The sequence below is a fragment of the Arachis hypogaea genome, chromosome 14 (genome assembly GCF_003086295.3).
Source record: "Arachis hypogaea cultivar Tifrunner chromosome 14, arahy.Tifrunner.gnm2.J5K5, whole genome shotgun sequence".
In the NCBI taxonomy this organism is placed as follows: domain Eukaryota; kingdom Viridiplantae; phylum Streptophyta; class Magnoliopsida; order Fabales; family Fabaceae; genus Arachis; species Arachis hypogaea.
In genome coordinates this window covers 120,137,178-120,209,266 of record NC_092049.1, presented here as the reverse complement: position 1 = coordinate 120,209,266, position 72,089 = coordinate 120,137,178, and the positions used below count along the sequence as shown (strand labels likewise).

General features: G+C 34.6%; 4 protein-coding genes, 1 non-coding gene and 1 pseudogene across 7 annotated transcripts; 2 read left to right on the top strand and 4 right to left on the bottom strand.

Moving 5' to 3' along the window:
• Nucleotides 1-23,946: 23,946 nt before the first annotated feature.
• On the bottom strand, nt 23,947-25,145 carry LOC112743039 (protein FAR1-RELATED SEQUENCE 5-like). Its single transcript, XM_025792267.1, has 3 exons — nt 24,645-25,145; nt 24,329-24,558; nt 23,947-24,244 (listed from the first exon to the last, which is right to left on the bottom strand). The coding sequence occupies exons 1-3, from the start codon at nt 25,143-25,145 to the stop codon at nt 23,947-23,949; spliced, it is 1,029 nt and encodes a 342-aa protein (XP_025648052.1).
• An 8,906-nt stretch (nt 25,146-34,051) lies between these two features.
• Nucleotides 34,052-38,456, top strand: LOC112743866 (mitochondrial ATP-independent inner membrane protease subunit 1b). 3 transcript variants are annotated; one of them, XM_025793248.3, is made up of 5 exons: nt 34,052-34,342; nt 36,325-36,452; nt 37,256-37,480; nt 37,983-38,093; nt 38,177-38,456. In XM_025793248.3, exons 2-5 carry the CDS (start codon nt 36,327-36,329, stop codon nt 38,216-38,218), a joined length of 504 nt encoding a protein of 167 aa, XP_025649033.1. In that variant the 5' UTR covers nt 34,052-34,342; nt 36,325-36,326; the 3' UTR covers nt 38,219-38,456. The 3 variants fall into 3 exon arrangements, 2 of the variants coding, with proteins under 2 accessions (XP_025649033.1, XP_025649032.1); XM_025793247.3 differs by having other exon boundaries at nt 36,299-36,452; XR_011871189.1 differs by having other exon boundaries at nt 34,072-34,342; nt 36,299-36,452; nt 37,750-38,093.
• Nucleotides 38,457-39,365: 909 nt separating this feature from the next.
• Nucleotides 39,366-45,112, top strand: LOC112743865 (mannan endo-1,4-beta-mannosidase 6). Its single transcript, XM_025793246.3, has 5 exons — nt 39,366-39,654; nt 40,664-40,943; nt 42,870-43,064; nt 43,791-44,125; nt 44,454-45,112. Exons 1-5 carry the CDS (start codon nt 39,500-39,502, stop codon nt 44,878-44,880), a joined length of 1,392 nt encoding a protein of 463 aa, XP_025649031.1. The 5' UTR covers nt 39,366-39,499; the 3' UTR covers nt 44,881-45,112.
• Nucleotides 45,113-45,667: 555 nt separating this feature from the next.
• LOC112743038 (serine/threonine-protein kinase STN8, chloroplastic-like) lies at nt 45,668-49,665 on the bottom strand (annotated as a pseudogene).
• Nucleotides 49,666-50,436: 771 nt separating this feature from the next.
• LOC112743864 (serine/threonine-protein kinase AtPK2/AtPK19) lies at nt 50,437-54,942 on the bottom strand. The gene is made up of 7 exons (XM_025793245.3): nt 54,549-54,942; nt 52,893-53,863; nt 52,423-52,505; nt 52,212-52,332; nt 51,954-52,127; nt 51,654-51,761; nt 50,437-51,021 (listed from the first exon to the last, which is right to left on the bottom strand). The coding sequence occupies exons 2-7, from the start codon at nt 53,577-53,579 to the stop codon at nt 50,722-50,724; spliced, it is 1,473 nt and encodes a 490-aa protein (XP_025649030.1). The 5' UTR covers nt 53,580-53,863; nt 54,549-54,942; the 3' UTR covers nt 50,437-50,721.
• A 15,711-nt stretch (nt 54,943-70,653) lies between these two features.
• On the bottom strand, nt 70,654-70,757 carry LOC112745555 (small nucleolar RNA R71). The gene has a single exon (XR_003173475.1). It is a non-coding gene; the product is annotated as a small nucleolar RNA R71 (small nucleolar RNA).
• Nucleotides 70,758-72,089: the final 1,332 nt, after the last annotated feature.

Below are 72,089 nucleotides of genomic sequence, written 5' to 3'. Positions count from 1 at the left end.
GATAGATGAATGATAAAATAATAATTTATAAAATAAAAAATAGATTTTATAATTAAATAATATATAAAGGACTAATTTGTAATTAAAATTAAATAAGGACTATTTAACGGTTATTAAAAAAGTTTAAAAAACATGTTTTGTTATGGAATCATTTAATGGTCCAAACGTTCTCGGACCATCGAATCCGGTGCCCATAAAGAGCACGCAAAGATAATAAAATTGTGAAAGAATAAAGAAAGAAAAGAAAAGACAAAAAAATTTTATTGATTGTTGATTGGATTGAATTGTGAACTATGAAGATAAAATTAAATATATATATATATATAAAGCATTGACCTATGAAAGATAAAAGCAAATAAAGATAAGATAAGAAAAAATAAAGGCAAGATAATAATAATAAAGACTAAAATTATAACTGAATTTGTGTATTCTATTGGACTGAATTTATGGGTCATGTGACTTTTTTATTCTTATCATGGGCTAAGGTAAAAGAGTGGTTTAATAAGAGTAGTATTACAGTAAGCTAATGATACCTAAGTTTTATGTAATCAATCTATCATTTATTTCATAAATTTTCACATTAAATTATATAATTATATAAAAAAATTTATATTATAAAATATGTTAATTTATATCAAGGATCTAAATTTTAATATTGTATATCTTATTTGTTGAGTAAATTTTATTTTAAAAAATTATAAAAATTATATTAAAAAAAGAGAGATCAAAGTAGTATTAAAATAAGCTAATTAGATATATGTTTTATTTTAAACTTCTATATAAAATTATAGATAAATTACATATTTAAATAAAATAGCATTTAAAATTATCCAAACACAATAAATGAGAATTAGTTACATTTGGTTCCTACATAACCGCTATATGCCGTTCGGATTACATTTGAGCATAAATTGACTATAAACTATTACAATGCATTAGAGTTTATGGACCAAAAAAAAATACAAAAAGAAAAACCCTGAGCTATCACAGTTTATGAATTAATTTAGAGGTAGAAAACGTTGAAAGGCATCGCTACTATTGCGGTTTATTTGGATAATATTTTACATTATTTTTTTTATTTTTTACGATATTTTTTAGTCTGACAGACTAATGATTAATTTATTGTAGAAAAAATATTTTAATATCGTTAATCTTGAGGTGGCATGTGAAAATTTCACTTGAGTTGAAATACTTTTTTTAGCTTGACCTCCAATCACTTGGCTTCGATAAGATCAACCGTTATCACATCTTTATTTAAATCTTTCTTGAAGACACTCGTGTAATTAATATGATAAAAATAATGATCTTACTATAGAAAAGAAAGAACAAAAATTAAACTAAATCAAAGAATGTTCAAAAGAGTTACTGTAATTTTTGCATGCATGAAAACTTTTAGCAATAACTTACCATAATTTATGGGAATAAAGAATAAGCGATGTATATTGATTTACATAAATTCTGAACGAAGCAGGAAGTCTATAGTTTTTATGCATACATTAGGATTAGCCAGAATTTAAAATACTTGACCCCTGGTTCTATTCGCAATTATGCCTACATTTTGCTCTCTTCTCCATTCTCACCTAAAATAAGGAGGTGAATCTTATTAACATAATAATTTGTAATTCAGATTTTTGTTCATTCATAGAGAAAATTGTTAGATTTTCATCATCTACAAGCATTTTAATTTTTTATCCCTGATGGTTATTAATATATATGTGAAGATATGTATTTTAATTTGAACAATACTATGTAATTAATAAATATTATTATTTTTTGTTAGTATTTAACAATAATTTTTATTTATATTTATAAAAATTTTGCATACAAAAAATATATAGTTTATACTTATATTTATTAGAGTAATTAATATAGTTTGCATTCACATTTTTTATAGTTTGCACACATGAATTAGTAAAATTTATTTGTTAAAGATAATTTAGTGTTTGTATTGGTCAAATAGTCGTAAAAAATACTAAAAATGATTAATCCCTAAGAATTTCACTTTTAATTTTTTCTATAATTTTATATTTTTATTTAATTATGACCGGATTAATTGAATGAATCAATAGTCTATCGGTTGAATTAGTGATCAATCCGGCTCAATTCTGATAAGTATAGGCCACAGCCTATTCACTTACCCATCGATAGACGAAAATGATAGCCTGTTTCTTTGTCCTGCATCACTCCCACCTCTTCAATGTGGCTGCTGCTATCTGTTCTTTGTTCTATCTCTACTGTCTTCGTAGCTATGTAATGTCGGCGAGGCTACAACTTGTGACCTCATCGCCGATCTGTTCTCCTCTCCGTTATTGTTGTGCTCTTTACTCACTCAGTTTTGTCACTTTCTCTGTGTTCTCTCTTGTCGCCGGTCCTATCACTTTATCAGTTTCCTCTCTCTTAATTTTGTGTGCCTCTCTCGATATCTTAATTTTTGATTAATTGATTATTGAATATTATTGACTTGAGTTGTTAAGAATATGGATGAGTTCAATTTTAAAATTTCTATTTTATGGATTAGTTTTGATTTTTGCAAGGTTATGAAAATTGGTGTGAACTGTGAGGATAAGAATTGTGGTTCGGTTAAAAATTATAACCATCAAATTTAAAAATCGTTTTTGAACTGATGAACTGACTGAAAACTGGTCGGTCGAACCGAATGGTAATATGACTAGTTTTCACCTTTTGAATGAAAACGACCTTGTTTCACTCTTAAAAAGAAAAAGAGAAAAAGACAAATTGATCATTGACCTTTTGGTCTGCGGACATTTAAGTTTCTGAGGATTTGAAAATACATTTAAGTCTCTGAACTCTTCAAAATCTGGACATATCGATCCCTAAGTCTAATTTGTTCAATTTTAAAAATTCCTTCATGTGTGCACCCATATCAACTAAGTCAATACAACGAGAATTACGTTTGATTTTTTCGTTGAGTCTGACAAACCTAAGTAAATATGAGATATCAATATGTCTAAGTTGGCTCAGGATTCAGTGGTCCCAGAACGTTTGGACCATTAAATGGTCCCATAACAAAACATGTTTTTTAAGTTTTTTTAACAACTGCTACATAGTCCTTTAACTAATTTTAATTACAAATTGACCCCATATATTTTAGTTAATTATAAAAACGATTTTTTATTTTGTAAATAATTATTTTATCATAAATCTATCATGTTTATTAACAATCAAGAACAAAAACAATAACGAATTAGATCTTCCGTTGATCCTAATAAATTTTTTGGCTATTCCAATCGATTAAAAGATTAAATTTGATTCGTCACGTTCGCGAGGAATCATAAAATCCGGTTTCCTTGAAAACCAATCGATTGGAATATCGAACCAATCGATTAAATTATAACTCAATCGATTGGATTATAGTTTACCACTAAACAATCGATTGAAAATTGCCAAAACATTGATTTTCGCATAAATCAATAGATTGAACGATGAATAAAAATTGGATTTTTGTAATTCAATCGATTGTTTAGAATTTCCAATCGATTGAATGCTTCAAAACAACCTGGATCTCACCAAAACAATCGATTGCTTTTGTGACTCAATCGATTGAATTCACCCAAACAATATGAATTTGCCAATTTCAATCGATTGAAGTGTGCTACCCAATCGATTGAAATGTGTATTAGCAACTTGAGGTCTCACTATTCAATCGATTGGTTATGTTACCCAATCGATTGAACTTTGTACGTGACTTCCAATTCAATCGATTGGTTTGAGAATTCAATCGATTGAGAAGTGATGTAAATGTGTTTTTTTTTTGGCATTCAATCGATTGGTATTGTAATCCAATTGATTGAAATTTCAAATTCGCTATCTGTTCGGAGGGTTACCTAAAACTGTAGGTCGATCTCGGATGAGATCTTCTGTACTGGTCGGTGCTGACGTGTCCGGCCGGTGGGTGGCGGCCGGAGCTGTCGTGTCCGACTGGCTATGCTTCTGATCCTTTGTCACCGGAGGGTGGTGGTACCTGCAAGGGACTCCGATGCTTAAGTTAGCAAGGGTATTAAGCAGGTTTTTAGTAGAATCAGAGTATGAGTTATACCTGGGTGCTCCAGTGTATTTATAATGGTGAGAAGTGACCTTCTTAGATAAGATAAGTTAGTTATCTTATCTTATCTTTGAGTGAGGTCATCTTATCTTCAAGGGAACTGCCCTTATCTCTATAGGCTTGGGCTGCCTTTGGATTTGGGTCGTATTCCCCGAGTTGGGCCCTTTACTGGGCTTCCCTGGCAGTTTGGCCGAGCTCTTTGAGGAGAGGTCGGATAGTCAGACCTGCCGAGGTCAGTCGCCTTGTCGCTAAACATTCCAGGTCGGATAGCTCGACCCAGGGTATGAACAGTGCCCCTGCTCGAGCTCGGTCTTTCTATTGGAGGTCGAATCTTAGCCTTAGGACTTCGATCCTTCTCTGGTGAAGCCGAACTCGAGCATTTGTCGACTTCTTTCTTTGTAGAGTCTCCCTTTTTGAATGTGGAATGTTTTTCTCTGAAAGCGCGCGCTTTTGTATTAGCGGCTTAGCGCTCTGTTCTTGAGAACGCGCGAGGGTTTAATACCTTCATTAATTGCTTTTTAGTGCTCCGTTTCCCTTGGCTCATCTATTTTTATTTTTACACACGAAACGGTTTCTCTTCTTTTCGCTTTTCTCTGTAACTTCCCCCTTTACTCTCTCGCTTTCTGTTTTCGCCTAAATTTTGCCTTTCTTGCGTTGCGGCGTCATTCGGCGATTTCTGGGCGATTCTGTCTCTCCATCTTCAATCTTCTTCAAAGCTTCCTCCTTTGTTAAGGTTGGTTTTTCTTTCTATGCACTTCCTTCGTCGTTTTTGTCTTTGGCTTTTGATGGAGTTTCGATTTTTCTCTTGAAGTCTGAATCTTTTCGTATCACTGTACGCCTGCTTTTTCACTGTTTGGGGGTTTTCTCTTGCTTTTGAAATGGTCCCTTTGTTTTCTAGGGCTCATACTGCTTATTTTCTCGAAAGATTGCTCCTTTTTGTCATGCTGATAGCTTTTGCAGATGAATTTCGTGAAAAGATAACGATTATTTTCTTTGTTTTGCTTATTCTAGTGGATTTCATTTCTCTAAAAAAGGTGACTTCTTTGATACTTTTGTTGCTTGATAGTTTTGTCTGCGACTGTGAATTTTGGGAGGTAATTATTTTGATGACTTTATTTGATTCCTATGGTGGCTTTCTTCTCAGAGTGTTGTCTTCCTGTTAGGACGTGTAGAGATGTAGATTTGTAGGTTTTCCTTAGTCCTTGTTCCATAACTTGCCTCCAAAGGATTCCCCTGGATCTTTAGTGTGGGTCCTGGGGTTTCCTTTTGTTGCTTGTATCATGCTTGTCCGAACTGTTCTGATATGGTTTGTTTATGCCTTTATCCGAGATGTTTGGGTTAGTAATCTATTTTCTTCTTTTCTTGCTGTAGGACTAGTTGACCTCATGTCTTCTCGCAAGAACATTGTTGAAACATCTTCCCAAGTCCCTGAGGGCATGGCTGATTAGGTGGATTCGATGGTTCTTTTGTGTGTTTCTTTGGTTGATTCTGAGTTTTGTCAGCAACTTAGGCAATTCCATAGGGTTTGTAGTAGTGGTAGTGAGGAAAAGAATTATGAGCTTGTACCCCCCACTTCTGAAGAGAGAGTTTGTTTCTCTACTCGAGTTTCTGGAGACCGTCCTTTTTTCTATGCATACGATTTCTTTTTTGGCCAGATGAGTATCACCATTCCTTTTACTCCTTTTGAGACCAACCTGTTGTGGTCTTGCAATGTAGCTCCATCCCAACTTCACCCTAATTCTTGGGGCTTTATAAAGATCTTTCAACTGCTGTGTCGTGAACTTGTCGTCCCTGCATCGCAATCCCTTTTCTTTTATTTGTTTGTTTTGACAAAGCCTGGGGTAGTGAAGAAAAAGGCTGCCTGGGTTTCTTTTCGAGCTTCGCAAGGGAAGAAAGTTTTTTCTATGTATGATGAGTCGTTTCGTGATTTTAAGAACTATTTCTTCAAGGTCCGAACTGTTGAAGGAGCTCGTCCCTTTTTCCTGGATGAGAATGATGAGCCCACTTTTCCTTTGGAGTGGCAAAAGGATGTAAGGGTATCGAGATATACGTGGGAGATGTTAGATGAGGTTGAGCAAGCTTTCGTGACTGTGCTGGAAGAAAACTGGGGGCATCCTCCCCATCTTGACACAAAGAAATTTTTAACTAACCCCTCTCTTCTCCGAGATGAGTTGGGTAGTGTTCAATTTTGGCTTTCCTTGTTATGTCGAGTTTATTTCTTTACGAGCTCTTTTTTGATTTGTAACTTGGTTTCCTGCTGCGATGTTTTTGTTTTGCAAAGATGATGAAGAATAATGAATCCATGAAGGCCTTTAAAAGGGCGAGGAAGGCTACTGCCGCCCAAAACATCTCGGCCAAGGCGGCCGGGGAGGGGTCATCCCAGGTTCAGTCGAAGCCGGCCATACCGAGCTCACCGGGGGCGAGGAAGGTAATCCCTACTCCCCGGGTTCGTTTGGCTGATCCTCCTCAAGCTTCTGTTGCTACTTCTGGTGCTCCTCCAAACAAAAAACAAAAAAAAATGGAGCCTTTCAACCTTGATGCCCCTGACTTTGACGCGGTTGAGTTTGTAGATCAGCAGATCGGCCCTTACGGTGCCCTCCCTATGGATGATGTATCACTCCTTCACCATTTAGACTTTATAACTCGGAATAGCGTTAAGATGGCACATATGGGAGCTGCCCTGTATCGAACTGCCCAGAACCTTCCTCTACATGCTACCAAGGCCTTTATGGAGGAAGCTAAGCGAGAGTTCAACCGGATGAAGGGTCTGAAGGAGGAGCTCGAAGTGAAAGTGACCAAACTGGAGAATGAGCTGGAGAGCGAGAAGGCTAGTTCTATTGCCTTGGCAGCTTCAGTGAGGTTGGCTGAGGATACGGCATTGAGGCATAAGGAAAGTTATGTCACATCCTATCGCGAGGTAATGCTTCTTAGGGAGGAACTGGAATCGGCCCGTGTTGATTATTCCGAGCTCCAGGGTCACCTTGTGGGCAGCGTTAATGCTGCTTATGAGAACTTGAAGGAGCAGGTTCGAGTTCTTGCACCCGTGGTCGACCTTACTTCCTTTAGTCTGGATAATGTTGTAAAGGATGGCAAGATTGTTCCTGACGACCCTGATGACGATGATGTTGAACCTTCCTCTTTGCCTGCTGTCAAAGCCTCTGTGGTATCGACTTCTGCAGTTCCTTCAGCTGAGGTCAGTCATCCCGTGTCAGATCCTGACTGTCAAATCTTGAATCGGGATGATGGGACCGTGGATGCTGTGCTCATTCAGACTCGCCCTCCTTCATCTTGTGCTGATGCTGCCGAGAAGCCTTCTAATGTTATATGAATTTTCTAACTGCTTGTGTAGATAGCCCGGCTTGTGAGCTTTTTAAACTCTTTTATTTTGTAAGTGATGTTGCTGACTGTTGTCACTTTTTCAGTTGCTTGTTTAGCAACTTTGTTTTGAAAAACAAAAGTAGCTTCCAAGCTTTTGGGGCTGATTTTGGTGGCCTCTGAGGCTTGTTATAACTTTATGTTTTTATATCATGTCTGTTTGCACTCGACTTCGCACCTTTCTAGGTTTTGGGAATGTTGGAGCCTTGTTTGTTCGACCTTCTTGGATTGCTTTAGTACTTGTGGCTTTGATTCCTTTGAGGCTTCTGAGGTTATTTCTAGTAATCCTATTTTGTTTGGACCTTTTATGAGGTCTCTGCCATGTATTACTTTTTTATAACTTTGCATTTTATGTAGACCGACTTCGTCATGTCGGGTCTTTTCTTATGTAGGCCGACTTCGTCGTATCGGGTCCTTCTTAAGTTATTTTTGTAATCCTCTTTCTTGGACCTTGTTTAGGTCTCTTTCAGGGATTACTTATAACTTTATGTTTTGGGCCAACTTCGTCGTGTCGAGCCCTTCTAACTTATTTTTGTAATCCTCTTTCTTGGACCTTGCGCAGGTCTCTTTCAGGGATTACTTTTATAACTTTATGTTTTGGGCCGACTTCGTCGTGTCGAGTCCTTCTAAGTTATTTTTGTAATCCTCTTTCTTGGACCTTGTGCAGGTCTCTTTCAGGGATTACTTTTATAACTTTATGTTTGGGCCGACTTCGTCATGTCGGGCTCTTCTAAGTTATTTTTGTAATCCTCTTTCTTGGACCTTGTGCATGTCTCTTTCAGGGATTACTTTTATAACTTTATGTTTTGGTCCGACTTCGTCATGTCGGGCCCTTCTAAGTTATTTTTGTAATCCTCTTTCTTGGACCTTGTGCAGGTCTCTTTCAGGGATTACTTTTATAACTTTATGTTTTGGGCCGACTTCGTCATGTCGGGCCCTTCTAAGTTATTTTTGTAGTCCTCTTTCTTGGACCTTGTGCAGGTCTCTTTCAGGGATTACTTTTATAACTTTATGTTTTGGGCCGACTTCGTCATGTCGGGCCCTTCTAAGTTATAGTAATCCTCTTTTATAGGGTTGGCCAGACCTTTTTCCAAGGTTTACTTATAACTTTGGTCGACTGGTCCGACTTCTTAACATCGGCCAGTCTTTAAGTTATTATTTAGCAATCCATCTTATCAAGACCTCGTCAGGTCATTTCTCCGGATCACTTTTGATAACTTCTTGCATTATTCTGTTTTCATCTTTGCCGATTTGTAGAAGTTGGGTTCAATCCTTGTTTGGTCAACCTTTAGATGAATTTGGTTTTCATCTTCGTTGGTCTTTATCGTGATCGTGCAGTGAATTTGTTTTTCACTTTCTGCCGATCTGTTGCTTTATAATCGGACGATGAATGTTTCAGATTAATGCATCTTGAAAACTTGTAGAACATCTAATATATTTTATTTAAAAGAAAATGCAAATATGTACATGCGGAGTTTTTATCCTTTTAAGTTGGATAATTTGTGGATCTCAGCTTGGTGCCTCATTAAAAAACCTTTTCAGGAAAAAGAGTGCCTCTTATGCTGAGATCCTTTACCATCCCTAGCTATAGTACCTTCTTAGGTTGCAGGCGTGCCACGACCTAGGAAGCTCTCGTCCATCGAGTTCGGACAGTCTGTAGTAGCCTTTTCCAAGTACTTCTATGACTCGGTAGGGTCCTTTCCAGTTTGCTGCCAGCTTTCCTTCTCCAGGTCGAGTTGTTCCTATATCATTTCGGATTAAGATGAGATCATTCTCAGCGAAACCTCGTGGCACTACCTTTTGATTATATCTGGAAGCCATTCGACGTTTTAGTGCTTCTTCCCTGATCCGAGCTCTCTCTTGGACTTCAGGAAGTAGATCGAGCTCTTCTCTTTGAAGTTGGGGGTTGGCTTCTTCATTATAGTGGATCACTCTAGGCGACCCTTTTTCGATCTCTACTGGGATCATTGCCTCCATTTCGTATGCTAACCGGAAGGGTGATTCCTTTGTGGTAGAATGTGGCGTTGTTCGATATGCCCATAGGACTTGTGGGAGCTCTTCAGCCCAGGCTCCCTTTGCGTCCTGTAATCTCTGTTTTAGCCCAGCTAATACCACTTTGTTGGCAGCTTCAGCTTGTCCATTGGCTTGAGGGTGCTCTACGAAAGTGAACTGGTGTTTTATATTCAAGTCGGCCACTAACTTTCTGAAGCCTGCATCTGTGAATTGGGTGCCATTGTCTGTGGTGATGGAGTATGGGACCCCGAACCTTGTGACAATATTTCTATATAGGAATTTTCTACTTCTTTGAGTAGTGGCATTAGCTAGGGGTTCTGCCTCGATCCACTTTGTAAAGTAGTCTACTCCTACTATGAGGAATTTAACTTGTCCCGATCCCTGAGGGAAGGGCCCGAGAAGGTCGAGTCCCCATTTTGCAAATGGCCATGGTGAGGTCACGCTGATGAGTTCCTCTGGCGGGGCGATGTGAAAGTTGGCATGTTTCTGGCATGGTAGACATGTCTTTACAAACTTTGTAGCTTCTTTTTGTAGAGTTGGCCAATAAAATCCCGCCCGAAGTACTTTTTTGGTGAGAGCTTGTGTTCCGAGATGATTGCCACAAATGCCACTGTGTACTTCTTCTAAAACTTCCTTTGTGTTGGAAGTCGGTACACATTTTAACAGAGGTATTGAAATCCCTCTCTTGTATAGAGTATCGTTTATGATGGTGTAATGTTGTGCCTCTCGTTTTAACCTCTTTGCCTCCTTTTCATTTGTAGGGAGTGCTTCTATTTTGAGGTAGTTAATTATGGGAGCCATCCATCCTCGATCTTGACTTGTTATGGCTAGGACTTTTTCTTCTTCTGAGATTAACGGACTCTGCAGTATTTCTTGGATGAGGCTTCTATTATTGCCCCCTAGTTTGGTGCTGGCTAGTTTTGAGAGTGCGTCAGCTCGGGCATTCTGTTCGTGGGGTATGTGGTGGATCTCATATTCCCGGAGTTGTCCGAGCTGCTCCCTGTTATTTGTGAAGTGACCACCTGTGAGTCGCTGAAGATAATGAGTCTTTGAGCTCCGACCTCTTTAGCCAGCTTCAAACCAGCTAGTAGCGCTTCTATTACTCCTGGATTTGAGGAGTTTTTGTCCCCGTTAGATTCCGGGGTATCTTTCAGTGTAGTGTCCGCGTTTTTGTGCGGTGTTCTATCCTCTAGATCTGAATCGTGGTCGTTGTCATGGTCGTCCGCCATGGTGATGGGATGACTTCTAGGTCCCCGGCAATGGCGCCAATGTTCCGAGGGTTACCTGAAACTGTAGGTCGATCTCGGACGAGATCTTCTGTACTGGTCGGTGCTGACGTGTCTGGCCGATGGGTGGCGGCCGGAGCTGTCGTGTCCGACTGGCTATGCTTCTAATCCTTTGTCACCGGAGGGTGGTGGTACCTGCAAGGGACTCCGATGCTTAAGTTAGCAAGGTTATTAAGCAGATTTTTAGTAGAATCAGAGTATGAGTTATACCTGGGTGCTCCAGTGTGTTTATAATGGTGAGAAGTGACCTTCTTAGATAAGATAAGTTAGTTATCTTATCTTATTTTTGAGTGAGGTCATCTTATCTTCAAGGTAACTGCCCTTATCTCTATAATTTTGGGCTGCCTTTGGATTTGGGTCGTATTTCCCAAGTTGGGCCCTTTACTGGGCTTCCCTGGCAGTTTGGCCGAGCTCTTTGAGGAGAGGTCGGATAGTCGGACCTGCTGAGGTCAGTCGCCTTGTCGCTAAACATCCCGGGTCGGATAGCTCGACCCAGGGTATGAACACTATCTATTAAACCTAAACCATGCGTATTCATTCTTCTATAACGTTTTAAAACAATCTGGTGCCCCATTTCTTCACCTCTCTCCTCTCTCATCGAATCCAGAAAGCTTCTTCTTCTTATCTCTTCTTCTTCTCCAATCTCACCAACATCCACTCCGTCCTACATACGTATTATTAATCCTCATCCAATTTCTTACAAAACCCACCAAATCAATATCCCCAAAATGGCCAGAACTAAGAACACTAAAAAAGCCAGGGTTGAGGGAGAAAGCTCTGCTTCCGCCAGACTGGTTGCTTCATCACATTACATGGCAAGGTGGCTGCCGTCTCCAAGGGCACTGAACAACTATGTGGAGAAGTTAGAGTCAAGGGCAATTGTTTCTCCCAGGTACATAACAGCCGAGTTCATTCATGGTAGAAATTATAACTTGGTCTGGAATGCTTTGCAAACACAGCACTTAACTGATTTTGTACAAACTAGGGATGATTATTACCCGAACTTGGTTAGGGCTGTTTATAATACTTTAAAATATGTTGTTCCTGAACCTAATGAAGAGGGTGAGGAGGTAATGCCACTGATTGAGTTTGATTTAGGGTCACAGCATTATAGAGTTACTTTGCAAGAACTAGCTGAACAATGGAATTTAGTTTATCACGGGGCAAAATTTACTGGAGGTATTGGGGCAGATGAGGAATAGGGTGAATATAATAGGTTGGTTGGTTTGCAGAGTCTACAGTATGAGAATCCACAAATGGATGCTAGAGGTAATATAAGTTGCAGTGGGTTGGGTAATGAGCAGCGTATATTGATGTATTTATTTTCATACATGTTGATTCCAAGAAAACATAATCATGGAATCTTGTTTAACGAAGATATTCTAGTGCTTTGGGCTATGGTGACTGGAAAGGAGATAAATTGGCCTTATTTTATGGTTCATCATATGCTTGAAATGAAGAAAGGAAAATCAAGTGTTGGTTTAGGATATGCTTGCCATTGGACCAAGATTTTCACCTGGCTTGGAATTGACTTGAGTGAAGAAAAGAGTGTCGTCTTGAGTAATGTAGCCAAGATTGATGACAGCACTCTAAGACAGATGGGAAGAGATCTGAATGCCCAAGAACCTCAGGTCCAAGGACAACCATAAGACCCTGAGGTGCAAGCACAATCACAAGAACCCCCCTCCCCACCACCCCCTCCTTCGCCAACAATGCGAGATTTGATGGATGAATTGTGAAGCATGAGAGTATATATGGAGGAGCAATCTGCTGATATGAGGCAGCGTCAAGACAGGCAAACTGAAGCTATTAATCGTCAAGGAGAAGCAATTGATCTTTTATACACAAATCTAGGCGGACCATGAAGAAATTTTGTCGAAGAAAGAAGAAATTCTTCTATCAATTATGAATGTGTCATTGTGTGTATGATATTAGGGTTGCTTGTGTTTAAGACTTATGTTTGGAAATTTGATGAATTTGGCTTATTAAAATCATTGAATGAAGGATCTAAATTTACTATATTTTTTTTTTTTGACATTCCAAATTGAGCAATAGATCAGTTGTTTGGTATATCATTTATTTACTATCAGTTGGCAGGTTTTGTGTTTTGAAATTGACGTTTTGATTGTTTAATTATTTTTGTCTCAAAATCGTAAAATCTCATCTCAGCATGATTTTTAGTTTGCAGGGGTGTTTACTACTACATGACTTTTTCTCTCTTGGTTCTGTTGTTTTCTAGAATTTTTTTCAACCCTTTATCATGGATTTTAAGGACTCTGTAACTTAAGAGTTGATGATTGGTGTAGTAACTAGTATTTTTTCTATTAATAATAGTAATTAATAAATAATAAAAAACATGGAGTGTGATTGGCTACTTTAGAACATTTGGAAGTTCTGCTTTCATCTGTTCCATATTTTCATGACTATACATATGGATTCATTGGAGACTTAAAGATCTATGCATACTTTGTTTTTTATTTTTATTTTTTTTACATATGAGAGTTAACTTGAATGCTTGTATGATGTAAACAATTTATTTATATATATCTATTCCTATTTGTATAATCCACTTTGAGGTTTTTACTATGTATATGATGAGATGAAGCATGTAAATGAGCTACTTAAATAATAGAGAAGTTGGTTTGTCAACTGAATGGATTATGCATAAAAGTGCATTTCAGATCTGTGTATTCCATTTTGAGGCACTTAATCTATTGTGATTTATATATATATAAGGTGACTTCTGGTGGACAGACCTAAGAGATTAAATACTGTTCCAATCGATTGTTTTGTTATTGTAATCGATTGGAGTACACTTAATTACTGTATCAATCGATTGTTTTTTAATTCACTCGATTGAATTTGCCTCAATTTCATTTTCAATCGATTGTATTGTTATTGTAATCGATTGACCTACACTTAATTACTGGTTCAATAGATTGTTTTCTAAATTCGATCGATTGAATTATCCTCAATTTCAAAAACAATCGATTGTATTGTTATTGTAATCGATTGAAGTACACTTAATTACTTATTCAATCGATTGTTTTTTAAATTCAATTGATTGAATTATCCTCAATTTCAAAAACAATCGATTGTATTGTTACTGTAATTGATTGAAGTACACTTAATTACTGATTCAATCGATTGTTTTCTAAGTGCAATCGATTGAAGTATCAACAATTATTATTTCAATCGATTAGTGGGGGCTTGAGTACGTATAGTAACTATCAAACGAGTTTTGAAACTGTTTTTATTAAATTATTAATCTGATGCATCTAATCTTATTAATATTGTTATTTGAGTATTTATCTACTTAAAAATAATTATAGATAAGATATAATCATATGAATAAATTAAATTTACTTTGTTAAATTGTAAATAAAAATCAAGATAAAATTTGATTTGTATTTGATTTTAACCAAAAGATAAGATATCTTAATCAGTTTTAAGATTATTCACTTAATTTAAAAAATTTTATAAAAGATAGAATTAAAATTTGGTTATCTTTCTTGGGTGTATATATATGTGTTAAATCCGACTAATTTTTGTATACGTTGACAAATTCTTTTAAGTATTACTCATACAATATTCTTCAGTTGTCTATAATCATGGATATTCCTCCTAAAGAAGATTTAGTCCTCAATGATGCATGTAATACACAGAATATGTCACTGGCTACAGACTGTGATCTTATCACAATTAATCTTGGTGATCAAATTGGAACTACAATTCCTAGTGCTAAGGTAAGACGTAATCGATTTTTAAATTTTAGTAGAATGTATTATGAATAATTTAATCTTTTATGTTTTCTTTCTACAGAATGACCTAGTTATCAATGACGGTGTTATTCAAAGCAAGGATCTAAATAAAAGTGAAGAATTGTCTAGTAAAGTGGAAGAGGTCATCCGTAGTATGTAGGTAATTTAATTTGACAACCCGTAATGCAATTGATATTATGTCATACAATCTATATAGTATAAATATTTTTTCTCACTCTTTTTGTATTTTCACACTTATATGACATTATTTTACTTAAAATCTTTGCAGTTAATGAGAGTTGTAAACATGGTTCGGGACGAACAGATTGATAAAATCCTTGAATCTGTAAGTCGCATTGAGACAATGATTTCACAACTCAGTCTGAACAATTATTTCGAGATTCCGACCAAGCTTTCTGTACAAAAGACACGTCCATTCTCAAATAGATTAAAGGCTAAGAGTTCGCCTATTGATATTCATACTGCTATATCAGACGATGAGGATGATCTTATCGAATTGGACAAGAGGTCTTTTATTAACGATGATGCGTTCAAAATTGATATCAATATGGACAACCCAGTATCCCCAACTATAAGAGCCGCAACAAAAAAGAAAAATATATCAAAGGTAATGCATGTTCATTAATGGACAACTCATATTTTTTACTATTATATTCTTAAAATGATAATAAGAATTTACGGAATCTATTTTTTTTAGGGTAAAACCACTATGGGGACACAGAAAAAATTACCGTTCATATCCCCAGGCGGAATTAGAAAGCCAAAGATTGAGTCCAAATCATCCAATAAATTCAAGGCACCTTATGCACTGAGCCAATCCACAAGTGGCTGTAGAAGACCTGTTTATTTCTTTTCCATTACGAAAGTAATTACCACTTAGACACCAATCTTTAATTATCTAGTCTCTTATGAGTACTGCTAATTAACCATATAGTTGTGTATTGCTAATATTTTGCTGTCAAACATTCGTAGTCAATGCAGTGTAAATTTATGCCAACTCCAACTCTGCGTCTTTTGGAAGATCAGATAAAGGCATGTGCATATGCATTTTCAGCCTCGCTAGATCCATCGTAAGTTAATATGATATTATATTTGTTGTCGATGAATGAGGACCAATCTAATGTGTTTTTGGTTTTTAACTGATACAGGGAAGAAGTTGTGGTAACAAATACAATCAGAGCAACTAGATCAGACTTTGAACATTTCATACCTAACAGACCCATTACTGATAAGGTACACAGATAATCTATTCGTTAAACAACATCTGATTGTTTGTACAAACGAGTACTATATTTGGATTATGGTTCAGATTCTTGAATTAGCGACATTGAGATGCACTGATGACCAATCTGATGTAAGTTTCAAGACAACGTGGTAACTTCCACTGAGATTTGTGGTATGTTATATAACCCCTAATAAGATAATTTTACTTATTATAAGTTATAAATGTAATGCTGATATAGAACCATGCTTTATCATGTACTAACAGTTATATTCGTTTTGCATTAATGAATTAGGTGGATGCCTTCAGCAAGAAAAATTTAGAGAAGAAGATGGAACACTATATTTATAAATTTATGCAACCTACTCCTGATTTAAAATTTGTAAGATTTTTTTTCTGGATATTCATGGTTGGATGTAGTTTTTCATCATTAAGAAACATATCTCACGGGCAAATTTTATGGTCTAGATATATGTTCCTATTCAAGAGGGTAATCACTGGTATCTAATGGTAATCTCGGTTTGCGATCGCACAATCTATCACTTGGACACCCATCTTAATGATGACAGAATTCACTATCGTGAGCGTGTTATCAAGGCACTAGTAAGGATTTGAAAAAATTTTACTAAGCTTATTTGCTGATATTTTGTTTTTATTATCTAACTAGTTAAATGAAATTAGGCAAACCTACTGGAGCAAGTCATCAAGTCAAACTTTTACAAAGATGATGGCATTCAAGAGTATAATAAACAATTTCATGACTACAAAATTACAAGGCCAGATGATATACCTCAATGTAGTCCAAACTTGAACTCTGCAACTTGGGTAATGAATTGGATGGATATGACTTTTGAGTTTAAACCAAATGGTAACAATAAGGTGCGCATTTGTAAAACAACTCTCTAATATTTACTTAACATTTTTTTTGTACTAATTTATAGTGAATAAATTGCAGCTTGAGGATCACGATATTCGCATGATAACCACTGTGCATTTACTCCTGAGTCGGATCAACCATAAGAAGTCACAAATTATAGCGTCGGCCGATGAGTTTTGGAATTTGCACAAAAACCATTAGATGTAAAGATTATAGTAGTAATCTAGATAAAACTTAATACTTTGGTTATTGCCTATTTATTTGTTATGTTTGGTGGATGTATTTCTTTAGTTATTTTTCAATGACTTCTTAAATAGATATTTATCGTTTTGTGGCTTTTACAATTTTTCTCTATTTCTATGCAATATATAGATATTTTAGTTTAAAAAACTCATATTATTTTGATGAAGTAATGTTATTTTTATTTATTATTTCAACAACAATGGCATACAAATATTATGTCTTGTGAATTATATTTTATTTTATGTAATTAATTTATATAAAAAAAATTCGAGATCTTTTTATTTGTTTGCATTCTATTTTGTGGTTTTCATTTTATCAAGATTTGACCTCTCTATTTTAATTAAATTTATATATATTGCTAATAGAAAAAAAAATCTAGATAACAATAACCATAAAAATAATAAATCATGATTACTATATATTGCATTTGGAAAGAGATACTTTTTTAAAAGTCAGAGTATCCATTTTTAGGTAATTTGTTTCGAGTCATCAAAGTCAATGCTCCCCATTGACCAGGAGTGGGGATAGATTGCAATTGCAATATATTTATATTTTGTATGTGAACACTTCGTGACGGATGAATTATCTTCAATCAAAAGATACAAACATGATTAATAAAATATATTTTAAATAAGCATGTTTATGGAAGGTCAAAATTCAAAACCCAATTAATAAGCTTTTAATTTTGCAATAATGATAATGAATATGTACACGCCGCAGAAAATCGGTTTGGTTCGGTTCGGTTCGGTTTTTTCAATCATTTGGAAAATGTAAAATTCTATCCATTTTTACCTAATAAAATTATGCCTTAATACGAACATATGAATCATAGTATGAAAAACTTAAGCTGTAAAGAAATTGACGAAGTCATAGCAATAAGAATAACGATGGTGGAAAGCAACAACTATTATCAATCAATCACTACTTCTATACGATGTATATATATCATGTGATTTAAAACTCTGTCTTCTAAAAATTAAAACAACATAAATTAAAACAGCAAACCAGAAATTCAAATTACATAATGAACCTGACTCAGAAAAATCAAGAAGCAATAAGAAAAGCAAAAAGGGACTGAATCAGAAATAGAACCAAAATGAATTGAAAATATAAACAAACTAATTTAAAAAATTTTCATGTGGTGCACCAATTCCACAAATTCTTCCTCTTTCACATTCTCCTTTCCTGTGTTATCATTGAGTAAACAAAAAGTACAGAATCAACTCTAAATCAAAATTACCCTAAATCAAAACAGAACGAAAAGTTCTTAATTAAAAAACAAAATCAGAATCAACAACTAATTAGAATCAATAAGACTGAACCAAAACTAAATAAAATAGAATCTGATTCCATGTGAAGTTTTTTCCACAGCAACAACCATACTTGAAGGCAACTCAGCCTTGTAAACAGATCATTGCCCTCCAATGCCAATGAGATATTTGTCATCAAAATTATTGGCAGCTTTAATAATGGTTTCAAATGCCATTTTTTCCATCATGACTCCATATGAAAAATTGTTCTTCTGGTTGCATTTCTTTCAAACACCAAATAATCCAAAGATAAGAAGCAGAACCAATAACATGACCAAAGTTAAGCTTGACCTACCATTAAAATTAGATGGAATTGTGCCAGAAAAATTGGTGCGAGATCATTAACAATTCATAGAACCAGAGCATATCAGAATCAATATTCAAGATCATTAACAATCCTAAATCACAGTAATGACAAATGATAACAACAATTGAAGAAGCAAGATGAAAATTTATAGATTAACTAACCAATTAAAAGTTTAAAACAACAATTACAGTTAAAAAACAAAAAATAAAACTTCTAAAGAGAGCGGAGATTGTAGTATCGTTGTGAAAAATCCAATTCGACCGGGCTTAGTCAAGGGAGAAGAATCAGAAGATGAATGTACTTACCTGCTCAATCAATTAAGGAACGAACTAGATCCTTCAAGACAGAGCACAGAGCGAGACAAGGAGCACAATGGTGGGGCTGAAGAACAACCACGACAAAATAGGAAGATTGAAGAATGACCACGACGAACCAGGCGGCGACAGTGCGACCAACAACGGCGCAATGGAGGCTAGGTTTGTGTTTTCGGGAGAAATAATGAGAGTATGTATGAGACTGAGGAATCGGGAATGGGGCTCGAGAGGGGACAAGGGCTTCACGTCACTTAGGACGACACTGCGTGACGGCAAGGAGTGGTGGAGGTGGCTGCGATTTCCATGGCTGACTTCGCAACAGAAAGGGTTGCGCAAATCTCCAAGTTGGGAGCGAAAAGGGGATGGAGAGCGAACATGTGACTGATGGGAGCGAAAAGGGGATGGAGAGCGAACAGGTGACTGATGAGAGTGAACAGGGGATGGTGAAAGCGAAGTAACGAACGCCGATAGCACGAAGACGGAAGTTCTTGAGTGCGACGGAGGCGGCAGCAGCAGTCTCTCACTCCGACGGACTGCGACAAGAATGGTGGAGGCTAGGGTTTGATTTCTTTGGTGGAGGCTAGGGCATTTTGCTGATGAGTAAGGAGTAAGGAAAGAGTTGGAGAAGGGATCCAAATGCGTGCGTTCCCTTTTTTTCCTTTCAACTTCTATACAGCGTCATTTCTAGTAAACAGGCCGGGTTCCGGTCCGGTTTGACCGGCCGGTTTTTGGCCAGTTCAACGGTTTGTGTCCAGTTTTTAGAACAACGATTTCTGCTAGTAAACCGAACTGCCTAAGCTTCCGGTTTTTTGTCAGACCGGTTCGATTGCCCGGTCCCCTCCGGTCTAGTTTTCCGACTAAGCTTTCTAATAGTTTTTTTGGGTTTTCTATTTGACCGGTTCAGTTCGATTCTGGCTTTTAGTGGCAAAACCGAAAACTGAACCACAAAAAAAAAACAGTAAAATATAATTTTTCGGTTTTCGGTTTATTCGGTTTTCAATTTTTGGGTTTGATTAGTCGGTTTTGTTCAGTCTGGATCGGTTTTGAGCACCCTTAGTCAATGAGAGACATGGTGAATAATGAAAAGTGTAAGTGATAACACTTTTTTTTCGTATTTAAATTACTTTTAGTCAGAAAGAAGGAAGAGGTCGTGGAGGCGCAATCAACAATGGACGTTATCGGTAGAACCCTAATTTACAGACTTTGAAGATTTGTTTTTCTGATTCTGATTCTGAATGAGGAACGAAGGGGGGAGGGAGTTAGGGGAAGGGGGGTTGACGCGTTACGCGTTTGGTGTTGTTTTTAATCAGACCGGCGTCCTTTTGTTGAACCGGTCGGATAGCACGGTCCGGTCAAATTGGCCGGTTCAATGATTTTCAACGGTTTTCAATTTGACGGTTTTAAATACTAGACCAGATCGTTTACATTGCCGGTTTGAGCGATTTTTTTACCCCTTTTTTGCAAACCGATATTCAGTTGACAATTATTTCATCTAAAAAGCATACGCACGACTATTGGAAGAATATATATATATATAATTTCATTAATATAGTGTAAAAAAATAAATAAACACAAATATGGAACTAATTCATTCTGCAAAAATATTAAGTATATGGAGGTGGCTAATTATCACTATCTAACTCAGCCGTCGATTCTGGATATACGTCGCCATCATCCGAACCATTAGCTTCCAATAACGTTGTGGTCAATGTCCTTTTGCCAAGGACATGTTGTCTTCTTATGTCCTTCCATTTGACAAACACTACAACGTTGCCGCTTCTTTCTAGATGGTTGTCCTGAGCCTACACCGCTTTGATGCACATACGGATTGCTACTTTTAGCTACACCTGACTGAGGTTGATTAGTGCCTTCCTCTGCAGCCTTGTAAGATGAGTACAATCCCATAATTAGGTCACGTGTCTCTTCATATCTTTCTGGTACTTTAGCAGCAACAACAACCAATTGTTTAGAAAATTCCATCAAGGCACTTTGATGACTAATAACAACAACATCCCTCGTGAACCCACTTGGATCATTGAGTGCTGATTTAACCTTTTTTGTCCATCTATCCAATACCAATGACTGGAGAATCTCACAAATATCTCTGCCAACCAGAACTTTCACAATATGTTCGCAGGGAATTCCAAATGACTCCATTCTTAAACAGGTACACATGAAGATCATTTCTTCTTGATGAAAATCAACGATCCACATAAAATCGGGCCTCCCATGCTTACACATAATGTACTTTATGCAATCATTGTTATTCTCTATGTTTAGCACCCGTATTGATCCAGCTCTAGAGAGAAATGGCCGAAAGAAAAGAAATATCTCATGAGTGTATAACTCAGCAGCATATCTCTCTAGCAGCTCTATACAAGTCTGCATGACGGGCACCCCACGTGTAGATTCATAATCAGTAGGGGTGTTCAAAACCGATTTGGACCAAACTAAATCGAAGAACCGAATCGAAAAAATCGAAAACCAAATTAACCGAAAACCGAAAAAACCGAAAAATGTTATTTTGCTATTTTTTTGCGGTTTGATTCGGTTTTCGGTTCTTACCACCAAAACCCTAACCAAACCAAACCGAACCGAACCGGTTCTACTAAAAACCCTAAAAATTAAAATCTACCTACCCCACCCCCCAAACCCCCACCCCCCAAACGAGTCCTAGTGCTGCGCGACTCCCTCCCTCCCCAAATCCCCCATGGAAATCTAACCCCCAAATCCCAGATCGGAGCCAGCCTGAGCCACCATATCTCGCCCTCTGCGACCTGCGCACCCACTCACCCAGCCACGGAGCCAGCCTGAGCCACCCATGTCCTTGAGTCTCGAAGCCTTCCTCTAAATCCCACCGCCGAAGAGAGCAGATCCCCCACCGCCGGTGCACGACGAAGATGAAGACCCAGCTCAACACAGCACCTCGCCTGGCTCGCCACCACCCAGTCACCCACTGACCCAACAGCCACACGACAGCACAGCAAACACGCCAGACATCACCGACGGGCGACGATCAACACAGGACCTCCGACCTCGCCACCTCCGACCTCGCCGCCTCCACCCAGCAGCGTTTCTGGGTTCTGGGTTTAGGGTCACCCACGATCAAGACAGCACCTCCCAGTCTCCCACCCAGCCACCGATTCAAGTGAATATGGAGCCCAAGCCATCTATTCAGGTAATCTTTACTGATGCATTGTTGGTATTGCTGGTTATTGTTCAGTTTATTTAGTTTAGGGTTATTGTTGGTATTGCTGTTTACCATCTATTCAGTTTATTGTTGGTAATTTGGTCTTGCTGATTTATTGTTCAGTTTAGGGTTATCAATTTATTGTTCAATTTTTGTTCAGTTTTTCAGGTTTTGTTCAGGCATTGCTGGTTTATTACTGGTTATTGATTTAAACTTCAGTTTATTACTGGTTTCTGTCCTTGATTTATTGTTCAGATTATCAGGTTTTGTTCAGTTTATTGCTTGTTTATTACTAGTTATTGATTTAAACTTCAGTTTATTGCTGGTTTCTGTACTTGATTTATTGTTCAGATTATCAGGTTTTGTTCAGTTTATTCTTGGTAGTTGCTGGTCATTGATTTAAACTTTAGTTTATTGCTGGTTTATGTCCTTCCTCCCAAGTCAATATGGAGCCCGAGCCACCGATTCAGGTAGTTTGAACCATTTGCTGTTTACTAGTGCATTGTTTATTTGTTGCTACTTGCTATTTACTGGTGGGTGCATTGTTGATTTGATGAATTATTTTATTGTTGGTTTTGTTGCTGGCTTGCTGCCTTGCTGGTTGCTGTTTATTGTTGGTAATTTACTGGTTGCTGTTTATTGCTGGTTTTGTTCTAATTTTTTGGGATCTAATTAGGTGTTCTTAGTTCTGTTTTAATAATTGGTTCTATTTTTATTTTGCTATATGATTTTTGGTTTAGGATTTTTGGTTCTGTTTTTTCTAATTTGTTCTTGCAGCTTTGGTAATTTGTGGTTCTGTTTGATAATTTCTGTTCGAAAATTTGTTATGTGTTCTTATTTTTAAGTTTATAGTGTTCTCTGTTTTACTTATTTAATTTGAGTTTGTGGTTTGGTGTTCTAATTTACGTTATTTTAATTTTAGTGTTGTTCTAATTTATGGATTATTTTTTTTTAGGCAAAGATGACTATAATTTTACATTGTCCTGTTTTATGATAAAAGCTGAATCCTTTTCTTGATTTTTTTTTATCATGACAGGTATAGGATGCATCCAGAGTCCAGAGATATGCAAATCCTCTTCACTGCATTTTGATGACAATAAAGAACAAAATAGGATCAAGTGTTTTGGAGGTTTTTGATCAAGTATTGAAGGTTTTGAATTACTGAATTATTGTTGAATTACTTTATTGTTGGTATTGTTGCTGGTTGGTTAATGATTTTGTAAATTGCTTGATTTTGTAAACAGGATCTTGATTTTGTAAACAAGATCTTGATTTTATAAATTGCTTGTAAATTGATTTTGTTGTTTAATGTATTTGTTTAGTAAGTTTGATGTCAGTTCAAGTGAGAATATGGGTGACACCGGATTGTTGATTCTAATTGTGTATTTGTGTTGGTCAATTTCATTGTATAAGACTTTGTGAAATAGTATTGTAGTATTTTTTTGAATTGATTGAAACAACCGAACAAACCGAATTGGTTTGGTTTGGTTCGGATGGCCTCAACAAAAAAACCGAGCCAAACTGAACCGCAGTTTAACTAGACGATCGGATCGGATGACATTTCTCTCAAAAACCGAACCAAACCGCACCGCGAATACCCCTAATAATCAACATTGAATTCTTTAAAGCGCAAGTGTGCAACACACCTTTGAAAATGCTCTACAAAACTTGTCAAATCATACCGCGACCCCACATACCTTGCAACAACTGAGTGTAAACCTTCACATCTTGAGGTAGTTCTAAATCCAGCAAAGAATTTTCCTCTTATATATGCAGTAGCCCACATATGCTTCTCTTCGTACATGTTGATCACGCCACGGCTTATCCTCAAGGACAAATTCTTCAATAAGCTAAACCCACTTATGCTTAAACACGGGAATCTCGTAGTCTCCCAACATGATTATTCTGAATTTAGATGTAAACGATGGATTTCCAACATTGCTAGTTGCATTTCGAATAAGGTGCTAAGCGCATAATCTATGTCTGACTTCGGAAAATACAACTCTTACTGCATTCCTAATCGCCATGGCCCCATCAGTTATTATTGAGGTCGGGGTCTTGCCCTTCATTGCAAACATGAGCTGACACAGGAGCAAAATATATGTATCAGTAGTTTCGTCCACAACTAACGCAGCAGCAAAAACAATTGTTTGGTTGTGGTGGTTAACCCCGCTGAATATGACTAATGGACAACTATACTTGTTCTTCTTGTACGTAGCATCAAAAGCAATAACATCCCCGAAGAGTCGGTAGTCTAGTTGGCTAATCCCATCAGACCAGAACAAGTTACGTAACAAACCTCTTGAATCATGACATGCCTTGAAATATAATTATGGATCCTTCAACCGCATAGCCTCCAACTTCTTCAACACTCGTGCTGCATCACCAGGAATTTGACGCCTTTGCCGAGCAATCTCATTGTACATATCTCTGGAACCATAGCCAACAAATTCATACCCGCCTGCTTGACTAGCTAGAAGACCAAATATCTGTGAAGTGCTAATCCCTGACTTTAGCATGTTCATCATTTGCATAATATCTGCCTCTACATTTTTCTGTGGGCAGGCAGCATAGCACTGAATTGTGTATCCAATAGATCATGGTTGTATTCGTCATAGAAATAAAAGATATGCCACCTTCCAGTTTCTGGTACAAATTTAACATCCATTCGAGCTTCACATCCAGTTCTTGTTTCCAATCTAGGCTCCTTCTTTCTTTTTTCCATCGTGTAATATTTCTCCTCCCTGAATCCTTGTCTATGACATACAAATTTTTGTTTGTAAATCTCGCCAATACTATTCTTGAAGGTCTTGCTCTTCCTTGCACTAAAGCCCTTCGACTTTGAGTACTTCAAATAAAAATCAAATGCAAGCTGCAAAGTAGAAAAATGATATTTGCCAATTTTCTCTGCAAAATTTTCACTAAATTTCAAAGTTGTAATGTCTTGCATGGAGTCAACCGCATAAGCAGCTTCAAGGATATCTTCTGACTGATCAGATTCAGAAAAATACGCTCCCTCAGTAAATTCATCTCCAAAATCTTGTTCGAATTCATTCTGTTTATCCATCATATCTTGGTCACTTACTAGCTCTTCTTGTTGGTTAAAGTCATCGTCCTCCTGGTATTGCTCATTCATCTCAGTGTCCGTAAATATACCTGACATCTTAAAAATGTCTAATGAAAAAAAAAATGAGTACACTCTGTCTTATAACATTACATAAAATAGATAGATTCTAATATTGCTAGCAGGGACGGATCCAGAGATTTTAATATGGAGGTGCCAATTTTTATATATAATTTTTTTTAATCTATAAAAATAATTAACATATAGTTATTGGAGTTAGTTTTTTAACAGATTTATTAAGATACATATAATTATAATTTTTCTCAACAATTTTATTTTTAATATGATAATTACATAAATAAAATATAACAATATCAATTGTACATTATAAATTTATAAAATACCATATAATTTATAACAAGATTTGCTAAAAATTATCCCATATCTTATTAATTAAAATTCATTCTTTCAAAAGTTTTAAAAAATTTGAAAATAAATTATAAATTATTAATTATTTGAAAGACACGGTACTCTTGTAGAATACAAGATATACGATATCTTTATAAAATTTTTCTTTTACCAATGTGAATTTAGAAGAAGAATTAATATTTTTTTATAAGAAAATAATATCTACAGTACATAATGTGATTACCAAAATATAACTATTTAAGTTATTATTAATATAAAAATATGAATGTTAAATATATTAATATAAAAAAACAAATGATTTTTTAAAAAATAAATATAGAAATTATTATATAAAAAACTAATTTAAAAGGTACAAAGACTTGAGGGTATGATATTAAATTAGTTAGGTAAAAATATTAGTGAATTAAACAATTAAGACATAAATCTATTACATATTGAAAAACAATACATATAAAACTATTAAATTACATAATATTTTTTTATTTTTTAAACACAAATCTTATATATAAGTATAGTTTCTTAAAATTTTAGGGGGTCCAGGCCACTACTCGCCCCCTCTAGGTCCGTCCCTGATTGCTAGCTAATTAGTAATAAAAAATAATAACATCTATTTACTTTTTAGTATTTCTCAATGTCTTGTGAATTAATAAAAGATAAAAAAATATTTTTTCATTACACAATCAATTTTACGAATAAAGTATCGAAACGAATAATTGGAAAATTAGAAATTTTATTCACTGACTTCGATTTTGTAATCAAAACGATGGATTGTTTTCTGAACACTACAATGAAAAAAATTGATTGGACCTTTGCTGATTGCTGCAACGGTGATTGTCAATTAACGATGAACAAAAAGTGGATATTAAATAGACGGATAAAAAATGAAAAAAAAATTGAATATTCAGTAGATGGATGTTCGAAAAAAAACAATGAAATTTTTTATAATCAAAGAGAATGATACACAATTTCAATGGTGGGATTGAATAATTGGTGATGGATTATTCACCAATTTATAATGTTAATATTAAGGAAAAGATAAGATTAGAGTATCTAAATCAAAATAAAACCTTAAAAAAAAGAAGATAGAATTTTAAAGATAAGATAGATGAATAACAAGATAAATTCTAAAAACGAAAACAATATTGACATAGGCGTAATACATCGCGTTTCAATCGATTGAATTTTTATGCCAATCGATTGAATTGGAATTCACATACACAACCAATCGACTGAAATTGGCAAATTCATATTGTTTGGGTGAATTCAATCGATTGAGTCACAAAAGCAATCGATTGTTTTGGTGAGACCCAGGTTGTTTTGAAGCATTCAATCGATTGGAAATTCTAAACAATCGATTGAGTTACAAAAATCCAATTTTTATTCATCGTTCAATCGATTGGGTCGTATGACCAATCGATTGATTTATGCGAAAATTATACTTTTGGCAATTTTCAATCGATTGTTTAGTGGTAAATTGTAATCCAATCGATTGAGTTATAATTCAATCGATTGGTTAGATATTCCAATCGATTGATTTTTAAGAAAACAGGATTTTATGATTCCTCGCAAACGTGATGAATCAAATTTAATCTTTTAATCGATTGGAATAGCCAAAAAATTTATTAGGATCAACGGAAGATCTAATTCGTTATTGTTTTTGTTCTTGATTGTTAATAAACATGATAGATTTATGATAAAATAATTATTTATAAAATAAAAAATCGTTTTTATAATTAACTAAAATATATGGGGTCAATTTGTAACTAAAATTAGTTAAAGGACTATGTAGCAGTTGTTAAAAAACTTAAAAAACATGTTTTGTTATGGGACCATTTAATGGTCCAAATGTTCTCGGACCATCGAATCCGGAGCCGTCTAAGTTTTGAAAAGGTCAGAAATTTTAGGATATTTTCAAATCCTCCAAAACTTAAGATGTATTTGGGAAACCCGTTAGAAGGGAAGAAGCATGTTTAAATTTCTTGAAAGCTTCAACTTTTGGTTTGGCAAATTTTTTTCTCATGAAGGCAGAAGTGATTTTGCTGCCAAAACCACGTTTACAAGAAGCAACTATTTTTAGCTTCTGCGTTTTCTTAACGAGCTTTTAGCTATAAATACTAACCATTTATTTACCTTTTACCAACTTTATCTTTTATATATGTTATTGTATTATTTATAAAATTCTTGTTATTTCTATTTATATGAGCTTTATTTTTTTATTATTTATTATTTTTATTTTTTTTCAACTGTTTGTTTGACATTATACACTTTTATAATTGTGATTTTTGTGTATTATGTTTGTTATTATTATTTTTTTATAATATGATTTATTGATTCTATTAGGTAAAGTAAATTAAATAAAAAAATTATCTGTAAATAATAATAATAATAGTAAAAAATTATAACATACTACAAAAAGAGTACTAAAAATACTAAAAATATATTATATAAAAAGATCATCAAGAACTTTTAGATTTGTTTCAATTACTATAAAGTAAATATTTATTTATTTTTATTATTTTTAGTACTTTTTTCTATAATTGTAATTCTCGTATACTATGCTTTAGTGTAATTTTTTATAATATAAATTATGATTCCATTAAAAAAAATAAATTAAATAAAAAATTAATCATAGATAATAATAAAATCATAAACGTTTGATTCCAAATTAATATTAAAAATAAGATTATTGAGAATACTAGAATAAGAGTACGATGTAAAAAAAATACTAAAGTAACATTTAATACTTAAAAAATGTAACATATTTGATTAAATATTCTTATATATATATATATATATATATATATAATATTCTAAAATTTATATTTTTTTATTTTTATTTAAAAATATATTTTGTCAAAATAATAGGATAATATAAAAAAAATTAAGTTAATGTCCATTTTAGTAATTTTTTATTTAGAAGTGATTTTGAATGGTATAAGTCAAACAACATTTATTTTATTATAATCCATTTTGATACAAATGTTACCAAATATAAATCACTTTAACACAAATTTACTTTTGATCAAAATTAAGTTTGCAAAATCAATTTTATGCAAACTGGATAATCCATAATAAAATTGTGAAAGAGTAGGAAAAGTAAAGAAAAGAACTTTTATTGATTGTTGATTGATTGAATTGTACTGAAGTGACTAAATATATATAAAGCATTGTCCTATAAAAGATAAAAGCAAATAAAGATAAGATAAGAAGATAAGAACAACTAAAGATAAGATAAAGATAATAAAGACTAAAATTATAATTAAATTTATGTATTCTGTTGGGCTGAATTTGTGGGCTGTGAGACTTCTTTGTTGTTGTCATGGGCTAAGGTAGAAGAATGGTTTAATATGCCCCCGCAAGCTGGAGGATGAAAGATATCGAGAACTCCAAGCTTATTGAGATTAAGATGGAAGGGTTGAGGAGACAAAGGCTTTGTGAAGATGTCAGCTAATTGCCCAGAAGAAGGAATGGGGAGAAGTTTCATCACTCCAGCTTGAGCTTTTTGTCGAACCAAGTGACAATCGACCTCTAAATGTTTGGTCCGTTCATGAAAAACTGGATTAGCAGCAATATGAAGAGCACTTTGATTTTATAATTCGCTTTCTTAAGGGATTGGATGAACGGTTTTCGGTGGTGCGATCTCAAATACTTCTCCTAGACCAATTACCTCCAGCAACCAGAGTTTTTGCATTGGTCATCCAACATGAACGACAGCTACAAGTTACTGCTGGGATTCTAGACGATCCACGTTCCATCACTGCCGCCGTCGATTCGCGGCACCCCTCACAAGGTCGCGGTCGCGGTCGCTTTTCCTCCGGCAAGGGTCGCGGTGGTTTTCCCTCCAGCGCGGGACGTGGTGGTTCCTCTAAGTTCTGTACGCATTGCAGTCGTAGTGGCCACACGATTGAAGTCTGTTATTCGAAACACGGGTTCCCACCAGGGCATCCACGTCACTCTGGTAGTCCACATCACTCCGTTGCTGTCGCCGCCGCCACTCCTTCAATCGCCCCTCCAGTGTATGATGAGAGGGCAGCCCTAGGTCATGTTGAAGGGCATACCCATCAGCCGAATCCAAACCCAATTTTGGACCTCTCACTAGCCCAACAACAAGCTCTCATAGCACTTCTCAAAAAGACCGAGTCTCCCTCTTCAGAATATAGAGATAATGGTTCATCAAATCAAAATGGGTTTTTGCCTAATCCGAGTACTCATTATCTTTGTTCTTCAAACACATTTTCTATTTTAAATAATTTTTCCAACAAAAATACCTTTTTAAATTCTTGGATTATTGATTCTGGTGCCACAGACCATATTGCATCAAACTTATCTTGGTTTATTTCATATTACAAAATCTCTCCCATTATCATTCACTTACCAAATAACACTAAAGTCACTGCTTCCTATAAGGGTGTTGTGCAATTTTCTTCATCTTTAATCCTTCATGATGTTCTTTATCTGCCTTACTTTAATTTTAACATTATTTCCATATCCAAAATTACTTCCAATCTTCAATGTCAACTCACTTTTTCATCTTCTTCTTGCAATTTACAGACCAACACTTTGAGGACGATTGGCTTTGGTAGAATGAGAGAAGGCTTGTATGTTGTTGAAAATACTCTCACTCACACTCCATCAACTTCACATTCCATTCATACTATCAAAACAAAATCAACCATTACACCATCCGAGCTATGGCATTTTCGTTTGGGTCATCTTTCTGAACAACGACTTAATTATTTACATAAGCAATTTCCTTTTATTCCTATGCATTATGATAAAACTTGTTATATTTGTCATTTTTCTAAACAGAAGAAACTTTCATTTTCTCAAAGCTTTAATAAAGCTAATGCAATTTTTGATTTATTACATTTTGACATTTGGGGCCCGTTTCGACAAAATTCTATTCATAATCATAAATATTTCTTAACTGTCGTTGATGATTTTAGTCGCTTTACATGGGCTATTTTGTTAAAATCAAAAGGAGAAGTGCAAAATCATGTAAAGAATTTTATTACTTTAGTTGAAACACAATTCAACTCTAAAGTCAAAACTATTCGTTCCGATAATGGACCAGAATTTATTTTACATGATTTTTATGCTTCCAAGGGAATTATTCATCAACGTAGTTGTGTTGAAACCCCTCAACAAAATGGACGGGTAGAACGCAAGCATCAACATATTTTAAATATAGCTCGTGCTCTCATGTTTCAATCTAATTTACCATTATCTTTTTGGTCTTATGCTGTTAAACATGCCGTTTATTTGCTTAATAGAGTTCCATCCTCTGCAATTAATTTTCAAACACCATTTGAGATTTTATTTAATCATCCACCAAATTATCATGACCTTAGAGTTTTTGGTTGTTTATGTTTTGTGTCTACCCTAATGACAAATAGATCAAAATTTGATCCAAGAGCCAAAAAGGGTGTTTTCATTGGTTTTCAAAATGGTTTTAAAGGATATATCATTTATCTTTTGGATGACAAAAGAATTGAAATTTCTCGAAATGTTGTATTTGATGAATTAGTCTTTCCTTTGGTTCACACAAATGACCCAATTTCTCTCTTCAACCCAAATTCTGAACCAAACAACTTTTCTATCAACACACATAACCCAAAAATACCAACCCTTCCAGTTGAACCCTCACCCATACCCATTGACCCAACTCCATCTAATCCTTTATTCTCTCCAACAACCTCTCCTTCTTCCTCACTATCGTGTCCTAACCAACTTGAATCCATAACAACCGAATCTCTTTTGAGGCCCACACCCTCCTCTTCTTCTGCACTAGACACTAGTCCACCATCACCTCCTCATCCCCTGTCACCTTCCTCACCACCTGAGCAACCACATCCTCGTCATTCTGATCGACCTCACCGACCTCCAGCATATCGCTCTGATACCATAATAAAATTGTGAAAGAGTAGGAAAAGTAAAGAAAAGAACTTTTATTGATTGTTGATTGATTGAATTGTACTGAAGTGACTAAATATATATAAAGCATTGTCCTATAAAAGATAAAAGCAAATAAAGATAAGATAAGAAGATAAGAACAACTAAAGATAAGATAAAGATAATAAAGACTAAAATTATAATTAAATTTATGTATTCTGCTGGGCTGAATTTGTGGGCTGTGAGACTTCTTTGTTGTTGTCATGGGCTAAGGTAGAAGAATGGTTTAATAACACACACTTAGGGTGTGTTTGGAAATCACGTTAGAAGAGGAAAAGCACGTTACAGTTTCTTAAAAGCTTCAATTTTTGGTTTGGCTAAGTTTTCTCTCTATAAACGCAGAAGTGATTTTAATGTGTGTTTGGATTTAAGTTTGCAAACGGGAGTTTGCATAGAATTGATTTTGCAAACTTGATTTTGATGAAAAGTAAGTTTGTGTTAATGTGATTTATGTTTGGCAATCTTTATGTCAAAATAAATTATAGTAAAATAAATGTTGTTTGGATTATACTATTCAAAATCACTTTTAGATGAAAAATTACTAAAAGAGACATCAATTAAAATAATTTTGAATATTACTCTATTATTTTACTTTAGATATTTGAATAAATCTTTTTAATTCATTTTATAATAATGTTAATATTTACTTACTAAATTAAAGTAACATATAAAAATTGACAATATAAGACTTTTTTGGCATCCAACATTCATAATTGTATTAATACATATGAATAATTTTTTATTTAATTTGTCTTTTTTAATGGGATCAATTAATCTATATTATAAAAAAGTTACAATAAAATATAATATATGAGAATTATAATTATAAATTTTACATCGTCGAATAAAAAATAAAAAAGACACTTTACATATTAAACACAAAGAACAGTAAATAATAAAAAAAATTCATATGAACTAAAAAACAATAAGAAATAAAAATATAAAAGGGAGTACTATACATTTTATAACATTAAACAAAAAAATTTATAATTTATTTTAGTGTCGTTAGTACTCTTTAATTTAGTGTTATTTTGGATTATAAATTTTTATTATTTATAACTCTTTTGTTACGTATAATTAGTATATAATAAAAACAAAAATAAAGTACAATAAGAAATACAACAAAAAAAAACAAAAAAAATTCATACATATAGTATATAATAATCACAACCAACAACATATATTATATGAACAAAAAAATTATAATAAAAAGTAAATAAAATTCATATAAAAAAAATCAAATAAAAAAATAAAAATTTTATACACAACATAAATATAGTACAATAAAAGATAGAAAAAAATAATTTATATAAACAAAAAATAATAAAAATATTATAAAAATTAATAAAAATAAAAATTTATATCAACCATAGTTGTCATATAAATAAAAAAATACAATAAAAATATAACAATAGAAAATTAAAAAAATAACATCAAAAAAATGATATGAAAAATATTTATTATATAAATAAAAAATACAATAAAAAACATAAAAATCAAAATATGAAAGAAAGAACTAAAAATAATAAAAAAAATTAAAATCTTTACCTTGGCAGTGATAAAAATAAATCTGAAAAAAAAATTTGTAACCAAGAACATAAAAAGAAGAACATACACAAAGTGTGAAATGATGTGATTATGTGCATCATTTTTATAGAAGAAATGAAGGGTACGGTTGGTAGATATGGAATAAATTTTTTATCTAATTCCTCCAACGATAATTAACTTTCCCAACGTGAACGCAGAAGCTTGAATTTTTAGCTTCACATAAACGTACGTTCAGAGGTGAAAACACTTCTGGGTTAGGGTTCCAAAAAGTTGCCAAACATGAAAATGGGACGTTCAAGACGCTCAAACGGACTTTTTTATTTCCCAACGTGAACCCAAACACACCCTTAGTCTCAAAACCACGTTTACAAGAAGCAACAATTTTTAGCTTCTGCGTTGCACTAACTAGCTTTTGGCCATTAATATTTAACATTTATTTTTCTTTATCATCTTTATCCTTTATACATATTATTATATTATTTATAGAATTGTTATTATTTCTCTTTATATAAGTTTTTTTTATTATTTATTATTTATATTTTTTATTAATTTTTTATTTGATATTATATATTTTTATAATGATAATTTTTGTACATTATATTTATTATTATCTTTTTATAATATAATCTATTAATCCCATTAGGTAAAATAAATTAAACAAAAAAATTAACCATAAATAATAATAATTGTAAAAAATTATAGCGTACTAAAAAAGAGTACTAAAAATACTAAAAATATACTATATAAAAACATATAAAAAAAATTAAACATATATAAAAAAAATAACATTATAATTTAATGTCATGTCTTTTTTAGTAATTATCTATCTAAAAGGAATTTTAATTAATATTATCCAAACAATATTTATTTTATCAAAATCAATTTTAGTATAGAGTTGCCAAACATAAATCACGTTGACACAAACTTAATTTCTACCCAAAATCAATTTTATAAAATCACTTTTATTCAAACCTCAATTTAACAAACCACAATCCAAACACACACTTAGAGTAGTCACCAAAAAAAAAAGTCACCAAAAAACACACATTTAGAGGTTAAGGATCTATTTGTACTTTGCTAAAAAAAAAAAAAAAAAAAAAGAAAAGGAGAACGTTAACTCACTAACCCTGCTCTGTTCTTCGCATCACTTGGAAACGCTAGCCTCCATAGCGCCGCCGTTCGTCTCACCGTCGCCGCTTGGTTCGTCGTTCTCGAAGGCCCTCCTCGCGTTCGTCCAACGCCAGCGTCTCCAGGTCCTGTTCCGCAGCTCTTCGCTCGTCGTCTGTCGCCAGCTCGACAGTGTTCGTTGCCAGCTTCCTGTTGTCCGTCGATCTCCGTCAAATCTCCGCTCCCTGCCCTCGCCGAAGGTAATGCCTCGGATGCACTAGAATTGTTCAGTTCTTGTTCTTGGTTGATTGGCTTTGCTCACTGGTTGATAATGAATTTTAACTCTGTTACTGACCTGTTCTTGCTCGTTCTTCGTTGATTGGCTTTGTTCACTGCTTGATAATGAATTTTAACTCTGTTACTGGCTTGTTCTTGGTTGATTAACTCTGTTACTGGCTTACTGCTTGATGATTAGTTGATACCCTCATTCTTGCTTGTTCTTAGTTGATTAACTCTGTTTCTGGAAGTGAAATCATGGATAAGATTACAGGGGTTTTGTGTTTTTGTTGAAATTATTGATAAAAATGGCTTTTCTATGCTGCTGCTGCTGTTTTTGAATTTCTGGCTCTGTTGTTTTTGAATTTTTGTTGATTTATTGATTTCATGGTTTTTGTTGATTATTTGTTGCTGTTTTTGAATTTTTGCTGATGATTTATTTGATTTTTGGTTCTGTTGTGCGGCTGGTGTTTTTGATTGTGTTAATGAGAGCTGCTGTTTTTTACTGTGATGTTGATTTATTGATTTCAGTTATGGATGATTATTTGTTGAATGATTATTTGATTTCTGGCTCTGCTGTGCTGCTGCTCTGATTTAATAATAAAATATTTTGTATTATATATGCTTTCCACTCTAGTTCCAGTTGTCAACCCTATTTGACAATGAGAAAACCCAGCTTTACCACCCCTAATTATATTAATGTATTCAATACACTTGTAACTTGAGTTCTCTAATAAAAGATTTACAGACAAATCACAAATCAGAAGCAAAAAGAAATTACTGCCATAATGAAAAGAAACAAAGATGATAGGAAAGCTCCGTAAAATGCTCATGCTTGTATGCACATATATTAGAGGGTATGAAACTGTATTTATGAATTTTTTTAGCCTCTAATATCATTCTTTAGTATTGAAGTCAGTGATCTTTTGGAATACACTTGGTGTAAAGTTTGATAACAAATTTGTAAATTATTAATTTGGAAGATAACATTTCATGTAGTGTTTTAAATTTGGAAGATATTTTAAGATTTATATTAGACTATAATTATATTTTAGGGTGTTTATTTATAATATATTTATTATTTTATTCTAAAACGATTTTTCCAGTTGAACCACGGTTGGACCGGTTAGACTAGTAAACCAGTGACTAGAGCAGTTCGATGACCGATCCGGTTCTCAGAACCTTGGATTTTTGCCTCTCTTTATGAGGTGAAAACACAGTGTCTAATTAAGCTTGATTAAATTCAGCTGGAGCTCTTTAATCTTTGTGATATCTTCTGCTTAGATAGATCCTTAATTTGTTTGATTTGCTTGTGTATGATTAAACCTTGTTACTTTAACTAATTAACATTCTGGAGCCTTAATTTGCTTGTTTTGCTTGTCATTTGAATTTAATTAAAGATAAATGGAAGGAGATAGGCCTTAATTTGCTTCTGTTTTGCTTGCCATTTAGGTTCACTAATGTATATTCATTAAACACAATGTAATAAGTGCCTTGCATGTAATTGTTTGCAGTTCTTGATTTATCTTTTGTTCCTTTTTGGATCTTGGACATATAACATTTTAAATGCCTAACGACTTGTAATATGTGTGCTGTGTAAAAGGATTTGCTGCATCTTTACAGGTTATTTCACTTGAGATTGCTTGCTTTCCTTTGATCAGCTGTTGTACTAAATTTGGGTCTTAATCAGAATTCAGAATTGTCAATATTTGAAGAAAATTGTCAAGTCTTATTTCCCCATGTCCAGACAATATAATCAACATAAACTTTTGAATTGATTTGAGGAATGAGGAGTAAAATAGACTCGTGGTATTTAAGTATTGAATTGATTTGATTTGATTTTCTACATATAACAAGGACTGAGCTTAATCATCTTCTACCTCTATCCTACTCTTTCCGCAATTGAATAAGCTTTTTTCTTGAAATTAAATTTGACACAGTCTTCCCTTGTTAATGCTGAGCAAAGCCATGGGATTTAGAAACCTGGGGCCACTTGGATTATTTGCCAAAGAGGGGTTGGAAAAAGCATTCTCTCTTGGAAAGTTCTTCTGTTTTCTACATGTCACCGACACCTATTTGGTCACCTTTGTTGTGGTAAGCATGTGGTATCTATTTGCTTTTTCTTATAATTCTATTCCTTTTTCAAGAAACTCGCAAATTGATCATGACAAACTTCCATCATATCATTCTTTGAAATTATAAATCAAAAGAAAAAAAAAAGGTGATTAACTGTATTCCTTCACTTTAAAATGGATCTCCACAAATACACTTAACTATTACAATAATCTGACAGTATTAATTTAATTAAGATATTGTAACAATTAGGAATCTGTTAAGTTCTCAAGTGAAGAAAACAAGGAGGGAAGGGAAGCAATTAAGTCAGTTAGAGAGGATGGTGGTAAAATAGCTCCTTTACCTTTTATTTACAATAGAAAAGTGAAAGAAAAGGGAGTTGAAAATGAAAATAGGGCCAACTAATGTAACAAATAGGACAGCTGGAAAGGTTGGTGGAGAGGAGGTAATTCTGTTATAGAGAGAGGATCAAAGTTGGGATTTTAGACCGGGAGGGATCTTAGGAGGGTGGTAGCTGCTCGAATGATACCTTGTTATCTACTTTCCATAATTGGTTCTTCAATGGATTCATCAAAGACCGAGAGAGTATCACTTTTATACCCTCCAACTTCTATTTTTCTCATTCCCTTCTATTCTCTTCCTACTCTCCCTTCTGTAATTCTGCTCTTCATATTCTAATCTGACTCTTTCTCTATTGCCTAGACTTATAATTACTGCCTAGTCTTACAAAATTTCAGAGAATTTTTTAAGTTGAGTTAATTGGAGAGTAATGTGGGCATCACTTGTTTCTTATGAAAAGCAACTAATCAGCTCCAATGCATCAGACATCTGGTCCCAGCATGCTTCCCACAATAGATTTGATCCCAACAATGTTTTTGGGTGAAAGGATCTCAACTAGATTTGGTAAAGTTACTCGTGGAGATATTGTGATTATTCGCTCCCCTCAAAACCCTAGGAAGCTTATTGCTAAACGATTGGTTGGAATGGAGGATGATACTGTTACATACATTTCTAACCCTGATGAGCCTGATAAGCAGGAAACTATTGTGGTATGATTGATTTCTTATTTTTCTAGTGCTTTTCGTTCTATGGTTTTAATTAGGATTTAATTTCTATGCACCAAAACAACTTTACATTGTCAATGTAGCATAGATTTTATTCTCTTTTGATTTTGAGTTTTGGTTTTGGTTTGGTAGTGTATGAGTTCGCCTTTTCTTTTGAATAATTGGTTTGAGGCATGGTTCATTTTGGTTCATCATTTTAATTGCCGGCTTGGTATTTGCTTATTTATAGCTTCTTTTTTTTTTTTTTTTTTCAGTCAGATGAGTTGGTTAGCCCCAACTTAACATCACAAACTCATGCACATTACACACAACACTTTTAAGGGTTCCTATCCACTACTTGGTCTCAACCAAGTTTCAGACCCGGGTGTGGTTGCTCACGAGGCAAATGAGGCCTCGACCACCTTATTTATAGCTTCTTGTGTTGATTTGTTCCCCACCCTTACAAAATGGCTATATAGATTATGTTGTCTATGTCTGTGTTATTTAGGTTCCAAAGGGTCACGTTTGGATACAGGGTGATAATGCATATAAATCCAATGATTCAAGGAATTTTGGTGCTGTTCCTTATGGACTTATTCAGCACAGGCTATTTTGGAGGGTAATATTTGTTTACTTGAAAAATTGTTGTCCCCCTTCTTTCTTTGTTTTTTCATCTAATCTTTTGATGTTTCTACTCTGTAGGTATGGCCAATCAAAGGTTTTGGACCTTTCTGGAAACACTGATGTGAGTGTACTTTATGATTCTCAAGTGAAGTTCAATGAAATTCAGCTTCACAAATCCCCTTTTCGTTTCCCTCTCTCTCTCCTCTCTCTCTTCTCTTCGATCTCATACCGTACAATTTGTTCAAGTTCACTAGCTTTTCTATCCTAATTCCATTGATTCCAATATTATGTTTCTAAGTTGCACATTTGGAGCCTTAGGTGGCAAAAAAATAATACAAAATATACTATCTTGTCAAAAGATAACAATGAGATAAATAGTTTAAAATTTAACACTCCAGTAAATAGATCTATGATACTTGGGTTAAAAAAATCTCATTGTCTATGAGCATACTGTAAGTTAAAATGCATAATTAATAATAAATTTATAACTTAGAATTATAAGCTCAAGTTTTTCATAGTTACAAATAGCAATTGACTGAAATATTGACTATAATAAGTTTAAATTTAAAATTTTATGCTCACTATTAGATTCTTTAGTTACCACACTATGTCACTCATAGTGACTTAACTTATCACATCTATATTATTTTGTCTCCGTGTGACTTCAATATTACGCGACTTCAATATTACGGGTTTAAGCCTTGGAAATTATTAGGTTAGATTGTGTACATTACATTTTTTAGATACGGTTCTTTTCCGGATTTTATGTTAATGTGAAAAAGAACCGGATTTTACGTTAATGCGGAATGTTTATGTATCGGGAATTTTTTTTTAATTTCTAATTCGAACTTTTAGATTGATTTAGAAAGAATGTTAATTATGAATGGTTGGTATCTTCTGAATCGGATATTGGAACCGGACCTGTTCATACATTTGTGATTCAGTGTCTTTGCTGATTATTCACACTTGTTCTTGTTCCATTTGGAAGCCAAATCGAATTGAATAGTACAGTTTGAATTTTCTAACAACTGTGATTGTAATGACATTGATTGTGTTAGCCCATGTTATATATTCAGATTATATCATTCTTACAATAGTAATTCGAGCTAGTTGCAAATTTAAAAAGCTTCTTTGTATCGAATAGTTTGGTATATTGGAACCCACTATAGCATCTATTTTAGGGAGGATCCATCAAGTTAAATTTCTGCAACTTTACTTCTACCCTTCATTTGTCTATACATTTTGCTCAACAATGTAGTTAAACTTTGCTTTAAAGCTAGAGTTAAAAACATGATCTCCACTTGTACACTACTCATGTCTATTAAACTACTAAGATATTCGCATATATAATGTAGTGCAAAAAGAGCATGAACATTGTGGCTACCTAGGCAACCAATCACAATGAAGAGATTGCAACTAGGCACAATTTCTTTGGCCCTTCTGATTATTCTTACAAAATCTTCAATTGCCAATGCATTAGAAGATGGCAGTATTAAGAATGAAGAATCTGACAAGGAAGAGCAAAATCATGTTCCAAATTCTATCTCAAGTTATGGGTATGAATTAGAAATTAATTATTTTCTATCAAATTCATCTTATGATGATTTTTTTTTCTTTTGGAGAAAGATGCCAAACTAAATGGAAGATAGTTTTTGTTAATTACTTCCCTTTATATTATGGTATCTGTTATTACGGTAGTTATACTGGTTATGTAATTTTAATAATATTTTTATTTAAATAAATTTTTTATTATGTGATAATATTTTTTATTTTAAAAGATAAAATAAAAATTATTACTAAAATATAAAACAATATGACTTTAATTTTAATATTTTTTTAAATATTACTAAAATTGTATAACTACTATGACTATTATAATAATAGTCATCTTAGATTCCACTCTATATTATTAACAGAAATATTTGATAATAAAAAAAATTAGTAAAAACTAATTAATACTTATTTTATTTAATATTTATTAATTATTACAATAATTAATAAAAATTAAATAAGATAAATTTTAACTCTTTTTTTTTTCTTCCTAGCATTACCAATATTATAATATTGGAGTTCCCCTACCTACGTATACTAGAAATAAAGTAATCCTTAAAATCTCACTCACATACAATGATCCATTATGTGATCTAAATGCTTGATGTTATTAGTGCATGACTCTTCAAGAAAGTGACAGATAATACCATAGTGCCCATAATAGCAAGGAGGTTAGCACAAGTGGTAATAACAACTTGGTAACATATTTCTAAGATGTAAATTGAATAAATCTTCTTCATTCCTACAAGATTCTTTCAGTAAAAAATTAATTTATAAACATTTTCGTGAGCGTTCATTGAGTCTGAGGTAGACATATCTCAACTTTGGTGAAATAATTTATGTCGAACTCATACCTTAAAAGACTAATATATTTATTTATTGGAAAGAGTAGTGACCATAGTGGCTAATCATGCTACAATTACTCTAGAATTTTCTATTGTTGTTTCTAACATGTTAACTGATAATTAACTATTACATATGTATATTGAATAATTTGTACTACTAATAATTAAGGATTGAAACGGTGGGGGAGATGGAAGAAGATGAATGGGAAATGGTGCAAAAGAGAGGGAACCAATTTGTGGTGAATGAGAAACCATTTTACATAAATGGATTCAACACATACTGGCTGATGGTGTTTGCTGTGGATGAGTCAACAAGAGGGAAGGTCACTGAGGTGTTCCAACAAGCTTCCTCAGTTGGCATGACCGTTTGTAGGACTTGGGCCTTCAATGATGCCCAATGGAGGGCCCTACAAAAATCTCCATCCGTTTATGATGAAGATGTCTTCAAGGTGCATGCTCCTTATGGTTATTTTAATAAAGATATTTTTATGTGAAAATGATATTATTAATTGTTAGATGTGTTTGAGTGAATATTGTTTGATTGATCCATCTAAATGTTTACAATATCATCTTCACATAAAAAATATTTAGTTAAGGTGGTTATTTTAGGGATAAGTATTGTTTTGGTGCCTAACGTTGAAGGTTAGAATTGAAACCGTTTCTAACGTAATCTTTTATTTAGAATCATCCTTAACATTTTTTTCATATTAAAATCGTCTTTTTAACTTTTTTCGGACAAAAATACCCTCCACCACCACCACCGGCACCCGCACCAGCACTTCCACCACAAAAAATAACAACATCAATGAAATCAACACAAATTCAATAAATCAAGGAATCAGAAATTCAACAAATCAACAAATCAATACAAATTCAACAAATTCAACAACCAAATCAACACGCAACAACAATAAAATTAGAAAACAACAAATCAAAATCAGAATTAAAAGTAAAAGCCGAAGTAGTCACAGAAGCACAAGAAGCAGAAGTAGAAAGTAGAGGCCAAAGTAAGGAGCAGAAGCTGAAGCAAAAAGAAAAAATAGATGCAGAACAGAACCATCGGCAGCTCGTGGGCGATGGAGCTACGACGGCTAGGCAGATCGACGGTGGTAGGAACCTAGCTCAGCCTCAGATCTCTCTCTCTCCTTCGCGCGCCGCCCTCCTCGTGTCGGTTCCCCTTCCTGGCAACGCAGCAGTCACAGAAGCAGAAGTTGAAGCTCAAGCACAAGCTCAAGCAAAAACAGAAAGCTCCCCTTCGCCAGCACCGCTCCCCCTCCCCCTTCCCCTTCCCCTTTCCCCTTTTACTTCCCCCACTCCCTCGTGCCCTTCCCCTTTTTCCTTCTCCCCTGTCCCCTTGCGTGTTTTTTTTTTTTAATTTTATAATTTTTTTTATTAATAGGGATAATTTAGTAATAAAATAAAAAATTTTATTAAAAAGAACAATTTTAATACGAAAAAAACGTTAAGAATAATTCTAAATAAAAAATTATGTTAGAGACGATTTCGATTCTAACTCTCAATATTAGGGACCAAAACAATACTTATCCCTTATTTTTATAAAGACATCTTCATATGAAGATAATATTATAAACGATTAGATGTATTTGATAGAATATATTTGACTAATTCATTTAATCATTTACAATATTATCTTTATATAAAGATGCCTTAGTAAAAATAACCATTATTAATTAATTACCATATTTTTTTAAATAGTGAACCAATAAAAAATATGATGTTTTTTTTTTGGGTAAAATATTTATGATAAAGATGTCTTCAAGAGACATGTTCCTTAATTAATTAAGGTTGTAAATTTTATAAAATATTTTCACGTGAAGATAATATTATAAACTATTAATATCCGTTTGGAAAATTTTAAAAGTAATTCTTTTAAGTTTTTGACTTATGAAAAGTAGTAGTATTAATGTCTGATGTAATTTTTAAAATCAAATTGCAGCTTTCTAAGAAGCTATTTAGGAGTTTATAGAGAAATTAAAAAGAAAATAACTTCTCTCAGAATAAAAAGTTTTTTATCATATTTTTTTTTTTAAAATAAGCACCTTTAAAACTAAAAACCCAAATACAAAATAACTTATTTATAAACTATTTTTAATATAATCATTTATTGGTTAAACTATTTTTTCAAAAAGAGTTTAATTAAATTGTTTAACCCAAACTGAACCTAAATGTGTTTGACCGAATATATTTTACTGAATCATCTAATCGCTTGCAATGTTATATCTTCACATAAATATTATTTCATAGAAAAAAACACTATTGATTAGTTACCATATTCTTTTGACTAGTGAGCCAATGAGAAATTATGTTTCTTTTTTTTTTTTTGTTACAATGTTCCATTTCTAATGGAATCAAAGGCATTGGATTTTGTGGTAAGTGAAGCAAAGAAATACAAGATCAGGTTGATATTATCACTGGCAAACAATTGGGAAGCATATGGTGGAAAAGCACAGTATGTGAAATGGGGAAAAGATGCTGGCCTCAATGTCTCTTCTGATGACGACTTCTTCTCACATCCAACTCTTAGAACCTACTACAAGAACCATGTTAAGGCAAGTTCTTTCCTCTAATTAATAATAAAGTACTCACTTAGTCTTTTAACATTTAACATAGATAAATTTTTAGTATTATTTAAAATGTCTTATTTTATTTTAATTTTGTAATCAAATGTTGATGCTGAATGTATAAATAATGTTAATTAGCAAATACTCCCACTAGAATTAAAAAAAATTGTGAATAATACATAGTAATAATATTTATTTGTTTTTATTACATTATTAAATTTCATCTCACTATATTAAATTATTATAAAAATTATTTTATTGTTATATTATATATATTTTGGTCTTATTGTCAAATTTTTTTAAATTTGTTAATGTAAATGCTGACGTGATAAATTAAAATACAGTTTTACTAGGTAGACAATGATTTTTGTGAACAATAGACTCTAAAATTGACTCAATAAAGTAAAAAAAATACTTCATCCCAAATTACCTAACTATCTGCACACCTAGTGAATTGAACATCCAGTCAATGTTAACTGTGCATGAGTAAATCAAATCAAAAGAAATAACTATCCAATTAAAAATAATGAACATAATTATAATTATCTGTATACCTATTAAATTGAACATTCGACGTATCCATTATTCACATTGTTTAATATTCTCATTGTCTACCTATACTTTTTTGTTAAAATATTATCTTTTAACCTTATTACATTAACATTTAAGGAAACAATGCAACAGTAGAATTAATAATTTTGAATGTTTCTATAGACGGTGTTGAATAGAGTGAACACATTGACAAATATGACATACAAGGAAGATCCAACCATATTTGCATGGGAATTGATGAATGAACCTCGATGCACCTCAGATCCCGCTGGTGATAAGCTTCAGGATTGGATACAAGAAATGGCATTCCATGTGAAGAAGATTGATCCAAAGCACCTAGTAGAAATTGGAGTTGAAGGATTTTATGGGCCCTCAACCCCTCACAGAACTCAGTTCAATCCAAATTCATATGCAACACAAGTTGGAACTGATTTCATTAGGAACCACCAGGTTCTTGGTGTTGACTTTGCTTCTGCTCACATATATGCTGACTCTTGGTATGTCATCTCCTAAATTGCTCTGCAAAACATTTTCTGAATCATGATTATATTTTAGTCTTGATTTTTTTTAACCGTTATTAGTTATTCTAAATCTTTAAATTACAAGACAAACCAAACTCCTTATCCTTATGTCAAAAAAGACAACAGATTAATATATAAAAGAACCGAACTCTTTATCTTTATGTCAAAAAATTTTTCTGTGTTTATATATTTATATAGGTAATAAGAGAAGGTATTCTTTTTCAGTGTTCCTTTTTTTTATATATAAAACCGTTAATAGTATATCTTGTAATAACTCCTTAATTATGAATTACGAAAATTGAAGGATCTCACAGCAAATTTCCGAAAGCCATCTAGAATTCATAACATCATGGATGCAATCCCACATAGAAGACGCGGAAAAGCATCTGGGAATGCCAATAATCTTTGCAGAATTCGGTGTATCATCAAAGGACCCTGGCTACAATGCAACATACAGAGACAACCTTATAACAAGTGTGTACAAAACAATCTTAAACTCCACAAAGAAAGGAGGAAGTGGCGGCGGAACACTCTTGTGGCAGGTGTTTCCTGAAGGAACTGATAACATGGATGATGGTTATGCTATTGTGCTCTCTAAGTCTCCTTCTACTTCTGCTGTTGTGTCACTTCAGTCCTCAAGGCTTGCTTTGTTCAATTCAATGTGTTCTTCTAAATTCCAGTGGAGTTGTAAGAAGAAGAAAGTCATCTATGATCCTCATGATGAATTCTAGATTCTGATCCATGTATTAATATATCTCATACAATATATTTTACTCTATCAAATTAAAACAAGAATATATAATTTATATGTATATTTGTATATATCATGTGGTATTTAATGAATTAAATAATGTAACACTATATTTGCATGCATTGGAGCACTCCAAAAGAATGTTATGTAAAAATATTGTATTGATTTATGGTTTATATTTATAGAAATAAATATGATTATCATACTAAAAATTATTTTATATTTTAACATATATTTTATGTGAATCGTTAATTTTTTATGTACAATTAGTATAGTATTTATTAAATAAGATGTGAATCTCACTTGAATTGAATGGAATATTCATCTGTATTTTTTTATCGATTTAACTCTTAATAATAATTACTTATCATTACTATCATTTGTTCCAAATTTTATAAAACTTGAACATCATCATTATTCTAACAAATATTATGTAGATTTTAAACTTTTTGGTTATCTAGTTAAATGAATTAATACTCACATTAGTTCCCGAGTTACATTAGCGCTTCAATTTGATCTCCAAAATTTTAATTTATTAAATTTGGTTCTCCAATTTCATATTCGTGACTCACATTAATTCTTAACCTGAGATAAATTGACGACGGCCAAGTTAAACTTCTTAACAACAATAAGAAGGAAAATAAGGAATTCAGCTAAACTCTACAGCATTCAAAAATATATGAATCATTTTTTCTTAAAAATAAAGGAATAAAAAAGAAAATTATTTGATAAATATACTACTTACAATAATGACATTGCTAATCAAATCACCTTGTGCTCAAACTTAACTCTGAAAGGACTAAAACTGCCTGATCACCACCTAGAAGAAATTAAGGATGCCTCAAAGCAGCCGCGACCAATAAGCGTCCGCTGGCCGGGAAATCCCTCTTGGAGATAAGCTTGGTTGCTAAGTCTCAACCTCTACCAGAGTCCCCGTCGAGGATTCGAAAATCAAACCAGTTGCGAGTAAAGTCCCGCCATTTTTTCAGGTAAAATCCACAGTTCCTTAATTCCAAATTGAAATTCTTCAGAGTAGATTTAGACCTTAAGGTTGGTATTGCCATTTGCAAGAGTATAATCCCAGCAGAATACATGTCAAATAGATCAGGACTTTTCAACTGCAATAGTAATGATCATCATCATAGAGGTTCATCTTAGAACCTTTTATGTGTATCTAGAAACAGCAGGTAAAGGAAAAAGCACAATGCATGCATATTTTAAACCGTATTAAGTAAATGGTGCTAGAATTTTAAAATTATAGCTTATTCAAAAGCTATAGGAAAATGAGGAATTCAGACTTAGTGTGGTTTACAATCCTAGTGAAAATATTTCTAGTATAGCAACATTAACCAAAGAAGTTAATTGAGTCCATATATTGTTAATAAACTCATAAACATTGTAGTTGTTAGAAAGTAGAAAGGTGAAATAGAGGAAAAGGTTTTATCCTGAATAATTCTATAGAATACGATATAATGTACAAATATACAAAGTATTTATAGGTAAGGAACAAATCAAAATAATAAATTCATAATATCCTATAACTAACAACAAAAATGATATCTACACACTAAAATTCAATTATCGTATATTTATGTATAAATATGTGTTTTCAATGCATTTTCAATTTGTATCTTGTATTCTAATATATATCTTATAACTTATAAGTGTGGTTGATTTTTTTATGTAAGATTGTATGGTTGAATTAACAATAATATCATACTAATAAGTACACAGATATACTAATGATTCTAATATTAGTATGTATGATTCTTTAAACATATCTCTTCCGACAAATTTCTTTAGTTAATAATTTTTGTATAAACACAGATTTAACACATCATTGACACACTTAGATAAAAATTGTCACGGTTCACTTTGTTTGCCATATTACCTAAAAAATGAAGTGTTAAACTTGTGTCTATGCAAAAACTTCGGCTAATTTTATATGATTGTTGAATCTATTTTAATGTTTTGTTTCAAAATTGAGACCACTACAGAAGGAACTTAAAAAATTTTGAGTGCATAAATAGGACAAAGCAACAAAACCTGCCATAATATTGGTGAACGAAAAGCTGCAACTGGCTCTGGAGGAAGACTAGTTATTTCTTCAGCCAGCACATACAATTCTGGGGGACAATAGTCAGGATCCAAAGGGGTAAAATTGGGAACATAATTCTTTCCGATTCGTAGATCAGTAGCTGAACCAAAATCAATGAGTTTGATCTGTCCCTGCTTTGTAACCACCAAGTTGGCAGGCTTTATATCCCTGTGAACAATGCATGTATCATGAATCTTCTTAAGCGAAGTAATCATTTGCTTGATGATCAAGGCATCTCTTTTCGACGAGTTTATCCCTTGCAAGACTCGTCGAAACATGACAGATTCCAAGTTTGAAGGAAAGTTTCGTTCCGTCATGTAGTCGGCGAAAGAATGGCCACCCTGTGACATCATAACCCTGCAATTAGTGTATAGAATAATTGGTACCTAAGTTGCATGGATACAGGTACAGGGTACAAAAAATTTCGAAAAAAATAGTATAGATATATATATGTAAATTTCACAAATAAACTACATTTGCCTATAGTTTATCAAAGATCAAATTATTCTGTTAGTTCTTATAGTTTTCTCAAATTGTGATTAGATTTCTGCATTTTAAAAATTTTCAAATGAGTCTTTACATCAGTTTTAGATTTGTAATTAGACCATTTTTAACAATAAACGTTGCAAAATCATTTTCATCCATCTCACACCACGGTTAAGTTAAATGTTTTTAGAACGACAAGGATGTGATTACAAATTTAAAATCAATTTAGGGACCTAATTAAAAACCTTTAAAGTGTAGCGACTCAATTTTAAATTTGGTAAAACTAAATAGATTAACAGCAAAATTTTAACCTTTATCAAGCAGAAACATAAATAAGAGCGCCTCAAATTTCCAAACAAGCCATTTTCCACCTTTTGTGAAAAGTGAATTGCTTTTATCAGCAACAAAACTTCCAAGAAACCTAGCACACATTTCTGGAGCTGCTCTGGAGAGTCTGTAATTGAACCACTCCTCACATTCACCAAATTCTTCTGCTCCTTCAATTCCAACTTTCACCTGCATCAAACTATGCCAGAGTACTCTATCATAACTAGGGATACCTTTTTAAGAATGACTTTGTCCTTAGATTTTGCATCCAACTTTGTTATTACATTCCTCCCCTTATTGCCACTCTTCTTTATCCTCTCTTGTTCTACATTATTTACATTCCTTGGGACCAAAACACCTGAATAAACAACACCAAATGACCCTTCTCCTAATTTATCTCCAATCACAAGATCACTCCTTTTGAGACTTCTCCTTTCAAATAAACATTTGAATTGGAGCCATAAGATATGCATCAATGGCTCCAACAAGAAGACCAGGCTTTGCAGTTAAGTAAATCCATGACAAACCAGCAAAAGCAAGAAACTCCCATTTTTGTAAACCTGACAAGTCTTCAGTTACATTCTGGAACTTCACTAGTGTGGAGTACAACTCCAACAATAACTCTTTGGGGATGATGTTATCCAAGAATGCATTGCACTTTATGGAGTTAATGTAGTTACTCTTGAAACGCTGTGTTAAGAGGGAAATTGTATATGGGGTGGTGTGATTTCAGAGGAGAAAAATATATTGTGATGATTGTGACGAAGTGTAGTTGAAGTTGTGCTGATAAGAGAAACCATGATATGTTGTTACTTGTTACATACAATGACTTTGGTTTTATTTTCTTTTAATGTCAGCATTCAGCAGAGACAGCACTTTTGCCACCTATTCATCCTTACTTTATCCACATGTTCTATGTATTTTTCTTGGTTCAAAATTACATAAAACTTCATCCAAGAAATCATAAGTCCAAACAATTTGGTTGTTCAAAATATTTAATAAAAAATAAGTAAATAGATAATGGAAACTGAATGTTTCTCATAACCCCTTTATTCTTTTTGTTGTTTAGAATATTAAATTTTGACGGGTATAGTATTTTTTATTTTCAAATAAAAAAATATATGATCCTTTTCTTAATTTTATGCAAATTGCTAAATTTAATTTCATATAAGAGCATAAACTCTGAAAATAGTCCGGACTAATTATTTTTAAAAATTTTAGATAATTTTTAGAGTAAAATGATAAATAAATTTCTAAAAATTTATATTTTGAATAAATTAATCTCTAAAAAAAATACTAATAAAATCTTTCAAGATAATAAACGTCAACAAAATACTTCAAATTATGTAAATTTTAAAGTTTGTTTATCACTTTACTCTAACTTTTACATTGACATAGATGATTAAAGATTAAATAAACTCTTTATCATCATATATAATAAAATTTAATGACATCTCATCCATTATTGTCAAACTTTCGAGTTAACTCGTAAACTCGTACGAGTTTAGATATGAAGTCGAGTTGACTCGGACATAGACTCTATCTTGAATAAACTCGGCTAGACTTGGCTAGACTCGATCAAACTCGGACAAACTCGTGAGTTTAGGACCGAGTTAGCGAGTTTGTGTTTTTTCTTCATTTTTGTTCAAAAAAATGTTATTTTAAAAAAAAAACACTTTTTTTATTAGGGTTACGATAACACTCCTAAAGAATGAAAGAAAACTCACTCACAAATTACTCACCTGCGTCGTTTCTCTCAAGTTTTACTTTCTCCATGTTCTGCCGCAGTCGTTGTTCCCCGTTGAGCTGCCGCTATTCGTCTGCGTCTGTTACCTCTACTCTGATTTGCGCCATTGTCTTTGTGAATTTTACCTATGTTGCCCTCTACTTTGTATTTCTTCACATCTCCACTATCGGCAACTCCATCATGCTATCACCGTTCACGAGTTCGACTACTCCTACAGTTCTATCTTCTTTGTCGCCATTGTTTCATGCTATTGCTGCACCCTCACCACCGCTGCCTGCTGCACCCTTGCCTTCGATCTGCTGTTGCTGGGACTTTGTCCCTTCTTTTCTTCTGTATCCTCTATTTTTTGTATGCGTTTTGTCCTTTTTTTGAGTCTCTGTTTCTTGATTTAGTTTTTTTTTTAATTTTATCATTTATGTTAGATGGCCAACTGGTTCAACCATTCATGACCGATTAATAATTAATTATTTTGATTAAAGTTAATTTGATTATTTAATATTGTTTAATGTTCAATTAAAGATTTAGTATTACATATTTAGAATTTTTAATTTTGTGTATTCTATGTTGTATTTGTATAAGAATAATTATAAAGGATTTGAATGTGTATTTTAAAATATTTGTTATGATGTATGCTACTATTTTATTTATTATGTGCTTTAAGATTGATATTATTAATTTTGAAGGGTTAGAATTGAGTATATATATATATATATATATATAAACTTCATAACAGGTGAACTCGTACGAGTCTACAAATTAACTCGCGAGTCGAGTCTAGGTTAACTCCACGAATTTACTTAGACTCGCGAGTTTGACAACCATATATCTGAATCCGCTTAATGAAATAAGACTTCGTTGTTGTTGAATAAAACAAAGGATACAAAATTAAACAATTTTATTTTCTGCATAACACAAATTATAAGTCAACTCAACACAAATAAGCCACAATTCACACAAATAACATAACCTAGAAAGTTCACACAACTCCTAAAAGCCAAAATAGAAACCTAAGAAAAAGTATCTTGTTGGCAATTTATGTGCCAGTGTAACACCTTCGTTCATGCAAACCCCTAACCCAACCAAACAAAAAAATACTAAAAATACCAAAGGAAAAAAAAAGGTGTGGATTTAAGAGACAAGACCAATTGCAAGGTACAGCAATTTTAACAAGCAGGGCTATTCCTTTGAAGGAAGGAGGCTGCAGGCCTCACATAAGAGAAGTCTTTGAAGGGGTTAGCACCATTCGGGCTGGCAGCTGGTGAATCGACCACAGGCATATCAGTCCATCGCTTCTCAAAGTTCGCAACGCAATGCTTCCCGGCTACATCCGGCCTAAAATTTGGCTGGATTTCTCTTGCTTCCAACTTCGTCCAGTTGATTTGTTTAAACCACTTGTGGCCTTTAATCTCCACTATCCCCTTAGGTCCACAACCTAAGCGCTTTCCCGCCTCCTTCTGTAGAAGCTGTAACAGACACAAATTATCTTTATCTCAAAGTGAAGAACAAAGGTTTGAATACAACAGTAAGAAAGCAGAAAGCTCAACAAGAAAGGGGAGAAGGAAACGAATCAAAGGTCCTATGCAGATAAAAATGGATGCAAATATCATCTGAAATACTAATTTCAGTACAAGCTTAAAATGAAATTACAAAATAACCAACAATGTAAACTGATTTACTTACAGCATTGCGAGAATTACTATCTAAATTTTTTGAAAACAAATGCCAATCAACTTATAATTCAATTAACGAATTAGTATTATGTATCAAAAACAAAAACAATTATTACCATGAAAATGAAACAAAGAGTGGAACAGAAGGAACAGTTTTTCTAACATGCATCTACAATTCCAAATTAGAAACAAACATGGACAGTGGATAAATCAGTGAACAGATTGTGATGGTGTAATCATGAGATATTGAACCAGAACCAGAGGTCTCGGCACAGCTGCACTGCTGCTGCACCAGGAGAACATTGGAACAGGTCAAACCATCAGAAGTACCTGCTTTATTCATCATCTTTTCACACTGGGACACTATTTTACACAAATATGAATATATGTATTAAATACTACGGTAAGTAAATATGGTAAATTACCCCTTTCAACAGAGAATGCGCCTCACTAGACAAAAATGCTGGCAGCTTAATCTTGTCTTTAATTATCTTCTGCTGAATTTTCTCACGGTTCCCACCACAAAACGGTGGCTGCAGAGGAGAAATGACAAAAAACAAAAACTTAGCAACTACAAAAAAATTGGCAGTTATGACCATTTAGATTAAAACTATTTATTACTTATATAATCACGCTTACACATAGTAATTTTGTATCATTGAATAACAGTATGTAGATCCAAATGAACAGCAAAGACATAAATTTACAAGAAACAAGATGCAAACCTTTCCAGTAAGCATCTCAAACAGAAGGATGCCTACACTCCACCAATCAGCAGCCTTATCATGGCCCTTGCCAAGAATAATTTCAGGTGCCATGTACTCTAATGTTCCACACATAGAATTTGATCTTGTACTATCCTCGAATTGCTTCGCTAAACCAAAATCAGTCAACATAACCTAGTAGACCAACAAATAAATCTCAGTACAGTTATTACACATAGAAAGCATGGTTGAATAAAATCATGAAGAAGGAAAAATTACATGGCCATCAGCATCCAGCAAGATATTTTCAGGTTTTAGATCCCTGTGCATTATTCCATTCGAATGGAGATGTGAAACTGCAGACACAATCTCGGCAGCATATATGCGTGCTAGATCCTCTCTGGATATTCAAAGAACAATAGAACCCGAGTGTTATCCTGTGAACTAATGCAAGAAGCAGAAGAAAAAACCAACACTCAACCAAACTTACCTGAACAAGCCCTGGTGATAAAGTTGAAAGAAAAGATGCCCCCCATTCACGAAATCCAGCACGAGATACAATCTATATTTTGTCTGAAACAGATAGAACAGATCCATTTTCAATTTCTGAATATTATTAGAGACAGTCTTATAATACAAGCCATTTAACAAAAGAAACCAATTTATGAGCAGAGAGCATGATTCCCAACGTAGTTATGATTAAAATTGCAACCAATTTATGAGCAGAGAGCATGATTCCCGACGTAGTTATGATTAGAATTGCACATCAATGCCTCAAACTAACACTATCTTCATTTAGATTTTGGCCTTTTGGGTAACATACACAATGACAAAAGGCACTAAAAGAAGACAGAATCTAAGAAAAGTACCATACCATTTTGATAAATTATGTCACTAGTGATATATCACCACGATAGCACAAAAGAAGCTACAACATTATCACAATTTGAAAATCAGTACCTGAAACGAGTATCTGAGTTGTACAACAAAAGGATGCTCTATTTGTGTCAAAATATCCCTCTCAGCTTTCATGTACTCAGCATGGTTCTTTTCCAGAATTTTGTCCTTCCTCATAACCTTCATAGCATATATTTCAGAAGTTCCCTTTTTCTTCACCTGATATACTTTTGCAAATGCTCCCTGCCCCACAACCTTCAAAATCTCAAAATCATCAAGGCTAACTCTGTGAATCTTCATGAGACTCCCGCCGTCTTGCAACGATTCCTCGGTGATAACATTGTGAAAGGAAGATTCTTTGACGTCTTTGACCTTCTCTCCAGTCACATCCTCCTCTAGGACCTCTAGTTCCAATGAATCTTCAGTTTCTTGTATGGTGAGCTTTCCAAGCTTCAGTGATTGGCTAACACAAGCAGAAGGGCCAACCAAAGAATGTGAACGGGTGTAAATGACTTCAGGCTCATTATAAACCAGCTCACTAGATTCTTCGAAATACTCTGCAGCAGCAGATTCAATATTATTTACTTCTACTGAGGATGGAACTGTAACCGGACCAAAGACATCTGAGAAATCTAGTTCAATGTGATCTGTGATTACGTTTTCAGGAAGACTTGTAGGAAAGAGCAACTGAGCCTGTAAAGGCTTATATGTGCCAGCCGTAGTCAAACCAGAAAGCTGAGAGGAAACCATTTCTTTGTCCCACTAATTAAAATGGGATCTAAATATGCTGATGGCCAAACTAATAAAGACTATAGATTAATCACTCTAAAGTTCCCCAAGAACCCAACTGCCGATTCTTTCCTGTCAACAGCCTGAATTAGGAGGAAATTGATGTATGCAAATGGTGTTCCCAAGAATTTTGGCAGCAAGGAGAGCAAAATCCAGCAGAAGAGGAGGCTGCTGTTGTTTCCCGAGTCACAGGAAACGAAGAATGCTCCAGTGGTTGTTGAACTCATGAAGATCCAATTCACAATCTGTTCAAACTCATCCAACAAAGAAAAGGAGGAATCAAAATCAGAGAGACATGGCATACACAAAAGCAACTTCCTTTGTTACCATAATGTAATCCCACAAAGTATAAACAAAGCACAACTTAAGCTGACAACAAAAATAACAATCCAATCATATGGATCTCAACCACCAATCTTAAATAAATAGAATCATTTTAGACAAATAAAATACCAACAACTACTAAAAAGGGTGAATAATTAAAAAATTATCAAACATGGATGCTTCCTAGTCCAAGAAAGTAATCCGGCATTGAACATCGGTATCAAAGATATGATAAAACGACAATCTATACTTCAATGGACATCAAGATCTAACTCATGACAAAATTCCCAAAACACCAAATCACGGATCCAAAAGTCCCCAAAAAACCCAGAACTAGGGTCAAAACCCCAAAGGACAAAAGCACACAATTCACAAGCTACAAACATCAATTTATCATCTTCATATAAAGATAAACAAAAGCATCATCAAACAAACCAACCCACCAGAACAAACAGAACTAAATAATTAATTAATTAATTAAACGCTACAAGCTAACCTACAAGACGGGATTTGAAAAATAATAAAAGATGATGGTTTGAAAGCAAAGGAAGACAAAAAATCGAAACTTTGGAAACGGATATAAGAAATTTGAGTTGGTTTTCTTACCTGGGAAGGTTGCGGGGGAAGGGAATTGGGGAAAAAAGGCGTTGTTTTCACAGAAAAATAGAGGAAAGGAAAAGATGGATTCTGATTTCAATTAAACATGTGGAAGAGCACTCGCGTCGCCGCTTAAACATGTTAATTAGGTGCTACGTGGCTTCATGTGATTGGTTGTTGGTGCCAATTGAGTGATTGACCAAGTGTATATTGGGTCCCACTTGTTTTCTTTCCTTTTTTTGTGTAATGGGTTATTCTTTTGTACTTGTTGGAATGTGAGGATGGGGAATATGCTACGGAAATATGGTTTCTCCCCTTGCCTGTGCTAATTTTGCGGTGCTCATTTGGATTAGAGGAATTTCTTTTTTTATCTTCAAGCATATTTAATGATAATGATAATGATAATGATAATGTCCAGCAACCCGCATGCCCGTTTATGCGTTCTTTGTACCATGAAAAAGGCCACGTAGATATGGCAATGGGTTCGAGAAAAATATTTCATTCTCTTGAGAGGTCTATAAAAAATATTTTATTTAAATAATAAAAAATTAATAAATAAATACATTAATGTATTTAAAGTTGATTTTGTGCATTTAGATTTTATATTTGTTTTTCAAAATAATCGATTTTATTTTTGTACTACTGTCATATAGGATATTCTGTTAATTATTTAATTTTGACTTCACGATGAGATTATATTGAGGCTGATTTTTTTATATGATTTAGTGGTGTGAGTTATGCTCCGTTATGATCATTAGGGGGAATTACACTGTTATGACGGCGTTGTTTTTAGAAATTTGAGGGGGAGGGGGGAAATCGGTGGGTCCGATTTCAAGGAGAGAGGAAAGAACACAAATCGGTCCGAAAGAGATTCAGTTTGCATCAAAAAATCGGTGGGTCCGATTTCAAGGAGAGAGGAAGGAACACAAATCGATCCCACCGATTTGTACTAGTCCTATTTTATAAGTGGAGAGTGTAGAAATCGGACCCACCGATTTCGGGTGAAAATTTTTTTTTTTAATCCGGGAGTGCACCAATCGGACCGAGCGATTTGTGTGGTACGCGGTCGGTGGGTCCGATTTGCCTGTAACTGCATACATATAATGAAAAATAAATCACAGAAGCCTCATTTCTTCATCGCCGGTCTCAGTCTCAGCTCTTCCTCTCCTCTCATTCTTCTCCGTCATTCTTGTAGAATAAATTTCAGTGAGTGTGAGAATAGACAAGTACGTATACTGATATGGATGATAGAGTTGTGTTGAAGATTTATTGTTACGGGCAGATTTTGTTACAAACATATGAAGGAGTTCAATTTGTATGTGAAAATTTTTATTATTAATCATAATAAATTATTAAGCTCAATTACTACTGCTAATAATAACTACAATCTACTTCTAATTATTCTGTAGAGCTTACCATACCCTACCATATCATACATACATACATACATGATTAATTCCTATTTTAATTTCTATTTCTAACCACCTAATAATAAAATCATACACACATATATGATTAATCTCTATTTAGTGCCATTACAATATATATTGCTAATCAAATTTAATATTATCATTATTATTATTATTATTATTATTATTATTATTATTATTATTATTATTATTATTATTATTATTATTAAAAAATAAAAACTTACATAATTTGGATCTCCAAGATAATTAACAATATGAAGTTCTGGTTGATTTACTTCTTTAATTTTTGGTCTTCTTGGCATTTTTTTTTAATTCTGTCCAAGATTTGTTGTGGTCCAACAATGGTGATGCAGGAAGAAGTGGTGGGGTTGAGTGTGTGTTGAAGAGAGGGAGACGAGAGTGAAAGAAATACTGCTGAATCGGGGGGGGGGGGGGACATTGGTCTTTTGTACCAAGGGAGTCACGGGCCAACCAAGGGAGGCTTGCATGCGTGACGCGTGGACAGGGAACACAAATTTGTTCCACCGATTTGTGCACCATCCGCGTCCTGAAATCGGTGTCTACAATTTCTTTCCTACCACTCGGTGCCACCGATTTCTGCTACCCAGCCGTCACAAATCCGTGAAACACCAATAACCCCCATATCGCTGCTATACTCCATCAACGGGTTCATATCAAAATTAAAAATCTCCTATATTAAAACTAAATAATTTTTTTTGAATTCAAATAGAACACTTTAAACTTTAAAAACCAAAACAGAATTACGTCTAAGTGTAAAGGACCAATTTAATATTTTACCCAATTTATAAATATAATCAGATAAAATAATTAACTTAGCCGTCTTTGACAAAAAAAAAATTAATTTAATGCTATTGTAAATAAATAATTAATCATATTCTAATGTTGTCTTCTAAATAATTTAATCTAACAGTCTCGTAAATAAATTTAGTAACAGATCTTATTTAATGTACAATAAAATATAATTGGATAGCCAATGAGTTATAGCTCAAATGGCATAGTCTTCCCATACTCAATTAAGAGGTTGCGAGTTCGAGTCTCCTATCTTTAGTAAAAAAAAATAAAATAATAATAATTGGATAAATTTATCGGTCTATGAAAAAATTTAATTTAACCGTCTTGTAAACAATATTTTAAAAGTATTCTAATATGTCTTTTAATTAATTAAATCGAAATATCCTAATAAAATATTCTAAAATGTCTTTTAAACAAATTTATTTAACATTATACTACATAAAATGTAACTAAATCTAGCTAAATAATTTAATAATCCCTACATAATAAAAAAATGAGAGAAAAACTAATCTCGAAATCTAATGCTCTAACTACGCGCTACATCACATTTAAATAGTTGATGTTCTCGGAATGCACGTATTGTTGGCTTGTCATATGCTTCTGAAATTTGAGAGAATTTAAAAAATATGCAAAAAAAAAATTCTCCAAACCTTCCAAATGACAGAGACATCTCGGCTGCACCCTATATAGATGCACACATGTGGATCTCGGGTGCAGTAGATAGAGGGACTCTATTCCTATATCTCGAATGCTCACCACCCGGGTACGCTTTTAATATATATCCTAGATGCACCTGAGATTTTATCACAACGTTCCTATCACAGCCCAAAATGAGTTATGACTGAGTTCAAGAAAATAATCTCATAGCAAGCCTAACAAATCTGAATGTAAGTTAAATAATAAAGTTACAAATATTTTTAATAAATTATAGAATAAAAGACAAATAGGTCCCTGATCTGTTAAAACGCAGACATTTTCGTCCTTTAAGATTGGAAAATACATTTCGATCCCTCACCATGTAAATTCCGTGACAATTATGTCATTTCGTGGAATTGGTGCTCGAAACGGTAACGGAGATTGCTGCGGTGGAGGGGTGAAAAGTGATGTGTCCGTTACGGTTGCTGAAGTGGATGGGGAACAAATTGTTGGAGGACAAATTGGTCCTTAATGGCCAAAATGACGTCGTATGCTGGATTGAGTCCTATTTCATGGAAATGGATCGAAGAAGCAATAGCCATTGATGGAGCGATTGTCGATGATGAGTGAAGAGGGTTTTTCATGCACAAGACCTGGTGGGAGATCTTCATTCGTCGTGCCAGGAGGATACGAGCGTGATGGGGTTGCGCCAAAGTGCTTATGTGGCGAATATGTCATTCTGTACAAGTCACGAACAGCAACGAACCCTAACAGAATGTGTAAACCCCGATAAATTAGTAGATAATTAGTCAATAAATTAATTTTTAATAAGGAAGATTAGAAATGTGAATATTATATCAAATTAAGATAGAGCTCATGAAAACGAGAATTTTGACACTAATTTCGAAAAAACGGTCCAAGATTGGACCGAACGGGCCAAACCGGTTAAACCGGGCCGTGGGCTCAACCGGGCCGGCCTTTTAAAATGAACCCACGTCCTCTTCTTCTTCATTTTTAGCAAAACGCTGAAGGCTGCGTATAGGGAGAAGAGAAACGCCGAAACCCTTGCGGCAAATTTCAATTCGATGTAGCTCCTCCGTTCGAGCTCCGATCGCCGCACCGTTTGCGGCCACGCGTCCACCGCGTTGAGCTCTACGTTTCTACCGGAACAATTTCTTTGGTAAACCATTAATCACTTCCAGCCATTTTTCCCCCAATTTTCAAATAATTGGAAGAGATGTTGAATTTCTTTGATTTATGATGTTTTAGGATCTAATTAACTTGACGAAAATGTTTACTCTTGCTTATGTGAAGCTTGGGTAAGGTGACGATACCATAATTCCATTTTAATTTTACTGAACTTGAGCTTTGAGTATTAAATTGGATATATATATGTTATAAATATGTATTAGGTTGTGAATAAATAATTGGAGCTTGAAATTGTGAATATTAGAACTTGGAGGAAGCTGAGCCTAGTGTTTAATGGATTTTGAGGGGTTGTGCTTGTTTTAATTAAACTGCCTTGATCGTTGCGTGGGAATCGGCCAAGGTATGGTTTAGGTTTCTTGCATTTAATATGTAAGGTTCTGTGAAAACTTAGGCTAGATGACCATAGGATAGTCTGGAACGAATGTGTATGTAATTATTGCTTAGCCATTTGTTAATTAATTGATTTGGTTTGGTGTTTGTGAGAATTAAATAGCTTGAGAATTATGGATTTGAGGATGTAAGTTTGTAGTTGAAAATGCTTGATTAATTAGTGGTAATTTGGTGAATTTGTTGATGAATTGGATTATGATTTTTTATGGTGATTGCTTGATAATGAAGAAGGGTATGTAATATTGATTTGGTAGGTTTGGAAGTGTATAGAATGGAATTTTTGAGTTGAAAATGAGGTTTTGAGATTTGTTGAACTTTGGTTTCAGACTAAATTTTGGCGGGCTATAACTTGGCTTCTGGAACCCCAAATTGATTTCAACTTATTTTAAATGAAAGTTGGGTTCATGAAGTTCGTGCCGTTTCAAGAATGGAAGAAAAACGATTTAAAACAATTGAGTTATGCCCGTCATAAATTTTGAAGTGGAATATGTAATTTGAATGTAACTATGTAGGAAGTTTTGTGGTTCTGCAGCTTTGCTACAGAAATCTGGTTTTTTTAAGAGAACGTACATCCACGCGTACGCGTGGCATGAGATTTTGGCGATGCGTACGCGACTGATGCCATGCGCACGCATACGCGTGACATGGAGTTTTCACCCACGTGTATGCAAGACAAAGGGACACGCGCGCAAGCTGCAGCTTTACACTCCCATGCACACGCGTGGCCCCTATTTCAGCAAACATAATTTTCAATATTTTAAACCGTATTTCAAGTCTCTAAACCCCTATTTTCATTCCTTTAGTCATTAATAATAGTATTAAACCTGATATTTAGACGAAGTTAGGAAATGGATATAACTTGGAGATGAAGTAAAGTTGAAAAGTGATGATTTGATTATGAAATGTTATGGATAATCATATATGATACTTGGTTGGATATTCAAATGAATGATTATGTTTGATACTTGGCTCGAATGATTAAATGATTTGAGATACGAGATTCCTTGGATAAAGTACTGTAGCCTGCCACCATGTGTACCAGGTTAAAAGCTCGATACTCTGTTGACCCTACGATGTAAGTGTGACCGGGCACTATAAATTCCTGGGAATGTAACCCCCATTGAGCAATATTGATTATTTGATAAAAAGCTATGCATAGACTCTTGGGGATGCACGTTAGGGGATAGTCTAAGGTTTTTGGACTTGTCGGGTTAGCTGGATAACCGACAGATGAGCCTCATCAGCCATAAGACAGGCATGCATCATATGAATTCTACTTGAATACTTGTTGTGCATTAACTGGGTATGCCTAAGTGTACTTGCCATGCTAAATGTGTACTTGTTACTCGCAGTATTTGTAACCTTCTTGTGCTTGTCTTTATCCGTTTATTTGTCTATGAAATGCTGACGAAGATGGAGGTATGGAGGAATGGTAGTACGGGACTTAGATTTAAAATTAAGTTAAGTTAGGTTTAGATACTCTTAAAAAACCACCTTCTATAGCTTCTGTTTAATACTTTAAGCTCTATAATCCGAGTGTCGATATTCTAGGATTGCCTCTGGCATTCCCAGGACCTTATCTATTATGTGTATGACACCTTTACCATACTGAGAACCTCTGGTTCTCATTCCATACTATGTTGTTGTTTTTCAGATGCAGGTCGAAAGGTGTCTTGTTAGACGTCTGAGCTCCTGAAGTGAAGTGGTTATTGGGTTATTTTGTTGCACAGTGATGTATATGTCTGTACTTAGCTTTCTCTCCGTATAACTTATTCTTTTTTATCCTCTTAGAGGTTTATGGAGAGGCAGGATTTTGTTTATGTACATTTGGGTTTTGGATATGTAAATATTCTCCGGCCAGCCTTGACTTTGCAGGCTGAGTTAGGAGCTTGTTATTTTGTACCTTTGGTTTTCTATTCCTACTTTTATTATCTTACGTTTGATAGTTATAGTTTTCTTCACATGCAAGTTGTTCAGTTTCTGGAGCGTGGCGCTTTTCATTTTGCGATTTTGTTTTACTCATTTTTTAAGGCTCCTATTCTATTATATTCTTTCTGCTATTATATGTATGAATTTTAATTTTAGAGGTCGTAATACCTCGCCACCTCTGTTTTACATCCTAGGTGTAAAGCTATGGGTGGTAGGGTGTTACATTATGATATCAGAGCAGTTCGTTCCTGTAGAGCCTGAGAGACGAACTGATTATGCTTCTGAGCATACTCTGTGTGTGATTATGTGATACTTAGGATATCAGACTGGTATGTGTAGCATACATATTCGTGAGCATGCATTTGGGACTTTAAAGCATTAAACTTGAGATACTGAGACTGATCACCTTAATATCAATTGTTTGGTGTAAATAGGGACCAAATGTCGTCTCGCGGATCCGAGCGAGGTGCCCAGAGGGAAAATCTTAGGACCGAACCGATACAAGGACCTCGAGATGGAAGCTCGGGTGTTGGTACAAGCAATGCAGGTCAATACTACAGGTCCATGACCTTTACTGATTTCCTCAAGAGTGGTCCACCTTATTTTAATGGAAATGCCAATGCGTTGGAGGCTGATCGGTGGTTTCGAGACGTGGAAAGATTTTTGTACACTCAGCACGTTCCTGAAGTACAGTCAGTGAAAATAGTGACGTACATGTTGGAGGGAGATGCCCAGAAATGGTGGCAGGAATTATATCATACCTTACAGATAGAGTTAACAGATATCCCTTGGAATAGATTCAAGACGGAATTTTATGGGAAATATTTCTTGCATGCACTTCTCACTGCAAAGGAGTTGGAGTTAATGCAGTTGAAGCAAAAGAATATGTCTATTGCTGACTATACCCGTGAATTCGACAACCTGTGCCGCCTCTCAAGAGTTTGTCAAGGAAATCCAGTCGACTATGAGGAGTAGAAGTGTGCTCAGTATGAGAAAGGACTTAGGAGAGACAACTTTAACTACGTGTATCCGCAAAGGTTAACGAATTTCACTGAATTGGTTAAGAAGAGTCAATTCGCAGAAAATTACTTTATGAAGTGGGCAATGTTACAAGTGCGGGAAGCCGGGGCACATGACTTGAGACTGTTGACACAGGAAAGGTCGGGATGTAGCTGAATTTGATTTTCAGACCCGAGGTAACCATAAACTAGCAGTTGAATTTCGAACTTCCTTGCATATCATTAATATGTGATATTCATTCGTAATATATGACGTGCGTTGATAATTGTAAAGACTAACTCAACGACTGGTCGAAGGCTGTTAGTTGTTAAGACGGAGTAATGTTTAGTTAACTTAGAATGGTGAATCGGTTTGGAGTGGCGTTAGGTTTAAAATAGATAGATTTAAAATAGATAAGGGTTAGGGATGAAGATATTCCGAAAACTGCTTTCAGGACGCGTTATGATCATTACGAATATACAGTGATGTCTTTCGGATTAACTAATGCTCCAGCAGTATTCATGGATTATATGAACAGAATTTTCCGGCCGTACCTAAACAAGTTTGTTATTGTCTTCATTGATGATATTCTTGTTTACTCTAAGACTGGAGAGGAGCATGCTAATCACTTGCGAACTGTGCCGCAAATTCTGAGAGACAGGAAGTTGTACGCTAAGTTGTTTAAATGCGAGTTTTGGAAGAGTGAGGTAAAGTTTTTTGGTCACGTGGTGAGTAAGCAGGGAATAGCCATGGATCCTGCTAAGGTAGAAGCAGTGATGAAATGGGAGTAACTAACTTTAGTAATAGAAATTAGGAGTTTCCTAAGTTTGGCGGGATAGTATTGGAGATTCATTAAGGGACTTTCATAGCTCGCCTTACCTTTAACTAAGTTGACTAGGAAGGATACGCTTTTTATCTGGACCTAGAGTGTGAAGAGAGTTTTTGAGCAGTAAAGCACAGATTGACTACTGCACCCGTGTTGGCATTGCCTGAATTGAGTGAACCGTTTGAGGTGTACTGTGATGCATTATTAAAGGGTTTGGGGTGCATTCTAATGCAGCACCGAAATGTTGTGGCATATGTTTCACAGTAATTAAGGTCGCATGAGATGAACTACCCGACTCACGACTTAGAACTTGCTGCTGTTGTGTTTTCTCTGAAAATCTAGAGACATTATCTCTATGGCGTTAAGTTTCATGTCTTTTCAGACTATAAGAGTTTGAAGTATCTCCTAGAACAAAAAGAGTTGAATATGCGTCAGAGGAGATGAATGTAGCTTCTGAAGGATTATGATTTTGAATCAAATTACCATCCAGGAAACGCGAACGTTGTGGCGGACACCTTGAGTCGAAAGTCTTTATATGCAGCTTGGATGATGTTGCGAGAAGAAGAGTTACTAAAAGTATTTCAAGATTTGAATTTGGGAGTTAGAGAAGAATCTAAAATTCTGTGTTTGAGTCAATTGCATATTTCAAGTGATTTTAAATCAGAATTTTTGAAGGCTCATCAAGATGGTGAAGCGTTATGTAAGATATTGCCAGTAATTGAACAGGAAAAGCAATGGAGAGTGTCAGAAAGTAAGGATGATTTGTGGAGGTTCAAGAATCGGACTATTGTGCCAGATATCGGAGACCTACGACAGAGTATTTTGGCAGAAGCTCATAAGAGCGGGTTTTCAATTCATCCAGGAAGTACCAAAATGTACCAAGACCTGAAAGTGATGTTCTGATGGCCAGGAATGAAGAATGATGTGATGTTGCATGTATCTAAATATTTGACGTGTCGGAAGGTTAACATTGAGCATCAAAGACCATCAGGAACCCTTTAGCCTTTGGAGATTCCACAATGGAAATGGGAGAGTGTTGCAATAGATTTTGTGACAAGTTTGCCTAGGACTCGGACTGGTTGTAACGCAATTTAGGTGGTTGTGGACCGACTGACAAAATCAGCTTACTTCCTTCCCATTCGAATAAGTTGCACAATAGAGGAATTGGCCTGAATGTATATTAAAGAGATTGTTAAATTGTACGGCGTGCCTTCTACCATTATATCTGACAGAGATCCTTGTTTTACATCAAGATTCTGGGAAACCTTTTAGCGTGCATTTGGGACTCAGTTAAGTTTGGGTATTGCGTATCACCTTCAGACAAATGGTCAATCAGAGAGAACTATTCAGACCTTGGAGGATATGCTAAAGGCTAGTGTTTTGGACTAGCCGGCGAGCTGGGATCGGTATATGTCATTAGTGGAATTTGCTTATAACAATAGCTATCATACGAGCATCGGAATGGCTCTGTATGAGGCTTTGTATAGCAGAAAATGTCAATCTCCGCTATGTTGATATGAAATTGGAGAAAGAAGTTTGTCAGGGCCTGAGATGAAAGCTGAAACTACTGAACAAATAAAGAAGATTCGTAGTCGAATGCTTATAGCTCAAAGCCGTCAAAAGAGCTATGCTGACCAAAGGCAAAAGCATTTGGGATTTGAAGAAGGGGAGCATGTCTTTCTGAAAGTTACACCAACCACTAGAGTGGGAAGAGCTATTAAGACTAAGAAACTGAACCCTCGTTATATTGAACCGTTTGAGATCCTAAAAAGAATTGGACCAGTGGCTTATAGAATTTCCTTACCGCCGTATCTTTCAAAATTGCACGACGTGTTTCATGTGTCACAACTTTGGAAGTATACTCCTGACGCAAGTCATGTTCTAGAACCAGAACCAATTCAAGTAAGAGAAGATCTAACACTTCCAATAACTCCGGTGAGAATTGATGACACTAGTGTTAAACGATTGCGTGGGAAGAAAGTATCATTGGTAAAAGTAGCTTTGAGTCGAGCTGGTATCGAGGAACACACTTGGGAACTCAAATCAGATATGCGGAAGGACTACCCACATCTCTCTTCAGGTAACTGAATTTGAATTTTGAGGGCAAAATTCTTTGTTAGGTGGGTAGGATGTAAACTCCGATAAATTAGTAGATAATTAGTCAATAAATTAGTTTTTAATAAGGAAGATTAGAAATGTGAATATTATATCAAATTAAGATAGAGCTCATCGAAACGGGATTTTTGACACCAATTTCGAAAAAAACGGTCCAAAATTGGACCGAACGGGCCGAACCGGTTAAACCAGACCCAAACCGAGCCGTGGGCTCAACCGGGCCAGCCTTTTAAAATGAACCCACATCCTCTTCTTCTTTATTTTTAGCAAAACGCTGAAGGCTGCGTACAGGGAGAAGAGAAACGCCGAAACCCTTGCGGCAAATTTCAATTCGCCGTAGCTCCTCCGTCCGAGCTCCGATCGCTGCACCGTTTGCGGCCACGCGTCCATCGCGTCGAGCTCTACGTTTCTACCAGAACAATTTTTTTGGTAAGCTATTAATCACTTCCAGCCATTCTTTTTCCCCAATTTTCAAATAATTGGAAGAGATGTTGAATTTGTTTTATTTCCGATGTTTTAGGATCCAATTAACTTGAGGAAAATGTTTACTCTTGCTTATGTGAAGCTTGGGTAAGATGAGGATACCATAATTCCATTTTAATTTTACTGAACTTGAGCTTTGAGTATTAAATTGGATATATATGTGTTATAAATATGTATTAGGTTGTGAATAAATAATTGGAGCTTGAAATTGTGAATATTAGAACTTGGAGAAAGCTGAGCCTAGTGTTTAATGGATTTTGAGGGGTTGTGCTTGTTTTAATTAAACTGCCTTGATCGTTGCGTGGGAATCCGCCAAGGTATGGTTTAGGTTTCTTGCATTTAATATGTAAGGTTCTGTGAAAACTTAGGCTAGATGACCATAGGATAGTCTGGAACGAATGTGTATGTAATTATTGCTTAGCCATTTGTTAATTAATTGATTTGGTTTGGTGTTTGTGAGAATTAAATAGCTTGACGATTATGGATTTGAGGATGTAAGTTTGTAGTTGATAACGCTTGATAAATTAGTGGTAATTTGGTGAATTTATTGATGAATTGGATTATGATTTTTGGTGGTGATTGCTATGAAAATGAAAAAGGGTATGTAATGTTGATTTGGTAGGTTTGGAAGTATATAGAATGGAATTTTTGAGTTGAAAATGAGGTTTTGAGATTTGTTGAACTTTGGTTTCAGACTGAACTTTGGCGGGCTATAACTTGGCTGCTGGAACCCCAAATTGATTTCAACTTGTTTTAAATGAAAGTTGGGTTCATGAAGTTCATGCCATTTCAAGAACGGAAGAAAAATGATTTAAAACGATTGAGTTATACCCGTCAAAAATTTTGAAGTGGAATATGTAATTTGAATGTAACTATGCAGGAAGTTTTGCTACAGAAATCTGGTTTTTTTAAGAGAACGTACATCCACGCGTACGCGTGGCATGGGATTTTGGCGATGCGTATGTGACTGATGCCATGCGCACGTGTAAGGGTGGTAAGCATGTCCACGCGTACGCGTGACATGGAGTTTTCACCCACGCGTACGCAAGACAAAGAAACACGCGTGCGAGCTGCAGCTTCACACTCCCACGCGCACGCGTGGCCCTCTTTCAGCAAACATGATTTTCAATGTTTTAAACCGTATGTCAAGACTCTAAACCCCCTATTTTCATTCCTTTAGTCATTAATAATAATATTAAACCTGATATTTAGACGAAGTTAGGAAATGGATATAACTTGGAGATGAAGTAAAGTTGAAAAGTGATGATTTGATTATGAAATGTTACGGATAATCATATATGATACTTGGTTGGATATTCAAATGAATGATTATGTTTGATACTTGGCTCGAATGATTAAATGATCTGAGATACGAGATTCCCTGGATAAAGTACCGTGGCCTGCCACCACGTGTATCAGGTTGAAAGCTCGATACTCTGTTGACCCTATGATGTAAGTGTGATCGGGCACTATAAATTCCCAGGAATGTAACCCCCTGATGAGCGGATAATTTATACGCTTTTTGGCATTGTTTTTAGTATGTTTTCAGTATATTTTAATTAGTTTTTATTATATTTTTATTAGTTTTTATTTAAAATTCACTTTTCTGGACTTTACTATGAGTTTGTGTGTTTTTCTGTAATTTCAGGTATTTTCTGGCTGAAATTGAGGGACCTGAGCAAAAATCTGATATAGATGCTGAAAAAGGACTGCAGATGCTATTGGATTCTGACCTCCCTACACTCAAAGTGGATTTTATGGAGCTACAGAAACTCAATTGGTGCGCTCTCAATTGCATTGAAAAGTAGACATCCTGAGCTTTCCAGCAATATATAATAGTTCATACTTTGCTCGAGATTTGATGGCCCAAACAGGCGTTCCAAGTCAGCTCAAGAATTATGGCGTTTAACTCCAAAACTGGCACAAAAGCTGGAGTTAAACGCCCAAACTGGCACAAAAGCTGGCGTTTAACTCCAAGAAAAGTCTCTACACATGGAAGCTTCAATGCTCAGCCCAAGCACACACCAAGTGGGCCCGGAAGAAGATTTCTGCATTAATTACTGATTTTTGTAACCCTAGGCTACTAGTTTTCTATAAATAGGACCTTATACTATTGTATTTTCATCTTTGATAAGTCTTATGCTATCTTAGACACGTTTGGGGGCTGGCCTCATGGCCATGCCTAGACCTTGTTCTTATGTATTCTCAACGGTGGAGTTTCTACACACCATAGATTAAGGTGTGGAGCTCTACTGTTCTTCATGAATTAATACAAAGTACTATTGTTTTTCTATTCAACTCAAGTCTATTTCTTCTCCAAGATATTCATTCGTTCTTCAACTTGATGAATGTGATGATCCGTGACACTCATCATCATTCTCACCTATGAACATATGCCTGACAACCACCTCTGTTCTACTAGCAATGGCTTGAATGCGTATCTCTTGGGTTTCTAATCTAAGATTGGAACCTTCGTGGTATAGGCGAGAATTATTGGCGGCCATTCCTGAGATCCGAAAAGTCTAAACCTTGTCTGTGGTATTCCGAGTAGGATCTGGGAAGGGATGACTGTGACGAGCTTCAAACTCGCGATTGTGGGGCGTGTGACAGACGCAAAAGGATCAATGGATCCTATTCCGACATGATCGAGAACCGACAGCTGATTAGCCGATGTTGTGACAGAGCATAAGGACCATTTTCATTGAGAGGACGGGATGTAGCCATTGACAACGGTGTTGCCCAACATAAAGCTTGCCATGGAAAGGAGTATGAATGATTGGAAGAAGGCAATAGGAAAGCAGAGGTTCAAGAGGAACAAAGCATCTTCATACGTTTATCTGAAATCCACCAATGAATTACATAAGTATCTCTATCTTTATTTTATGTTTATTTTCATCACCTTAAACTCCATAACCATTTGAATCCGCCTGACTGAGATTTACAAGATGACCATAGCTTGCTTCAAGCCGACAATCTCCGTGGGATCGACCCTTACTCACGAAAGGTTTATTACTTGGACGACCCAGTGCACTTGCTGGTTAGTTGTGCGGAATTGTGACAAAGTGTGATTCACGTTTAAGAGCTCCAAGTCCTTTAGCGCCATTGTTGATAATCACAATTTCGTGCACCAAGTTTTTGGCGCCGTTGCCGGGGATTGTTCGAGTTTGGACAACTGACGGTTCATCTTGTTGCTTAGATTAGGTATCTTTTCTTTAGAATTTTTAAGAATGAATTCTAGAGTTTCAAGGTGATGTTCTTATCATCGCAAAAACTGATTGATTCTCATCAATTTAGCTATTGAATGTAATGTCCTACTGAAGCTTGGCCAAACATGTCTAATCTTTTTAGATTGAAGCTTTAGACTAACATTGCATGATTCCTGGAATTCTTATTAAAAGTTTTGATTCTCTTTATTTTCTTTCTATATAATTTTCGAAAAAAAAAATACAAAAAAAAAATTTTTAAAATGATAAAACCAAAAATATTTTATGTTTCTTGTTTGAGTCTATTGTCTAATTTTAAGTTTGGTGTCAATGGCATGTCTTTATCCTTCTAATTTTCGAAAATTTATACATATTGTTCTTCGTTGATCTTCAAGTTGTTCTTGATGATTTCATTGCTTTGATCTTCAAATTCTCTTGTTTTGTATGTTTTGTTGTTTCTTACATGCATTTTTACATTGTTATAGTCCTTAGTATACAAACTTTTAAGTTTGGTGTCTTGCATGCATTGTTTATTTGATCTTAGTTGCATTTTTTATTGATTCCCATCATCAAAAAATCAAAACTATTTTTTAAAACTATGTCTTTTCAAGTCAATAATACAGAGAATTGAAGATTCAGAACATTCAGCAGAGGAATCAAACAGAAAAAGTTGGGCGTTCAAAACGCCCAGTGAAGAAGGAAAACTGGCATTTAAACGCCAGCCAGGGTATCTGGCTGGGCGTTTAACGCCCAAAAAGGTAGAGATTTGGGCGTTAAACGCCAGAATGGGCACCATTCTGGGCGTTTAACGCCAGGATGACACTAGAGGGAAGATTTTGTTTTTAATTCACTTTTTTTTTCAAGTTTTCATAATTTTTCAAAATCAAATCTTTTTCAAATCATATCTTTTCAATCATATCTCTTTCAAAATCAATTTCTTTCCATTTTATATTTATTTTTACTATTTTCAAAAATCCTTGCTTCAATTCAAGATTTACTTCAAAAATTTTCAAGTTGTTACTTGCCTACTAAGAAAGGATCAAATTTTAAATTTTAGAATCATATCTTCTAATTTTTTGTTAGTCAAGTAATCAACTTTAGTTTTAAAACTTTCTCTTTTTAATTTGATTTTCAATCATATCTTCTCAATCATATCTTTTCAATCACACCCTTTTTCAAAATTAATTTTCAATCATATCTTTTTAATTTCTGATTTCAAAATCTTTTTCAAAAAAAAATCACTTGATTTCTTTTCCAATCTTAGTTTTTGAAAATCTCAATCAAACTTTCAAATTTCTTTTTAATTATTTCAAAATCTTTTTAATTTATTTTCAAAAATTCTTCCCCTCTTCTCACATCCTTCTATTTAAGGGACTAAGACTCCTCATCAAGGTGCAATTCGAACTTTGTCCCTCTTGATAAGTTCGAATTCCCTCTTCTCCACCTCCTCCTTCTATTCTTCTTTTCTTCTGACACTTCAAGGAATCTCTATACTGTGACATAGAGGATTCCATACTTTCTTGTTCTCTTCTCTTTCATATGAGCAGGAGCAAAGATAAAAGCATTCTTGTTGAAGCTGATCCTGAACCTGAAAGGACCTTGAAGAGAAAGCTAAGAGAAACCAAAACACAACTCTCTCTAGAGGGCCTAACAAGAGCTCTTCAAAGAAGAAGAAACCATGGCAGCCGAAAACAACAACAATGCCAACAATGCAAGGAAGGTGCTTGGTGACTTTACTGTACCTACTCCTGATTTCTATGGAGAAGCATCTCTATCCCTGCTATTGGAGCAAACAACTTTGAGCTTAAGCCTCAATTAGTTTCTCTAATGTAACAGAATTGCAAGTTTTATGGACTTCCATTGGAAGATCCTCATCAGTTCTTAGCTGAATTCTTGCAAATCTGCGACACTGTCAAGACCAATAGGGTTGACCCTGAAGTCTACAGATTTATGCTCTTCCCTTTGCTGTAAGAGACAGAGCTAGGACATGGTTAGATTCACAACCTAAAGAAAGCCTGAACTCTTGGAAAAAGCTAGTCAATGCCTTCTTGGCAAAGTTCTTTCCACCTCAAAAATTGAGCAAGCTTAGAGTGGAAGTCCAAACCTTCAGACAAAAGGAAGGAGAATCCCTCTATGAAGCATGAGAAAGATACAAGCAATTGATCAGAAAGTGTCCTTCTGGCATGCTTTCAGAATGGAACATCATATGCATATTCTATGATGGTCTGTCTGAACTGTCCAAGATGTCATTGGACAATTCTGCAGGTGGATCTCTTCATCTGAAGAAGACGCCTGAAGAAGCTCAGAAACTCATTAAAATGGTTGCAAATAACCAATTCATGTACACTTCTGAAAGAAATCCTGTGAATAATGGGACAACTCAGAGAAAGGAGTTCTTGAGATTGATACTCTGAATGCCATATTGGCTCAGAATAAAATATTGACCCAACAAGTCAATATGATTTCTCAGAGTCTGTCTAAAATGCAAGCAGCAACAGGCAGTACTAAGGAAGCTTCCTCTGAAGAAGAAGCTTATGATCCTGAGAACCCAGCAATGGAAAGAGGTGAATTACATGAGAGAACCCTATGGAAACACCTATAATTCTTCATGGAGAAATCACCCAAATCTCTCATGGAAGGATCAACAGAGACCTCAACAAGGTTTCAACAACAACAATGGTGGAAGAAACAGGTTAGCAATGGCAAGCCTTTTCCATCATCTTCTCAGTAACCGACAGAGAATTCTAAGCAGAGCCCCTCTGACTTAAACAACCATTGTCTCTGATCTAATCAAAAACCACTCAAAGTTTCATGACTGAAACAAGGTCCTCCATTAGAAATTTGGAGGCACAATTGGGTCAGCTGAGTAAGAAAATTACTGAACTCCCTCCTAGCACTCTCCCAAGCAATACAGAAGAGAATCCAAAAAGAGAGTGCAAGGCCATAACCACATCTCACATGGCCGAACATAGAGAGGAGGAAGAGGCAGTGATTCCCACTGAGGAAGACCTCAATGGACGCCCACTGACCTCCATGGAGTTCCCTAATGAGGAACCATGGGAATCTGAGGCTCATTCTGAGACCATAGAGATTCCATTGAATTTACTTCTGCCTTTCATAAGCTCTGATGAGTATTCTTCCTCTGAAGAGGATGAAGATGTCACTGAAGAGCAAGTTGCTAAGTACCTTGGAGCAATCATGAAGCTAAATGCCAAGTTATTTGTAATGAGACTGGGAGAATGAACCTCCATTGCTCATCAAAGAACTAGATGACTTGACTAGGCAGAGATTACCTCAAAAGAGACAGGACCCTGGAAAGTTCTCAATCCCTTGTACCATAGCACCATGACCTTTGAGAAGGCTCTGTGTGACCTAGGGTCAAGCATAAACCTCATGCTCTCTCTGTAATGGAGAAGCTAGATCATTGAGGTAAAAGCTGCAAGAATCTCACTGGAAATGGCAGATAATCCAAAGAACAGGCTTATGGACTTGTAGAGGATGTCTGGTAAAGGTTGAA

Excerpts from the sequence above, each read along its gene's own strand:
- LOC112743039 (XM_025792267.1), bottom strand. The coding sequence starts at position 25,145 with ATGTCAGGTATATTTACGGACACTGAGATGAATGAGCAATACCAGGAG. Across the intron at positions 24,559-24,644 it reads GATGTGAAGCTCGAATGGAT|TGCTATGCTGCCTGCCCACA; the intron begins GTTAAATTTGTA and ends TACACAATTCAG. Across the intron at positions 24,245-24,328 it reads AAGAAGTTGGAGGCTATGCG|CCAACTAGACTACCGACTCT; the intron begins GTTGAAGGATCC and ends TGATGGGATTAG.
- LOC112743865 (XM_025793246.3), top strand. The coding sequence starts at position 39,500 with ATGAAGAGATTGCAACTAGGCACAATTTCTTTGGCCCTTCTGATTATT. Across the intron at positions 39,655-40,663 it reads AATTCTATCTCAAGTTATGG|GATTGAAACGGTGGGGGAGA; the intron begins GTATGAATTAGA and ends CTAATAATTAAG. Across the intron at positions 40,944-42,869 it reads ATGATGAAGATGTCTTCAAG|GCATTGGATTTTGTGGTAAG; the intron begins GTGCATGCTCCT and ends ATGGAATCAAAG.
- LOC112743864 (XM_025793245.3), bottom strand. The coding sequence starts at position 53,579 with ATGGTTTCCTCTCAGCTTTCTGGTTTGACTACGGCTGGCACATATAAG. Across the intron at positions 52,333-52,422 it reads TATCACCAGGGCTTGTTCAG|AGAGGATCTAGCACGCATAT; the intron begins GTAAGTTTGGTT and ends TTGAATATCCAG. Across the intron at positions 52,128-52,211 it reads TGCTGGATGCTGATGGCCAT|GTTATGTTGACTGATTTTGG; the intron begins GTAATTTTTCCT and ends TTGGTCTACTAG.
- LOC112743866 (XM_025793247.3), top strand. The coding sequence starts at position 36,312 with ATGCTGAGCAAAGCCATGGGATTTAGAAACCTGGGGCCACTTGGATTA. Across the intron at positions 36,453-37,255 it reads ATTTGGTCACCTTTGTTGTG|ACATCTGGTCCCAGCATGCT; the intron begins GTAAGCATGTGG and ends CCAATGCATCAG. Across the intron at positions 37,481-37,982 it reads ATAAGCAGGAAACTATTGTG|GTTCCAAAGGGTCACGTTTG; the intron begins GTATGATTGATT and ends TGTGTTATTTAG.